Genomic DNA, 72,089 nt, shown 5'->3' with positions numbered 1-72,089 from the left:
GTAACCTGGATCTAATGGGAGGGCAATGGAAGATGAAGGAAACAAAACAAAATGTGGAAAATGGAGGTGTTGCTGAAATGTAATGTTATCTAAGGGTGAGAAAAGACAAAAACCTCTGGGAAATGCCTTGTCACCACGGTGACTCGCTCCTATGACGATGCAGTCCCTTAACAGTTATATATGGCGTCCTCACCAGCTCTCTGGTGGCCGAGTTGGTGGGATAGTCACAGGAAACATCAAGAAAACAAAGGTTGCCATGGTTACACCAGAGATTGATTTTGCTGATGTGGGAATTGAGAGGGTGTTAAAAGACGGAGAACTGTGACAGCTCTATCCATAAATGTAACACATAAACAGTTAATGTTGGAATCAATGCAATGCAAATATTAGGTCATGAAAAAGTTCAATTGATTTTTGGCATTAAAGGTCAGGTCATCTGTTTTAGAGTTATTGTGTTGTTTGTTAACTGCGATTGTCGTTAGCATTGTTGAGGATTATTGTGAGTATGGATTTCAGATTCTATTATTGTAACAAAAAGATTGATTTGTTTTATTGCAGTAACTAATGAGAATTGAATAGTCTTTTTCATGTAGCATTGTCCCATTTTTTATTTTATAACTTATGTTTATGAAAAATAAATGAACACTACACATTACATTGTACATTACACTGCATTCTGGAAAAACTACAGTATTTTATTGATTTTTGAAATAATTCCTGTGAAGAACTGCAAGAGGCATTGCATTTATTTATTTTTTAAATAATGGGACACAAATGATGTAACCCAAACAGTTAGAGATTTTTAGGCTGTACTTTGTGTGCTGTGCTCTGTGATTTGGAGTCTGATCAAAGGCGAGCACAGTGCCGTCCTCCCATGCGAAGCAGCAGAAGCCACCAGCACCATATGTGTGTACCCATCAGTGGGTCCACATGCCATATGCCTGAATGTGCTGGTGTAATGCTTTCTCTGTGCCAATCAACTCACTGTCCGCTCAGCAATAGGAGTGTTCATCAATGCAGTCCTGGGGTGGTGGGGGGTATATATATATATATATATATATATATATATATATATATATATATATATATATATATAGACAACCTACACACTCATATTTCTGTGTGTAGTTTGGCATACTGTACTAGTCTGTACTGTGCAGGGGTTTCTGTGTTTAGTGACAAAGTGCAGAAGTGTGTGAAGTGAAGCTCCGTGTGTTTGTTCAGGCGTAACCTCGCTAGACCCTGTTACTGGAATTGCGGGAGCTATGTGTGTTTGTGCAGCCTTGTTACTCTCCCTTAGCTGCTGGGCAGTGGAATATCCTCCCCAGTGTCGAGTTTCCCCATCATGATGGGATCATAGAGATGTGCCAAGAAGCGCTGTGCCCAGGGAGCATCGCTCATTCTCGCACACTACGCCAGCCCCATATCAAAGTATCATTGCACACACACACACACACACACACAGACAGACACAAAGCAACCACCTGGAAAGTACTGCCGGACCCGGAGAACCCCAAAGTCTTGTGTTACGGTGTGTACACACATCAAAGCACAGACAAACAACATTTACAACCACACAACCATAAAAGATATTGCTTTCCTTCACAGAAGAAAGGTCAACTGCCACCTGAGCATTTACACTCACAGTACTTGGTCTTACATTCAAGTGTATATGCCTCTAAATGCTGTGCCAGTACACCCAAGGCCTATTGGCCAATGTAATGTGCAAGGCATTTTATAAGAACCTGTTATGTGAACATGTTGTGTCAGTCATAAGTTGCAATGAATATAAGGTTTCACGCATGTGCTGCGTGAAACCACTGTAAGATCAATGCAACGTTGTCTATTTTTAGCAGTATCCTCAAAGCAAAGTGACATATAAATACTATCAGCTTCTTGGTGCTATCAATTACATTGCTCCATTACATTTTGGGAATAGTCCAGCAGGCAGAATCTTACATGACAAGTCTGCCTCCAAGTTCAATGTAGACAAATTGCATTCAGTGTTTTCAAACATTCCCATGTCCAAAGGCTTTTTTTGCCCAGAGATACTTTCTGGTCACGTTTCCTGTCAAAATATATACACGTGGCATGCAGAGTGGGGAAAAGCCAACCAACTAAAACGAGGCCCTGAGTTTTACAGTGACAGCAAGTATGTTTGATCACAAGAAGGCTTCATTTTCAATCGCTGGAAAGAAGAGGCAAGGTGTCGGCCAGAAGTGCTAGCCATCCAGACAGCCGGCGTGTGTGACCGACCCTTGGTGATGGAAATGTAGCACTACTAGCTCATCCCGTTTTTCGTACTCGTGTTGCCAAAAAGGTTGAGATGGCGTCTGCTATGGTATCTGGAAATCAAAGAGCATGGAAAGGTTACAGATGGTGTGGAGTGAAGTTTTAATTGGATGCAAATCAGCTAATTGTGTTTGCACGTTGAGAGGCGAGCTGCAAACTCTGCAAACGACATGTGCAAGAGGATAAACCGCACATACAAACAAAGTCTGGGTCACACACGTCCAACAACCTCGTCTTACTCACACCTTAGCGATGGTCACCATGCAAACACACACACACACACCACACACATCATTGGCATGGGGTTGGGAAAGATAGCGGTGGTGTAAATGTCAAGTCCTCTCACTAACCACAAAGTTGAAGACCACAACGTATACATGTAAAAATGAGAATTCCTTGTCTACCAAAATATGAGACCAAGTAGAATTAAGTGTTGAGTTATGATACATTAGTTAATATTACATACAACTGCTTCAAATCTTTTTCTAAATACTTCAGTTAAACTCTCAAGGTAGTGGTGAACAATAAACCATTAACTGAAACGCTGGAAGAACCACTTTGGTTACTCAAACATGCTCCCTTGACCAGAATCCCATCTATATTCAATGCACTGATGGGGTTTCATAAATGTGAAACCGAGAACATCATTTATCTCATCGTAGGTAGCCCAGAAAACAAAACCAATGTCATTCTGCAAGATAAGCCTGAGAAGTCTGCCACCATCACAGAGAGGCTATCATTAGCTCCATCACTGAAAGCAATAACACGCAGAGACAGACGAAGAAAGTAAGAGAGAGAACTTATCATCGTTCTCCCCCCATAAGCCATAAAGCTGCGAGACCTTGCCAAGTCTGATAAGCAACATCCAACGCTCCTCTCTCTCTCCTACTTGTTTCACCCCACCCAACCCCTCCCTGCAGCTCCGTCTTGACAGCTGGGGCCCCAGTCCCACATCAGTGGAAATTTCCTGAAATGTCACTCCAGTAGATGGTCTGAGTGATTGCGTAGCGTGGGGAGTATTGCTGCAAAGGCCATACATAGACATACACACAATTCTCCCTCAGCCCATTGTCCCTTGTCCCCACGCGATGGCTGTCACCCCAACTCCAGATCTTGGAGGCAGAATTTGTCCGGCCATGCGCATCTTTCTGTCTCAAAACCCCACTGTGACTCGCTTCCCTGAACCCCTTCATGTTGTGTCCTCACCTTCTCGTCCTGAGAGTTCAACCTGTCATGGTAACTTAGCCAGGGGCCAGGATGAAAAGGTGATAGGTCAGAGGGGAAACAGGAAGTCTGGAAAATTGGCTTCAATAGTTCAATCAGACTAACGTATAAATGGTCATGAGGAAGGATGGAAGCATATCTTTGAAGACTTCTTAATCTACACTGTCTATATGTTGCTTTATCATGAAAAGACGTCTGCAGCTGCTAGTGGCTCTATATGATATTGTCATTCAGAAGGTGTAATATTGACCATGTTCTTTATAACAGGTTAGCATGCTAATGCTTGCATTCGTTTTGCTGTTATTTGGTGATGAACCAAAGCATTGGACAAATTAAAAATGTTTGACTTAATGACTATGAAAAGGAATTTACATTTACATTTAGGGCATTTAGCAGACGCTTTTCTCCAAAGCTTCCAATAAGTACATTTGTCAGAAGAAAGTGAAACAACAAGTCAGATGATCATTAATGTGCAAGTCTTACCGAGGGGAACTAACAGATAAATAGGCCAACAGTGTCGTTTAATTAGCACAACCACAGCCCTGTTAGCCTTGCATTAGCAACTCTGTGAGCAGTTGTACTTTAAATAGGTAAACAGCATCGCTGACAGAACAAAAACATTCAAGTCCATGTAACTGTGCTTTTAAACTCACCCTTTTAATGCCTTGCATTTTCAGTTAATCCTCACTGTCTCCGACATTGTCCACAAGTTCACCAGGTGAGAAAAGGGAAAGGGTGAAGGCCGTGAACCGAATAAAGCTGGGACAGTGAGGGTGCGCATGAAGCCCTGCGCAACCCAGTCTAGCTACAAGTGGCAGCATGGGTTACAGGCAGTTAATCAGACAAGCGCTAATCTAGTTAGGAGATCAACAAATGAGCCTCTCACCGCTGAAAAGGAGGACACAGCCGCACAGACAATAGAACGGGTCAATGCCATTGTGTACGAGAACAACGGGAGGGACGGAAAGGGAGCGTTATTGGAATAATTCACATCAAAATGAGAGTCTGGTGTACAACAGGAACACTAAGCTGTGCTTGCTGGTGGGGATTTCCACTAGACTCATTGCTTTTGGAATAACTGTCGTGGTGCCTTCATGTGTAAAAATAACACATTTGACATTTCAAAGTGACACATTTTTCCTGTGTTCCTTTTGTGTGTGTTAAAATGTAATATTTGGCATTTTAGATTGCTAAAAAATGTGAGTCACTGGATGTGGTCTGTATCTATGACAACCACCAAATTCTTTCTAATAAGCAATGTCAAGAAACGAGCTTGCAAAGCGTCCGGCTGTGAAGGGCTATTTAAAGGTAAGTGGTGGCGGCTGGCAGCACGTATGACAAAGCCATTGACTACAGAAAGGCTTCAGGATTTTCCACACCTCTTTTGGTCTCTATGGAAACAAGGACAGGAACACTCAGGCACACAGTAGCTGTGAATAGACCATCACAAGGGAAGAGAAAAACATGCGTCTTGCTACTGCCATTTCAGTCTAGACTCCGGTCCAGATGTTTTCAAACCCCCTGGAATCAAAGTATTGTTTGTGTGCCACTAATCCAGAGTAGGGCATCTCACACCTGATGCCTCCTGTAACTTTGTCTTAAATACAAGACTACAGCCAGATAAAAATTATGTCAGATACAACGCGTGGCTTATTTAACGATGGGACTGTGCTGCCAGTCATTTTAATCCATTTTAAGTCAACACAGATTCCTGTTAAAAGGGTTCATATTACTGCATGTTTAATCACATTTTGGCCTTGACTGTGAAATGAAATTATTTTCCCTTCCTCCCTTCACTTCCAAATGAGGATATAGTCTGGAGATGACTGCTTATAACTGTAAAAAATCCCACAAAGAAACTGTTATGCTTTCACGAAGAGCATCTGTAAACTGTTATAAACACACTAAGACAGTGTTTGTTAAACTAAGCGGTCACAAAAGTGGGAAATGGCTTTTGCCGTCAAGCAAATGCAAACAGAGGCTGCTCTGCAACACTCGACCCCCGGTTGAAATGACAACACATTAGATTTGAAATGTGCAATTTGTGATCTATTTTTAGAAAACAGCTGGCTTTATTGAAAAAGTATTTTTATAGCTTCGGCATCTCATCCAATAATAGCCACATGTTCAATTTTAAGCTTTGTTTCATGTAGCCAAATGCTGTTGCAGTTGCAGACACGTGCACTGATGAATGTTTTTGGAAGAGAGCAGATGACAAAGTGCCACTGGCTGACCCAGACAGAGGAGGTGAGCGTTTGAGACAGTGGTAAACAGAGAGAGAGAGACAGAGACAGAGACAGAGAGGGAGAGAGACAGAGACAGAGAGAGGTCTTTCCTCGTCGACAACAGGAAACACCATCATCTCCGTCTGACCTGTACTATTGCTAATGCTATCTGCTATACTTCAGAATCCTCCCCCTCTCCTGCCCAGTGAGAGTGACGGGAGCTTTGATGTTGAGAGAGCGTGTCTGTGTTACTAGGCTTCTTAGTCAAAAATTCTACCCTCCTTCAGGTTTTCACAGTTTCTTTTTCATCAATCGGAGGCAGCCGCGACAAAGCCAACTGAGGAGAGAAGAAAAAAGAAATAAGAGAGGTGAGAGAAGAAGAGAGGAGTCGTGCAACGGGGAGGTAGCGCGTGCGAGGAGAAAAGGAGGTCAGATAGCGGATGATGTTTAATTGCACTGAGCCAGAGAGTGTGAACACCTGAAGGTGTACGGTTTCGCTTTGGTTTTAAGAAGCAGAACAAATGGACGAATAAACAGACTGAAAAAGGTTGGTACAGTATCGTGAAGTACATGTGACTTGAAGAGTGTTTTTCGTTTAAAATAGCTACTTCTACTTAAAAGACATCAACAACATCATACGAATATGCTCTCAAAAGTGTTCAAAGACAGAAGAGACGAGCAGGGGAGAATTCTTGAATTACCAATCTATATCATTACATTTGCTGTCAGACACTGACAGAAAAACACTGTTGGGTTTTTGGCCTTTTCTCTCACTCACTGCATGATTTGTTTTCATCCGTTCTCCCTCCGGCACTCACACACGCACTCTCTCCCTAATCATCTCTCTTCGAAATGTTGAGGTTGAGCTGCGCCTTTTTGAGTGGCCCTCTCCAATACAGATTATCAGCAGCTTGGCAGCTCCAATTAGTTGGTATTACAGATGTAATAATAAGGTAAAGCCCAGCTGTAGTAACGGAGATCACTTCGGTTCTCCAATCTCGTCCCCGGTGCCGCTGGAGAAAATCCCTTCAGAATTCCACATGAAACCTCCTCAGCAGGCTAATCTAACTTCAAAGTTGGATATGGATATTATCATCCAAGACAGCGACTCTCTGCCTCGGCCTCAAATGCCTCTGCCTTTTTTCCCCCTTGTTTGCTGTCATTTCTCAAACGATTAAAGCCCAATGTAAACCCAGTTAGGTGCCAAATGTAAAAGTGGAACTTGCGTTAACTTGATTTGCCTCTGTCTACCACATTGTCGGCCACATCCCTTCAGCTCTCAGCGCGTTACTCAGTCTGTGTAGGGTCAATACTAATGCTGTCTTTATCCAATCCAAACTGTGACTGTGCTGGTAAAGCAGACAATTAGCTGACAGTTTAAGTCAGGAAATATTTCCCCTAAAATGTATTGGAAGTTAAGGTACACACAGCCTCGTTATTGCAATTACACTAATCAGAAAACGATCTTGTTATTGTTGGCGTTATTGAATTAAAAACCGCGTTAAGAATTAAATACCAAGATTGAATTAAACTCCAGCGGCGAAGCCATGTGGCAGATAGTAATATGGAGAACCACACTTGTCAGTGCTAGATGATGTGTGTATGATTAAAATATGTAGCTTGAAATGTCTTTCTGGCCATGCTTCTTTGGGTAAGTAATATATTTTTAACATTTTTGCCATCTGGACGACTGAAGTAGGGCACAAGGAGAACCCTGGAGACGCTTCAGTAGCTGAACAGGATGTCTCAAACTTCATGTCTTACATAGAAGGATGTAGTCGAGTGCAGTAAGTCAAGTTCAGGGCAAGTTCACGACAGCACGGTCAAGTAAAGGTACCTATAGTAGATGGATTTACACTTGGTGTCTACTTGTGTTACATTTCACTTACAGCAGAATGACAAATGGAGATTGCTGTGCTTTGGTCACTGATGCCTGATCAATAGAAAATCATATGTTCAAGTGGACTCAAGAGGTTTGAGGCTTACGTGAGTGCTCCTGGGTTACATGTTTACATTGCATTATGACATGTTAATCCAGGATGGTGTTAATTATGAGTGACAGATGCAGAGAAAAACTATTTTGTCTTGGATCTCAATTGTACTTTTGTATGTTCTGTCTCCATCTTTGTTTCTTTATTTTTTTTTTTACATTTATCTGCAATAAAGAAACATACAGACAGGGACAAGCTATGAAGAATAACATTATCAATCACAGCCACAGTGGAACAGGTCTTTCCAGATCCGAGGAGGATGTCTCCATTGTTTAATGACACTGAGGGAGGAAATGGTTTCTCCTTTGTTCCCTTACAACTGCATTACTGTCTGTATGGCTGTGCAGTACTGTACTCAGCTGACAGGACTGTATCATTTAGTAATTTTGACTTTTTTGTTTTTGGCACTGATCGTGTCTTCCCACTCGCTTTTATATAACTCTCCTCTGTATTGAAGAGGGCAGGGATTTTTAGATGGGTATTTTATGTTGAAGGATTTAGGTCCATCAACTGTAAAAAAAAGTCAACAATAGCTCTGTTTATTGTGTACAGTGCTCTTACTTTTAACTCTAATGACTATTACTTGGCTTCCCTCTCCCTATCAATCTTACCTGTTTGTCAGGTTCATCTATCTTCCTGCCTTTCTGTTGTTCTTGCAGGTAATATTCAGGACCGGGGATGTCCATATTATTAAATTTCCCCCGCGTACTTTATAAGTGTTTAACTTCAAGGTAATTCATCAATTGATGTCGGCTGAAGCAATCATAAACAGTCCCCAGCTGGTAGAATATAACTACAACCATGCTCATTCTCTGTGGGTAACCTCGGCCATCTGGGATGAGCTATGACTATGAAAGCATACTGGTCCATGCTGGGCTAGACAGTAAGGAGATCTCGCAGTGATTTATTCATGACACAAGTGGGTGAAGACTCAGCCTTCCTCTCTCCTGCCCCGCTCCCTCGGCTCCCCCCTTTCTCCAGCTGCCTCCTAGACACCATCCCGTCCTCTCTGCTGTCTCCCACCATACTGCCTACATGCCTCCCTCACTTCACTTTCTACCTACTCATATTAATCACATCAAAACACCCAGAATAATTCACTTTCACTCCCACTGCACACTGAATGTATGAGAACAGACATTTCGACTGCATGATCAGATAATGTTGGATTTTAAGAGTAGAATTTTATTTATTTATTCAATACTGAATTTGCAAGGCACAATATTATGGTACAATGCAACAAACTGAAGAGTTATTGCTTAAGAGTCAGATGAGAAGATTAACATGGTTCTATATGCAAGTATGAAGCTACCACAAGCAGCCAGCTAACCTAGCTTAGCATAAAGACTTTGAACAGGGGAAAACATCTGCCTGGCTCTGTCCACAGGTAATAAAATATGCCTAAAGCTCACTAGTTAACACTGTGTATCTTGTTTGTTTAGTCTGTACAAGATCAAAATATAAAGAAGATGAGTGAAGACGTTTTACAAGACTTTGTTGCCTTTTGTGCGGGCGAGCTGTTTCCCCATGCTTCCCCCTAGTCTTTATGCTAAGCTAAACTCACTGGCTGTTGGCAGGAACTTCATATTCAGGGGACAAACATTAGATCGGTATCAAGTATTCCTTCAACGTACATGCAATAAACCCTGAATTTGACTTTTAGCTTTAATTTCCTTTATCTTATTCCATTAAAACAGGTGGCAAGACCCTAAAAGAATTAGGCCCACGAGCACAATGTTTGGTAGGGCAGCTGATGACAGAATGGCCTCTGTATTACCGCATGTAAAATGTTCAGGTTGTTGTATTAACAAACGAATGCACGCGCGTACACACACAGGTCCAGAGGGTATCTTATTAGCAGACTCACACCCTCACAGCTGGAGGTTGTCACATTGAGTGTTACTGCCAGTGACCACAGGGCAGGAGAAACCAGTGACTATGAAGAAACCAACGACACACCTGCCTTCTGCAGATGGGTTATTCTACAACATGCACATGCAAGTAAATGGAAATATATGCACACTGCTGTTGTGGTTTGGAGTCACCTGTAATATTGAATTTCCCCTTCTTTCCTTCAATAATGACTATTATGCTAATTCAGACACCAAATGTTCCCTTTTTTTCTTTAAGGAGAATGAAACAATTAAAATCTTTGTTTAGTTGACAGCCCATCATTGTTACAAGCCTGGGGAGAAAGGCAATTTTGTATTTGCATAAATGACCCAAGATCATCTGTTAACCAGAAGTGTGCTTGCATTTAGGTTCTACATATTTTGCGTAGCTGTCTTTCTTTGGGCCCTCGCCTACCATTTCTATTGTGGCGTTTGAAGAAGAGCTTTGCTCTACCATCACAGCTGTTAATACTCCAGCTTGTTCTAAGCATTACTGTGCAAAGCAATTCAAACAGCAACCTTTCTGCTGTCTAAATCTGCACACATTCAGATGCTCAGCTTCAAGTTGACTTCAGTTGTCAGTCTGATTGAATAATTGTACAACGTATTGTTCTCAATGTACAAAACACAAATCCCTTCATACAAAATACTATCTATTTGGTAGAGAGAGTGTGTGTGTGTGTGTGTGTGTGTGTGTGTGTGTGTGTGTGTGTGTGTGTGTGTGTGTGTGTGTGTGTATTTCAAGGAACCTTGCCCACTGAACTGGTGCTTTTCAATGCAGCTTTTAAATAGAATAATGTCACAGTCTGGTGCATTTGACGAAGGGAAACAGCCTTTTTTTTTAAATAAAAAATAAACGCTCCCACATAGCAGCTGTGATTTGAAGCCAACTTCCTGTCAAGGTTCTCAATACAGCTGCTCAGCAATTACTGTTAGATAACAGGAAACATGTATCACCTTCAATCAAATGCTTATCTAATAAATCTAATGCTCACGCTGTCTTCTTACTGGGACACCAAATAAATTACGGCTTGGAAAAAGATAGTTACATCCACAACGATCCCCGTGAATCTGAAACACAAAAGTGAAAGTTGGCCCAATGGCATGCAGCACTTTTCATTTAATGGGCCATTACATCACTGTTGTTTGTACATTAGGCTTCGGTCGAACAGCAATAACATCCTGGGATGGGTGTTGCTGAGCGAAGCAGGTGACAAGCACATAGAACAACTGCCGGATCCTCATTAAAGTCAATGATGTGGGGGAATGGATGTCATGCTGGTGAGAGGAGAGGAGCCACCCTGAACATTGTCCAACATGGTAATAAAGGCTGAAATTGTTTCAGTTTTGTTCATGACTAATGATTACGTTTTGCTTGTCGCATTAGGACAATAAAAACTCCAATATGTCTCCAGCCAGTTAGAGAGCAAGCAGACAGGCACCTTTTCCCCCATGCCAGAGGAGCATGGCATATTATCAAATCAAAACCACATCGGTCTGTCTGCAGATAGAAATTGAGTTATCAATATCAATATCAAGCAAATCCCATCAGTCTGGCACCTCTAGCTGTGAGCGGTTAAGGGGAGATGAAGGCAGAGAGTGTTACAGGAGAGATGAGGTGAACTTTTTGTTCTTACACTGAAACCTGACAAATGTCACAGTTTCACTACTGCAGCAAGGAGATGATTTCTTGAGTTATGTAATAATGTGACAGCGGAAACACCACTAGTACCATCACTGTCACTGAAGCTGCTGGAAATGTGGATCTTATGCATGCCTGTAGGGGTATATTTTAGATGTGTACACATGTCAGTATACACTCTCATACACATCCAGTTCTCCTTCAACTCCTCTCCTACCACTCTTTGCTTAACATCTCCCATTCCTCTGTGGTTTCACCTGCAGTGAATCTCTACACCTCTTTCTCTCTCTTGTAAAGAGGGGGTTCTCCCAGTCTTCTTCTGTCTCTCATCCATCATCATCCTCTGCCTTTACTCATTCCTTTCAATCTTGTTCCCCAATGCTACTGCACCATCTGGCTCAAGTGAAGTTGCCTTGGGGCTTGCATGACGCTGCTGCCAAACCTGAACTGAAGTCTAAAAAGGGGAACGTTTAAGATGGTCCTCCCAGTCGGCATATCGCCCTGCACTCTGTGCTGTTTCATGAGACCTTCTGATAGGGTTGGCCCTTGTAGAGAGCCTCCAGACAGCCTGGGAACAAACATAAAACCATGAATAGGGGAAGGGCATTATTGTGGAAACCCTGCTGATTCCACTGTTCATAACGAGTAATTGCAAAAATGTTGATACAACATATCAGTAAAATGCTCAATGACATCAGATTGAATTCATTTGCTTGCACTTTCCTGCTTTTACAGCGACTAAAGCATGGTCATACTTGTTCATGGCTATATTTAGGTTTTCACTACACTTGGTAAAGGTTAGGGAAAGACCATGGTCTTGGTTTAATTTGAAAAATTAAACTGCGAACCTCATCTATCATGCACTTTCTAATCCACTAGTCATCCTGAGCACATCTGTTTGGCTTCCATGCAGTAAAAGATGTAGCTCTGGAAAAAGAAATGTTCCCAACAAACATAATGCAGGCATCAAGTATGTGTCCGCCAAAATGTAAATGGTAAGACAAATTAGTAGTACGTGTAATTTTGAGGAGCCAGCATTGGTCTGAAGCACGCAGACACAAAGACTGAATCACATTGGAAAAAAAATTGCTTAGCAGAGCATGTCTCCGGGATGTCTCCCTCACCTGGTTTACCGGCAACAGTTTAGCAGGAATATTGCTAAATTGGCAAACTGCTCTCCATTTCAAAACACACTCTCAGGTCTGTGGCGATCCGTCAGACAATTTTGAATTTCAGAGGAAGCCAGATCCTGCCGTTAAGTGCATCTTCAAGCTGAGAGCCAGCAGAAGGGTCCAAACACATGGCCATTTTGGGAGAGACTGCAGCTATCTCCTCTGCCTGGAATGACACACTTCATCTTTCATTTCGTTTACCCATTTTATTCACTAGCAAGCTTTTCATTCTTCATCCCATGGAGGAAGCAGGGGTGAACCATCTGGCTTGGCTCCACTGTGGATGTATTACCGATCACACATACATCATCTGATTCATATAAACAACACCTGAGAACCGAAGGGGCAGTGGCAGACACAGACCCCCTTCCCTCCTTGTCAGTTAATCACATTGTAGTTAAAGTTATTTTAAATGAATAAACACATTAAGCCTGCACATCAACCACTAAAAACAGGAATTTACCTCACGTTACAAGATGTTTCTGCCTGATGCTTTAATGTTGGAATTAGTGTGGGAATAATGTGATCTTCGTCAATTCTCATACAACAGTTATAGTGTAGTTATGACCTAAGTCTTATTAGCAACTCCATTTGTGTTACTGATTATTTGGGAAGCACAACTAACAGTCAGTGTATCTGTGACTCATTTTAATATAGTATGGACTAAAAATAAACCAGCAATCTGTAACTGTTTGCATACACTGTTTTTTGCCAGTTTTCATACTATCATATAAACCACAGTGAAACCGTGATGATGTTATATAATTGAGAAATCAGGTAAGGCCATGCTGCAGTCACAAGGTCGGCAGACAACACAGTGAGCATAAACCACTATTATTGCTTTTGGTACAGAACAAAAGCTTTTGTTATCCTGCCCTGTTGCATTTAACAGTTGCCATGGTGACACTGAGTCAGGAGAGGCTTAAGGAGGATCCCAAACTCGATAAAAAAAGGGTTTTCTAAATCTGACAGTGGAACTCTATTTCTTTTCTCTCTCTTGCGTTTTCCATCACTGATCCTCACTGTGGAAAAGAGAAGAAGTGAGGAAAAAGGAGTCAAACAGGAATGAAAGGAACACAACAGAGTGAGATGTAAAGAGCCTTCCGGACGGAGCTGTGGGAAACGGAAGAGGCTGCGGGGTTCAGTCAGCAGAGACTGCCAGCAGAGAAAAATACCAGTAGTGTGGATATGAAGGCACACATCATTACACTGTGGAGACGTCTCAAAGCAACTGGAGTCTGGGTCACCAAGCAGCCTGGGTTGAAAAAGTTGGGCCTTTTTAAATTCAAATCTGGGGGTGATTCAGCGATTTCATTCGAATGAAATGTTCAGCACATAGGGTTTAATTCTCTAGGTTTAAAAAAATGGAGCTGGGTGACGGGTAATATTCCTAGACAAAGCCAGAATTTCTAAGATTAAAGTTGGAAATTTCAGAGAAAAAAAATGTATATTCTCTTTGAAATTTGTGATATTAAACAAATACAAATTTACAAAACGGTGGCATCTGCAGAGTGATGAAGTTGATCCAGCCTTACAAAGTGAAGTGATATGATTCCTTGACTAAAAAAAACACTATTCTTTATTTCTTTTCACTTTTGTTCTCGTAAATTTGTGACTTTATAATCTCTGAGAATATGAAAAAACGATTCTGGTAAATTTGTGTTTTTTTTCTTGTAGATTTCCACTTTAATCTCAAACAATATGCATGTTTTTTTTCTTGTAAATTGTTAGATTGTTCCTAGAATATTAACTCCCTCCCCCAGCTCCATATTTTTTTAATACATTTTTTACTTACAATGGTCCTCATACGCTAATAGGCATGACCTTTTCTTAATTACAAAAGAGGTTTTCACGTGTATTTAAGAAGCATTCTGCTAGCAGATAACAGCCCAACAACGGCTCTAGCTCTTTCCTAAAGGGAATGAGACTCAATTTAAATTGCATTGAGCTCTTCTTGGTATTGATTCATTCTCGCCGACAGAACATAAAAACTTGCCAAACCATTTCTGCAAATTGCTTGCTTTTGCTAATGGAGGAGGAGAGTGTGGAGAGGTTTGTGGCGGGCTGGATGGATAGAGGGAAGAGTAGAGAGCCTTTGTTAGGTCTTTCTGTTGATTAGGTCTGGTTCAACAGCCTTGTTAGTGGGCCGTGGCTTCTCTAGTTTCATTCTCTGTGAACTCGCATGCTTCTGTTTGTGTCTATTGTGTACTTGTATGCTCAAGCATATAATCCATGTGTTTGTCTGACAACATAAGCCTCAAGGTTGCATCCAGAGAGCTAACTTGTGATTAAACCAGTGAGCCATTAGCAAATCAATGACTGGTGAGTAAACAAGGGAACCAGCTAACTAGTAGTCACACATTCATGCAGGATTAATTACCAGATCGTGCTTGAAATGTATGTACAAGGTTTCGTTGGACCACAATGGAAGGCAACACAGTTAATAGCTATTCCGAAGGCCACACTAGAAGATGTAGTGAAATGTTGGCTGTCAAAGAGGGCAATAAAGTTTTAAAAAAAAGTATGGGGATAAAGCTGCACATTTTCAGTCCCTCCTCAAAGAGATTCATAGTGTTACGTCCGTCTGTACAAAAAAAGGGACAGAAATTGCACAAAAAAAAAGAAAGTTTAAACCCTACTGACTCTCTCACCTCCGCCCACCTGGCCAACTGATGCGTTAATTAATGTCAGATTGTAGGTTTTGGAAAGCCTATGTCTGACATCAGAAATGTTCTGAGGGTGAAGCACCCCCCGATGAAGCACTGGCCGCACAATCCTCCCCTACAGCAGTTGGGAGATCAAGGGATCAAGGGAGAGCTCCAGAGAAAGAAACACTCCTCCTTCACACTTCCTTCTCCCACTCCTTTCCATCTACTCCTCTGTCACTCCCAAGCTAACACCTCGCTCGCACTTCGGTCTCTTCAGCCCTCTCTATTTCACCTCCTTCCCTCTCCCCGTCTTCTTTTTCACCTCATCCCTTTCTCCCTCCCTGGGTGGAAAGTGAGGAGCAGAGACAGTTAATCTGAGAGTGATGGAGCTCTGACAGGCTGATCCCTCTGCCCTCTCCCCAGGGCGTGCAGCTGTGCCCGGGCTCTACGCCGCCTACCTCCCCAAATACACATCCACACAGAAACGGCAGGAATACACCCACCTCCACACATGCATGCATACATTTATAGCGATACCGAGGGAGCACACATGTGCACTTACTTACACCTCCACACACTGATGCAGCACATGTGTGTGTACAGCTTTATATAAGGCATCACATTTCTATGCTGCACCCAGGATGTGCTGCAGAAATATGAAATGTCAAGTAGGTCAAATGATGGGAAATCACAGGTTAAAGGATTTTCTTTGGCCCAATTTGAATATCAATAATTAAGTTAATAGATTTTTCTGGTGTTTTATGTGCATGGGCTACTGCAAAAGGTTGCAGAACGGGCTTGACGTCAAACCCAAAACAAGTTGAATGTTATTTGACATTTCAAAAGCTTTTTTCACGTGTCATGTTTTGACATTTAATCATTCTCGATATCATCACGCTTTTGAAAAAAAGTTACACTCATACAGTGGCCAGTATTTAAACACATACACATTTACACATTAGGCCTTGATTTAGTGCTAGTTCTGCAACCAATAACTATTTTCAGTGTGGATAAATCAATAGAAAATAGTAAATAATAAAAAACACAGTATTAGAGTCCAAGGTCACATTTTCAAAGTTAATAATAATAATAATAATAATAATAATAATATTGTTATTATTATTATTATTATTATTTATAAAGCACTTTTTGGATACTCAGAGACACTTTTACATTAAATGCTGGACAAATAAAATTGCTATCCAACCAACAGTCCAAAACCCAAAGATTTTCAGTCTACAGAGAACAGCAACAAATCCTCACATTAGTGAAGGTGAAACGGGGCGTATTTGCTTTGCAGGAAGATGATAAACTGTTCACCGGCTATCAAAAAACCTGCAGATTAATTGATTCAGCTCTCTTTAGCAGTGTACTGTATTTATCGTATCCGTCTCTGCCCAAACAGCCCATGAAGCATTACCCACCCCTCTTAAGGATTTGATCTGTGCCAAGTCCATTAGCCTAATCTGAAAAAATAAAAGCAGCACTCCCCGTTTGCTCTCGCTCTCTTAGTCTCTCTCCACGCAAGCACACACACGCACGTGCGTACGCTCACGCACACACATGCACACACACACAAATCGTATCTTCCATCAGCACATTCACCAGTGCCCTGCTGTTATCTGGGGATGTGATGTGCCATTTCTCTTTGAAGGCACTGTCACAGAATGGCTTATTTCACCAGTCCTCCAGACGCGGGGTTCTCTGTCTCTGGCAGGGTTTTTCCAACCAAGACAAAGGACAGAGCTGCCTGAGCCTCGCTGCCTCATTAGGAATAAGGCAGCATAGGCAACACAAAAGACACACGAATACAGTCCAGTGACACGTGGAAGGAAGAGGGAAATGAGCCAAAGTCATCTCCGTTTTAATCCGTTTTATTATTTCTATATTCATGTGCTGACTGTAAATCCCTCTGAGGCAGTTTTGTGATTTCGGGCTATATAAATAAAATTGAACGGGAAATTTGCAGCTGATCTAAATGTAGTAAAATAGTTCAGTCGGCGAGTTAATAAAAGCATCCATGTCACTAGCAAATATATAGCAACAGGTAGATGAACTGTACATGTTGCTTTTAGCTGTATTGTAAGTGCGATATATGCTGTGACGAGTGGCAGCAGAATATACTGCCTGGAGCAGCGGCAATGGCTTGTTTGTCAATGTATTTGAGTGTTCTCAAATGTCTCGCTCATGTTTGACAACAACACTAAAAAGTGTAAATATACAGCACATCTTGAAGTTGAGACAGCTTATTTTTGGAAGATAGAGACCTGGAAAAACTGTGGCTTTTCTAAGAATTGGTGTGTGAGCATCTCTTATATAATGATATGTTTACTTTGCTGAGGAGATTTATTTAGATAGGTCATGGATGTGGGCAAACTGTGCAGTTATCCTTAGCACGACTCTCTCTGTCCATCACCTACGTTTTGATTTCAATGTAATTCACAAGCTCACACCACATCCACAACAATCCACAACCTTCTACTTCTAAATTCAGTCTACTGTATATTAACATATGGAGCGGTTGCGCAAGTCGCTAGATCAGAGTAAATAATATACTTCCCTGATAATATAAGCATAGTCTTTCTCTGGATTTCTTTGCGCTTTGTTCTGGTTATTAGAACTCTGGAAGTAAGATACTTTTCCCCTGGGGTCTCTTTATCTTGCAGGCACATATTGCTGTCTTCTTTTGTGCAAGAAAACTGTTCTATGTCCAATCTAACTTCACTAAAACCCAACAGAGTACAGCAAACCAGATGCAGACAAGAGTGTATTCACGCACACACAAACCCACACATATGTACAAATTTGATAAAAGGGTTTCTCTTGACCCACAACAGCAGCTTCTGTGTGGTGGGAAAATATGCAACCGAATTCCTGTTATACTGTGTGCGTGTGTTTGTGTGCACTGGTGTTATGTAATCCTCATTATCTCTATCACGACATCAAATTCTTATCATTAAGCCTCTCTGAGATCATAGAGCATTTGGAGAAACATCAAAGTGCAACACAGACTTACTATCAAACACTCACAAATGCACACCCAAGATTGACTTAAACACACACACCCACACACACCCACACATACACACACACACATTGACGATCACAAACACAAAAAGGCAAACGCAACGTGGTGTTTGGTGTTGATTTACTGCCCTCGTCATAATCGTGATAAGTCTAGGACCTTCAGTCAAAAGATGCTTGATTGTATCCTTGAGCTTCCCCCATCACAGCACCTGCCTCATGAAAAATATATTTCTGTTCTGGCCACGAAGTTCACCAGTCGCCCCACCCCATCCATCTCTCTCTCTCTCTCTCTCTCTCTCTCTCTCTCTCTCTCTCTCTCTCTCTCTCTCTCTCTCTCTCTCTCTCTCTCTCTCGACATCTTTCGCTCAGAGCAGAAACTAGTTGCCATGGCTACAACCGTTAACACATCTGGCATAGTTATCTGGCACGCACATGCGCACTGAGTGAAGCACGGACACACATTTTCACATGTACACACAATAAACACGTGCATATGTATAAAAAAAGGCATTAATATGCATCGTTTTGCTGCACTGTTTTCATTTTCATGGCTGCAGTCTGAAGCTCATGTGGGAGAGATAACGGGCTGAGGCTTGTTGGGGGAAAAAACATCACTGGAGAACTTCACTGGTCTCAGTGATAATCCTGTTGGTGAATTTAACCCAACCTTTTATCTTAATCCACTGGGAAATGGGAGTTGATATTGAGACGAATTGAGTCCTCATAATATGAGGATGTTCCAAACTGATATTTAACATTCGGCTTGAAAATATTATTCAAACTATGTAATGAAGAAGAGCCTGAATCATTTGTTAAGAGCTGAGAATTCAGAGAACTGCTCTGACTGTTCTAATACACACAAACATGCCTTCAAACAAGTAAATATAATCACTGTCAAATATAGCTCCAAGCACACTGTTTACACTGTCACATCCACCTACCTCATGCATATAAAGCAACGGCTGCATTAATCATCACAGATATATTTTTATATGGCTTGGCCAACAAAACCAATGCTGATTGGCCAATATTATATACTTTCTTTTTCACATGAATTCATACTATAAAGAAACCCGTTTGATTTAGATCCCTTAATTGTGACCAAACCATGTCCTGAGCGAGACATTTACAAAGCAAAAATCAACTTGAGTGCTCTCTGGGGAACACACTATATAATAGAGACACAGTTTCTTAATTATGTATATTCTGTTAGCATTTAAATATAGATTAGAGGTAATAAGGTAATAACAATGCAGCAAGCACAGGGTTAAAACCAATTAAGATTTAAAAGCACTGTCAAATAAATTGATTTAAAAAAAGGTTCCAATAAAAGTAGCACATTTACGCAGATGCGCTGATAATACTGGCTCCCTTACAATAACGTCAAAGACACGACCATCGAAGATTTTATATCCAGTCAAGATATATTTTCACGCTCAAAATCCTTTATATTTTCTTACTAACAATTTGTATTTTATTTAGACGGTTCTACTTTTTTGTTCCACTGGTATTATAAGTCAACTTTGATTACAGAAGTCAACACCTCGCCTTGTCTCTTGCTTCCATTAAGGAACCAGGCTGACAGCTTCACCCCTGACGGGTGGCACATATCACAGCAGCTGTAAATTATTTAATGGGAAACACAGAATAATGTTCTCCCTCAATAACAGATTCACTCTTGTAAAATGTATAGTGGCTATCTGCTATAACTGTGCTTCCCTGCTTTGCTTTGGTCTTTCCCTGTGTAGCAAATCCCTGGTCTCAAGGGCCATCTTGAATGTAGCTCCAACCCCATCCAAGCGCAAATGGTCTGGAAAATACTCTTTGTGCATATGTGAACAGGTGTATTTTGTGACACTCTTCACAATCAGTGGCTTTCTGCACAAAAACACATTTATCATAGGCTAGGCGCACTTAAACAACACTGAGCAGCTTACACCACAAACAAACCTGCTGGTGTGAAAACTGTAGTGCAAGACCTGTAAGTATGTACATGTGAGAACATGCACTCACACACACACATTCCACTTTATAAGTCAAAACATGTTTCTGTGGTTCCAAACACCTTCAATTAAAATTCACAATAACAATTCCTCAGGAGAACAACAGGCTACGCATACGTATGCACACACACACACACACACACACACACACAGCTGTGGAGGAGTTTCACTGTATAACAGATACCTGTGCGGTGCGTGCGATCAGCTGCCCCCACCCTAACCCCTGAGGACATCCCCTTGCCTCCCATTTTACACGTTCTCTCTCTTCACTTTACATACCATCGCTCCCCCAGTCTATCAACCACAGCAAAACAACCAGACGGACCAGTCACAGCGTCAGATTCATAATAACTGGTGACTGACAGTCGGCTTTTCAATGGGCATTGGTCACATTCCAGGTGAGGCTAAACAAACATTTCTTCCTCCTGTCAGAGCCACATGCGGGCCAATGGAAGACAGGAAAAATGTCAAAACACTTGACAGTAAGATTCACAGAAAAACAACCAAATGTACAGGCTGTACTTTAAATAAATTGGCTTATATAATACAAACCCACTCAATCTTTCACATCCGAAACATGCTCATAAAACAAGATCTGGTCATAATTAACGATCAAACCAAAAACATATGTTAAAAACCATTGACAACATGGTCAAAGACTCCTTCAGTCACTTTGGAAAGGGTTCTTCAACCTCACCCATTAATCTCACATCACCAAACAACCGCTTACTTCCCATAAAACACATCAAAAATATTTGTTGCTGAGTCTAAGCAACAACGGAGCAAAAGGAAGCACAGCAAGACAAAGAACGCTCTTCCTCTCTCATACCTTTTTGCCTTTCTTCTTACGATGGGCTGCTTTCCCGCCGCCTGCTTTCTCCTTAGCTTCCTCACTCATGTTCAGAGATCTCCCCCTGTTCCTCTCCTCTCCTCACTTTTTTTTTAAATCCAGCATGTAGGAGCTTATGGAGTGGAAGCCAAGCAGCTGCTGTCTTCACTGGTGAAATGTTGCCACAGAAATGTCCATTTAGAAGCAGTGAAGGAAGGATTGTTCCATGCAGAGTGGGAGTGCGCGTGGAGAGGAGAGACTGGGAGGACCGTACTGATGCTCTCTGCCTCCTCCTCCTCCTCTCCTCTTCCTCTCCACGTTCACAGACACACACTCACACACACTTGCGAGCACACTCGCCGAAGGTCCACTCCCACTTGCTGCCTTTGTCGTGCGCAATTGGCGACTCTCTTCGGCACAGTCAGAGGCAGGGTGTGGAGGCAGGAGAGTCAAGAGATATAGGCGGAGGAGACAGATGAGGAGGTGGAGGACGTTGATGTGTATGATTAAGGAAGGAAGAAATAATAAGAGGTAGACCGAAGGAGTATATTCCTGGTTGGATGTGGTGCTGCCTACCTGAGGCTGAAGACTGGAGACTCTCTGCCAAAAGGGACAAAAACACACCAACAAAAAGATGGGAAGAGAGACACAAAGAGAGACAGAAAAGAAGAGAATGATGGAAAAGAGTGTGAAATGGTGTTACTGGGGTTAGTGAAAGACAGAAAGAGCGTAAGGCTGAGACAGTAGAGGGGGGCGTGATCCACACAGTCTTTTCACTCTGCTGGCTGGATCTCTGCTGTTGCTCCCTGCTCAGACGTTGTGATATGAAATGAGACTCTCTAGTAGAGAGACACGGAGAGAGGGAAAACGAGAGAAGGAGGGAGTGAGAGAGAGAGAGAGAGTGAGAGAGCGAGAGAGAGAGAGAGAGCGAGAGAGAGACAGAGAGGATCATTAACACGATGCATCAGGTCCTTCCAGAAAAGGAAGTCTCCCCACTAGCCTCTGCCAGCAGGATCAGCTTACTGGAAACTGGAACAGAACTGCAACCAGCACTGGATGACTGACTGGGTAGGTTGAGGTATTGAGGTGTGTGTGTGTGTGTGTGTGTGTGTGTGTGTGTGTGTGTGTGTGTGTGTGTGTGTGTGTGTGTGTGTGTGTGTGTGTGTGTGTGTGTGTGTGTGTGTGTGCGAGACACACAGAGTGAAGACAAGGAGACGTGCACACAAGGTTGATCATATCCAAACAAACAATATCCAACCACTGTGACGACTCAACAGATTCACAGGGAGAGAGAGAGAGAGAGAGAGAGAGAGAGAGAGAGAGAGAGAGAGAGAGAGAGAGAGAGAGAGAGAGAGAGAGAGAGAGAGGCTTCAAAAAAATAGAAAGACCATGTCTTCCCAGCTCCAACAAGCCGTGGCTCTTCACCGATGAAACCTCTCGCTAATGAGGCGGGAGGAGAGTGGGTCAGAGAGAATGGGAGAAAACAGACACAAAAAGCCCTGGATGACAGAGGGAGACATCGGGAGGAGGGGTGAGAAACAGACAGGAGAGAGAAAATGGCATTTGGAGATGGGGAGGAGTGAGGTGGGGAGGGCGAGAAAACAATGTGATATCAGTGAAACAGGCAAAGCAGGGAAGCATGGAGAGAATGAAAGAACAAATGAGGAGGAGACAGAGGCACGGAGAGGCAGGGTTTGTTGTGATTTCCCTCTGAACAACAGGTTCTTTATTCTGGGGCATATATTGGTCTTAAGCAACCCTCCCTCCCTCCCTCCCTCCCGCTCCTGAAAGCTGTATGCCTCTTAACAGAGAGATGAAGGCGGGCTTCTCTGGTCAGGTAGACATTTCTTCAGTATGTATTCAGTGGCCTCATCCTGAGGCTGTAATGTTACAACCCCACTTCATTAATGCACAAAAGACAAATTCCTACTATTGAAATGTAGCTACAACAAGCATCTGTATCACATCCATCTGCTGGCTATGGCCAACAAACACTCCGGCCGTCAAATCACCTGGGCTGATATACCGGCCGATATTCGCTTTCTGCAGATATGTTGTTAGTAGCGAATGTTAGTAGCCAGAAATTTCACTCTAGCCGAGAGACACAATCAGACACAACAACTGTGATATTTCCATGTGAGGACTGGGTAAATGTTTGTCAGCTTGTTTGGTAGCTAACAGGAAACAACTCATTAGAGAAGGAAGATAAAGGGAGTGGGATGGATTTACTCCAATTTAGTTTACTTTCCCATCACCGCTGGCTTTGCTGCTGTTTGTGTACATAAAACTTGTTTCTGCTTCACTCACTCTGCAGTCTATCTGGCATAGCATAAACGAATGAACTCAGACTGAAGGATGACATCATTTAAAAAACTAATGGATGAATCAAACTGGTGTTATTGGGGTTATGATTATTATAATCAGAGACTTGAAGCAGTTAAGACAAGCAGGCACTTGCATGACAACGGCCATATAGAGGTGTTGCCTAGATTATAATAGAATTATTGGTGTACACCTGCCGGGCGGCAACCTCCAAGTCTGAAAGTTTTGCTAGTTTCAAGTCCTCTTCAATGCGATAAAATAATAATAATAAAAAATTATTATTGAATAACAATGGTATAGGAACGAAAGTGAGATTAGGGTGATTCACAAATTCCTAATATACGTTTATTTCCAATATATGCACACATTAAATCAAAATATTGCATCAAAGTTTGTTTACCTTCAATAAAGGTTTTCCTAACCCCCAATACTGTGCTCTACCTCAGTGAAATGACAGATTAGCAGCAGGAGCAACAATAACATATGATGTCCTCCAGTTGAGACATCATCCTCCTCTGTCATGTTCTCTTCACTCGACCTTCCCCCATCTACAACAGCAAGTCCTCAGAGTGAGAGCAGAGAAGGATTACACACTGCTACACACATTAATCTGCGCCTTCACTCCCTTTTTGTGCGACAGTAAGTGTGCATGTACAGTACAACTGATGGGGATGTGTGCACGTTTGATTTCGTGTGTGCTTACAGCTGATTTGTGTGCGTGTTTCAGGGTGTGGTTCCTCAGACTTGACAAGCCGAGTGCCATCAAGTTCATTATATTGGAGAGCAGGCAGACATGTCTACAGCTTATATCTCTAAAACTAGGCAACTCACACTTAAACAGGTTGATAAATAGCACTATACAGGTAAGAGGAAAAACATGCCTTTTGGATTTTAGGGTGAACTGATTTTGGGGAGGAACTGAAAATGTAATCAAACAGCACCTTGTTAGGCTATAAGAAGAAAAATATCTTGTTTTTCTACATTTTAATCTCATACATACAAAAAGCTGTTTTTTTTTTGTTATGATGGCAGCAAGAATTTGCCACATTCTTATATAAGTAAAACAATCAAAATATCTAAAGCTATTACAATGGATATGTAAAGTAAAAGGTAGAGGATGTTTAATCAGCAGACTGTCATATATTGCCTAAGCCTTTTTAATCTTTGGACACACTCGGCTTGGCTTGACCTAACTAATAAACATGTGCACAAACTATTCCTGCTATTCTCTTAGGTGGGGGGGATATTTGGCAGGGATGTAAGATTTCCATATCAAAAGGAGTATTTCTCTCCTTGCAGTAATCCGCTAAAGAAGCAGGACGTAGTGTCCCCAAACCAGTTGTTATGGCACTGATAACATGAGGAAAGAGAGGTAAATACAGATAGCAATCTGACTGACTGAGGGATGAACATAAGAGAGATTAAGATGTAGAGGCACATATGGTGCCATCTTTTAGGGAGGGATATATAGAATTCTGAGTATAATAATAATTTGAAAACATGTGTTATAACCCTTATGAGATATTCACATTGGATGTGTCCATTTAATGACTATGGTTCAAACAATAATGACATAGGCCAACATTAAGCAGTTGAACAGCCTTCAGATCTTTTATTATACGAGTCTTGACCTGGTGGCAAGGACCACACAATGGGATCAGACCGTGATCTTCTACCATTAGTGTGACTTTGACCATCCAAACTCATCACATTGCCTTCAGATCTCCGAGAGCAGAGATGGAAGTGGCCGGCACAGAGTTTTTCACATTTAATAAGAGAAGAAAGGAGACGGAGACGTACAAAGTGTTATTCAGATGTTCAAATAAACAAAGTCCTTGGGGAAACAATGTGGCGGCCATACGCAGACTTTATGTCATGAATCTGATCTTGAAAACCAGAACTAAGTGTAAATGTGGCCTCCTTTTCTTTCGTCTGTCACTTCTGAAAACTTTAAAGAAAGCTTTACATTTGCAAACACCAGGAATATGGAATATATCATGTATCCTTAATCCCTGACTATTTCTACCTTCAAATTGCTTTTTTTAATTAATATCTTTCGATGACATTTTTACTTACCACAGCCAACATTTATCCCGTATTTAGCAGGTGCTAATTTCAGTGACTCATCCAATCCTCATGGGACCATGAGTGTCTGTACAATATTTCACAGCAATCTTGTTGAGACATATCAGTGAAATAAATATTCAGTTTCTGTACACAGTCATCCATAGAGCCAGGTTCATTGGCATGACTGGAAGTACTGAAAGGCACACATTGATTTTGCAGACTGCATGCGTCCTTTCAGGAATAGTGCAGATCTCATTAAAACAAGAAACCACACTCATAGAAATACCTCCACTGAAATGGCTTTGCTCATGTACATGTAAATCTGGGAAGGATTCTCCACCACAACTGTTACTCAGACATGTCAGCCACCCAGACTGTGACTAAAGCCACCCTACAACCCTTCCCAGTGATGTGTCTTCTCACATCCATCATGCTCGGGATCGAACCTCTCTGATCAATGTGCTGTATGCAGAGGCCAGATAGGGCCTGACAGACAGCTCTACAGGGGGCTCCTATCCAAGGCTCATGATGGGAGGCGCTCCATACAAATCAAGCGCCCCCTTCACTAAAAATCAATCATCACATAAGATGAATGCTGCTGCCTCCATAAAAACAAGCCTCCAGTGAATCATGCCGAACTAAGCATCAATTCAATGATGTTCTTAGTGCACAGAATAACAGCGGATGCAACTTCTGTCTCATGTCAGTTCACATTTTGAAATCGACTGATACGTTTATCTGTAATCAATGATTGAAAGCGAGGTCATTATTACCCCAATCAGTTTGCCTATGCGAGCAGCAGCATTTGTTTTATTGCAGTAATCTATAGATAATGTGCTTAAGTCCGAGCTCTGCATGAAAATGTGTTTTTAACACCTTTCCGAGCAAATGTGTAAAACTGGTTAATGTTTACTTCAAGATGAAAGCACCAGGATGGATATATGATTCAACGAAGACGACTACAGAACTTTGACACACCTTAAAGCCCATTGGTACCTCTATTGAGTTAATTACATAACCACATAGATAAACATGCCCATCCTTTTTAACTGCACCAACCTGTGCAGAGAAGAATGAGGGGCTCAACTGCAGCTGTCTCCTTTCATGTGTGACAACAATGAGGGCTAAAATGCAGACCTACTTTCCCTGGTAATCAGGTCAGGTCCGGACAGGTGCTGGATTGAGGGCTCCAGTTTTAATCTAACGTTTGGAGAGTCATTTGTATTACTGACCAATTTAACACACATTGTAACAGACAAACTGAGAGGAGAGGAGAGCCGGGATTAATTAGTTTGTCTTGTTTTTTTTGTTTAAATACATTGAAACCATCCTTTCTTAACCACAAATGCAAAACTACAATCTTCTTTATATCTGCAAACCCTGTACAAATACTAGGAAATATAAAGTACTTGTTGCTGCACAATTAATCTTACATAACTTCATGGATATTTACATCCATGCACTGAAAACAACAACTCCAACAAGTCCTCCAAATGAAACAACAATATGTGCTTTGTCCATGCTCTCCAGAATGACACTCACACATGACAAGTGTTTTCCGAACCGACGCAACCATCGACAGGACAACATCATTTCTCAGGAAGATGGTTACAAAATCAAGAAAATTGCATATCTGCTTTTCAACACATTTGCATTGGATATGCATATCCCTTCACAAAATAGATTTTTGCTAGTATCTGTGTAACTGTATCACGGTGAGTCGCTTCCTCACAGTCAGTTAATCCCCTCTGCAAATATTGTAAAGCCCATTCGAACACATCATCCTTGAGCAAATACACATGACGTCTTTTAATTGGCAGAGGCGCAATCTGCATTCCGGCGTGCATTGTTCTTAAAAATCAATACTGTTATCAAGCACTGCGATTGCTACTGGCTGCTTATTGTGAAAATTAATGCAGCATGCTATGCAAACATGACAAAGAGCCGACTATGGATTTTTGCATTTTAAATTTCCTGCCAAGGCATCAATTGCAGTTTTATAGTCGGGGTGCTTGTTTGCTTGCTTTTCCCACATGTTTCTGCGCACATGTACAGTATGTCCACTTCTGTGTGTGTCAGTGGGAGACAGATGTGTATTTTTCTTAATATTGGCCTGTATCTCATGTAGACAGCACAGTGTTATTGGTAGACGTGCTGAAGAGTCTTGCACTTGCCTTGTTGTTGCTGACACTGCAATGTCCAGAGGCAGCCTGATCTCTCCAGTCAATCCAGTCTCACTGTGGAGCTGCCGGGAAAAGCAGAGGAAGAGGTACTTAAAGTACAAGAACAGGCAGACAGTAGACTTCCTCAGCCATGATGGCGCACCAGAAACCTCCATTTTTAATTACACTTATTTCACGAAATAACTACTTTTACGATAAAATGACCACTCCGAAAGCAAGGTAATGACAGTACAGTACAGTGATGATAAGACGGTACTTACAAACCCATATTCCTCCTGAAAGTAACAGTAAACAGAAAGTGTAAGCAGGTGATGTTTTGTGCCTTTCCATTCAAATTTCCATTCAAAGGTTTTCATGTGATGTCAAGAAAAACAGAATCTACCAGAAAATATATTTTTGTTTAGACATTCCATTTATTTCACCTTCCTCAGACAGGTAACGGCACCTGGCGAAACCTGTACTCGAGGCCAGGATTTACATCAAAACTGCCACAGATTGTTGAAATGTTCAGTACAGCTGCAGGGCTTTCACAAGAAACAACTTGTGATCAGTCTGTGCTATGATTGATGATCTGTTGCAGTGAGAAAAAACAACAACTACTAAGGATTCAGGTTAACTTCAATCTAAAAGTATTGTTTTACATGTGTCTTCGTGTAATGGCTTACTTCAGGTAATTTATACGTTTGTCACTGCAGCGGGTTTTTATAGTGTAGCTGAAACTCTATCTTTATCTGCCTTACAGCTCCACTCAGTTATCTGAAACATACCTACAACAGCAAAACAATAATTGGTTTATGTGCAGACCGGTACCGGATAGTTATGATGTAGCTCTGAGTTTAATTGTTCCATATGACTGTAATCTTTATTTCAATCTGCTAGTCAATCTAAGAGTTTTGGCTTCATTAAACATCTGTATTTACACTGGGCTCCAAAATAGTTGTAGGGAATCATGGGAATAATTAAAATCTAAATGGTCTTAATTTTGTGTCGTCAATCTTTTGACGACGTTTGAAGCTCTAAAGATTCCATGTAGCTCGCATAACATGAATTGTTAACAGAAAATGGTCTGCAGTGTCACAGCTCCGGTATCATATGAATAACCTTACTCAACATGCTGGTTGTAAGCAAATGCTGACAATCAGTGCATTGGTTTGTTCTTGTTGAGTCACGGAATGACTTAGCGAAATAGCATCTGGATGTCTATCCTGGGAATTAGATGATAACTTAATTGATAACTTAAACAGCATTACCTACCATTATGTTTGACATAACTTGGTTTGAAACAGCATTAAGTTACATCTACCTGCTTAAAAGGGCTATTGATGTCAGGATGGCATTCGCAGAAGATGGAGGATCAGCATTCAATGCAAATATAACTATTAACCCACATCCCACATGACTCCTGATTTGACATTGTAAACATTAGAAGTGCCTTATTCTACTCATTAACATGTAATTTGTCCCCCCAAGGCCCTGCGACTACAACACTATGTCCACATTGTGTTGTGTTGTTATAAGTCTGTTGCTCCTCCAGCTCTAAACCTCATTCATCTCTGTTTTAATATCATCGTAATGTATTCTGATGGTATCTCCCAAGCAGCCCTTTGGCAAAGGAGTTAGTTGCAGAGACAATAGAGAAGTGCCACTGCATCATCCTCAGATTGTTTTAATGTTTTATAGCTGTCAATAAAGCATCTCCTTTCTTTATGTATTGCATTTTGAAATATGAGACAGTTCTTCCCATTTTGACTTGTAGCATGAAAAGCACCGGTGTGATTAATGGCATTGATGATTACTGTAGGCTAATGACACCTGGGGGTCATTTGCTGTAAAAATAAATAAAGAAAATTCTAATCTACACGCAGCTTTTGTCACTTTTGCAGCGTGAACACAATTGAAATGTTAAGAATTAAGTCACGTTACTGTAGATGTGGGACACAGTTGAAATCGCGTAGCAACAGTTTAAACGCTAGTTTTGACAGCAGATTAGCATTAGCGACAAAGTGGAACCAACCAGGAAACAAAGCTATCTCGTGGTGGAGAATAAAATGGTACCTGGCTCGCTGCTTTTGTTGGACCGGTCCTTCAACAGGACTATTTCCCTTTGGTGGCAGCAAACATGAAACCATGGTCCATGGTCGTCCACGTACCCCTTCACCTAGCATGCTAACACTGTCAGCTAATAAGTTAGCTTGCCTAGCTAGTTAGCTCGCAGACGTTAGCCAGTCTTTCAGCCTCTTTGTTGACTTAAGTTACCTGTGTTGAGTCTGTGTCAATCCAGTTGTTTGAATCCTTATTGGTTTTTGATCCACGCCGTTTGTCTCAATGCTTCCATCTCCGTTTCTTTTCTCTTTTTTTTAACAAATCTATCTGAAACTGCTTTAAGAAGTCTGTAGCTAAGATAGTCCAGGCCTGACAAGCCAGAACAGTGAAATCACTATTTCATTCAAAGACATTTCATCTCCTTAGGACTAAAGTCAGACCTGACACACAAAAACAATGCACTCTGTAGAGGAAACCCTTTGGCCATCTTTGCAACATGTTGGCATTACCCATCACTCATGTCTCATAAACACACATAACTCATCCTTAAAAAAAAAAAAAACATTGTTTCACCAAATAATTAGTTTAATTTGTTGAACCAAATACAAAAATACTCACTAAATTATTAGTGTTAGTAGACTAATTGTAATCATTACAATGAATTCCAGTTCTGTAGACATGTATTTTGATTCATAGCCTACATTTAAGTCGCTGAAACACTACTATTAACTGTCAAACCAGCTTTCCCCTAGTCAGTGTTGCCAAATGGTTTAGTTAAGTCACTCTGCAAATATACCCCATCTAAAACGAACATTCACAGGAGCTCAAAAATGGGGCCACGCCTCTGTAATATTTCAGCTTCAGTTGGTACACGTTGACTTGATTTTGTGCGTCGCTATCTACAAATGTGAAATATGTAAGAATGTGTGCGTGTCACGAGAAAATGAAAGTATGCACTCGCTGCTTGTCACGACCTGTAGGCTACTGTCAATTAATGTTTGAGCGTGGCGTTACTAGATCAATAGAATATTTGTTTTTCCTCCAAAGAGCTGACAGGTCACGTGAGTCTCCCTCTGACTGGATAAAAGCTGTGTTGCGTGCGACCAAATTGCCCTTCTCTTTTAGCCGGAGAATATCATCTCCTTCTCCCTCTGTTTGCCTCCTGCATAACCACACACATACACACACACTGGAACACATGGTTGATTCAGGACTGCTGTTCTGCCAGCAACATCATCACTCTCCTTCCCACCCTTGTCTCCATGGAGACAAGCTTCCAGAGCTGGCTGGTTCCAGACCGTTGTGAATCAGCACAGACTAAAAAGGGAAAGGGGGGTTGGGGGGTCTTTGTGTTAAACATGACTAAAATAACAGCATGAGCTCTGCGTTATCTTTGTCCAAAACACTGAGGTAATCAAAGTGTTTGTCCGTTCACGTGTGCAGGTGTGACAGGGAACGAGGAATATAATCATAAAAGATGTCTGTGTCTGAGATTTGTCTCGTCATTCGTGTATTCATATGGTACCATCTTTCTGTGCATGTACTTTACTGAATAATTCCACCTCCTCTTCAGCTAAAACTACGCCATTCACTCATCCATAACTACAGGATGTCATTTTGAACTGGCGGTTGTTCATTTTCAGGCACATTAAATGTGATGTCCTTATTTTCTCGTGCATTCAGAGGAGACAACATCGTAAAATGCAACAAGGGAACGTTGTTTTATTGGTTTTATTGGCTTGATTGACCTCGAGTACAGCATATTGCATGGCTTCACTAACGTGATCTCTGCATTTTGCCTATTTCACAACTACCAAATAAAGGTAATATGTGTTTTTATTATGTCAGGCTTGCTTGCATATGCTGTTTTCCTTTTCCACAGGTCCAAGGGGCTGGAAACACTTTGGACATCCCATAAAAGAGAAGAGAATGTAGATTATATTAACATTGTTTTTCAGCCATAGCAAAATGTAGAGTCGGAGTCTTTGTAGGGGAGTGACATGTCAAAGACTATACCAACTCTCAATGCTATACATATTTCACATATTTTAGCCCCTGTCTGTCTTTAACCTGTAGTGTCATCTTTTCCCTCTCATAACATAATACAATGAAAAGCATTGAGCATTTCTGAGAATCATGATCCCTTTACAAACTCATGTGTAGACCTGCTGACTGCCGGAGTTGCCCATGTGCTGGAATAGGATGGTGGGTCCATGAATTTTAGAAACAGGATCTCTGATCAGCACTACATTAGAAACACTGATGGGGCCCAAAAACTGATTGCAGAACAGAGTGTAGAAAGAAGCTGGGCCTCTTTGTCAGTCAAAGAAACATCAATCAACACAATCAGCTCCTAGCTTCAGTGATAAATGCACCGACAGCTGGGCGCTCCAACAGTCGGGACAATGTCGGAAGTGTTCAGTGAAGTCAGTTTTAGACCGGATGTAATGGATCTGCTGGAGTGTGTGGACTTTATGTGTGTAAGGTTCATTTAGAGGAGCAACGGAAGAGAAAACTTTCATCAGCTTAACACCTTCACCTTAACGAGAAGCCTGAATGGGTACTCATCGCATTTATAGGCACAGATACATAACCGTGCATAAAAATAAACACAGGAGCACGAAGCATGTGTTCATGCCATACCGTGTGTGTGTACAATTACAGAGGAATTGAACCTTATTAAAGGTCAGAGGGCACATGAATTCTTAGGAGTGCACCAAGTGCAATACAGGGGTACAGAAAGAGCAACGTCTAGTTTATGGAGGAGGGAGGGAGCAAAGGAAGCGGTTTTCCACTCCTGGCAACATTCTGCACATTTAGGTTTTACTGTGAGTGTCTGTGGTGTATCAGAGTATGAGAGCAGGAAAGGGAGAGAATGGGAGGGGTGGTGAGGGAGAGGAAAGGCCACATTGGCTCATCATTTTCAGATGACACTTTGCTGAACTAGTGAGATGTACTCTCCTCCAAAACCATCATTTTGTTTTGCTGTTGTCTTTAAATCTCACATAATGTTGGCACCTGTAAGGCTGTTAGGTTTCACCTCAAATAAAACTCCTCCCGGCCACTTCAGCACAAACAAAGGTAGCAATCATATCTTTGTTTTAACAGCCAAATGCTACGACCACAGCTTTCCTAACTTGTAGATGCGGACGGACACATGCTTGGGGTCAGTGCTGGGTGATGGTCAAGAGTGATGGCTGCTTACCTCACTGCAATGCTGATTAGAGAGTTGGAGCAGAGAGAGATGCCAGGGTTGCAAAGGAATTGTTTTCCAAATAAGCATCTTGTGGGATTGTGGGTTTCTTATAATTGGGCTCAGACAAGTCTAGGCGCAGATCTAGTGAGAGATGTCAACAGACAAATGGGGTGAAAAAAAGGAAAAACAAGTTGTCCATCCACAAGCTTTCCTCGATGCTGGAAGATGAAGAACCGGTTGAACGGAGCAACGATCCTAAAGTGAACCGTGCCAAGCCCTGATGATTAAAGAAGATTGCTCCCCTTTTGACGTAACAGAAGCAAGCACAGACTAAACAGAGCACAAGTGGCATACAGGATCCGGCACACAATGGAAGGGAAATGCCGAACTCCTTAATGTCCTTAGGGCAGGTACATTGTTGCGCCCCATTAACTATGAAGTCCTTTCAAAATGACTAAGGTAGAACATCACTGGCCATTGCCACTCGCTCTCAGGCCTGGGAACGCGATGCAAACATTCACACGTGTGCTGCACAGTGCGCTCGCACGCACATACAAGTGGGCAGACACACACGCCTGCACTCATGCACTATACAAAGACACAATAACATGTGAGTGTGAAAGGCATGGACAGACCTTAATTGTTAGGAAGGAATCAAGCAAACAAATGATGTCATTATCTCAATGCAGACTGGCTTGACTATTATTACCATACCAGTGGGAGGCATTTGGCATTCTGGCTTTTCATAGTTTTGGGAGAGCGAGAGAGAAAAGAAAGAGACGATTGTTCTGAATTATTCTAAAACAAATGTGACGTTTTCACATGTCAAACATGCAGTGTCACAGTGGGAAAGTCATTCAGCTGTATTGGTATTTCTGTCATCCATTAAACAGCGTCAGGAATACCTAAACGTGTTTCTACAGAAGGCAATCCCCAAGGGCATTCCACTTCACTGCTGCATTTTTCTTTTTTTAAAAAGCATTAGTGTACAGGAGGCATACAAATGATCATGAAACATGATGAGAGCAGGATGAAGGCTGTAATATGCAGGTCCCCATAGCAACCACACAAAACGGCATGCACTCACCATGGCAACAGAGATGGCAAGGGAATATTGCGGAGACAGGGTTGGAGCTGGTTCTGGCCTCTGGCTGTTTGAAGTGATAGATGCATGCCTGCAGCACAGCATCAGTAAGTAGTTCACTCGCACTGAAATATAAAGGCAAACACGTTACATCTGTTAATAAATACTGGTAGTGACTGTTTTTTTTTTCAAAATGTGGAAAATAATTTTATTGCGGAACTTAAAGTCGTTTTAAGAGTAATAAATCTCAAGTGAGATATCTCAAGTTAGATATCTACAAAAGTTTTAGATTGATGGATGGTTGGATTTTATAATATTATTGGCTAAAATTGGTTGGTGCTAGCTGATGTAAGCATGCATCATATTTTGCTTTCCAAGAAGAAAAAATTGATTTTTAAAGCATATTTTGTTAAATACAGTACACAGTTTACCCAGGGATGTGATCCAAAAGGGTAGACTTTAAATATATAATATTATATTAGATATCATATATTTATAGTATTTTCTATTTGAGGTAACTGTGTGAAGGGAAACTATAAAATAAGAATTTCATTGCTCAGTGTGAACTATGTTTGAACTGTGTGTGACAAATAAAAATCTTGAATCTTGAATATTAAAGGTTGAGTAGGTGATTCTATTCAGAAACACTTTCTATTATATTACTTGAAACTCGTAACATACTGATAGCAATGAATAAATGAAATACTCTGACATTAAAAAAATGAATTTGTGGCCGTGGCAGGACTGTAAAAACCCTGTCAAATCAAAATGAAGAATTAGCTTGCAAAACAGTGCAGCATTTAACAGTATTTTTTGCTAACATGTTCACAACGTGTAACTGTGTAGGCCTAGGTGATAATATGTTAGTGCTGTTTAAAGCTTGTGTTCCACCCATCCAATGCCAGTTATTGTAGTTTAAAGGGATAGTTGGATATTTTGTGAAACAGGCTTAATCCCTTTCAGACAGAAAACCGCGTTTCATGGATTCATGGGAAGCTAGCATGTTCAGTTGGTTAGCTTAGCTTAGCATACAGACGACTTGAAACAGGAGTTAGCCTGACTCTGTCAGAGAGTAGGAAAATGTGCATGCAACTACTTATTAAGTATGTTTAAGCCGTACAAAATGTATGTTTAAACCATACAAATGCTAAAAAAGTTGCTTATGTGTTTATGTTCCTTTGGTTTTTGTGCGGAATACACAAGCTATACAAGATATTACGTGCAAATGAGTTTAGAGACACCTCGCTAGCTGTTTCCCCGTTTTCAGTATTGATGCTAAGCTAAGCTAACTGGCTGCTGGCGTAGCTTCATATTGTAACAGAGAAGTATCAAGTATGAGAGTGGTGTCGTTCTTCTCAACTAACTATTATCAGCAGAAGGCAAATAACTGTATTTCCTAAAAATGTTAAACCATACCTTTAATAACTAATTCCTCTCCTGAACCCATCCTAAACCGAACCTATAACACTCATTTTAATCTTAGCCCAGAAGCTACTTAGACCTAAATAACATAAAGTAATAGAATTGCTGGACCAGAAGCACACACAGACATCCTTCTGTTCCTGTACAGTTAAGGTACATCATGATATACAGTATACTACAGGCCTTGGTCAATAGAGCCACAGAGCCACAGACAGCTTACCTGAAATAACACATAGACACAACTGCTGATGCTCCAAGGCCACAGCTGTACTGTAAACGATAATGGTTTCACTGCTAGACAAGGAGAAACCCCCGGAACATACATCATCATCCTGTTACTGTTGCACACGGGGCAGGGGGGTAAATATAAAGACATCATCGCTCCCACATTGAGTCAAAATAAGCTCACTTATGGACACCCATCAAGATGCATAATTTACCATCATTTTGAAATACAAAATGACTAAAACGACCTCCCAAAATCTAAAACCCGCAAAAGAGACATAATTAATGCTGCACATTAAGTGGGCATTTTTTATAAAATAATCTCCCTAATGAGGTTGGTTGTCAGTGAAGTATTTTTCCTTTCATCAGCGCCTTTAATTAAATACTGAAACACAAAGAGACACACAGATATTAATCACTCTTGGTTTAAGCTGCTTTTCATTTCAGCAGCCATTAAAAGTTGCACCGCTTGAATGGGTTTCGCCGTCAGCCGAGGCAGAATGGAACTGTCTTTCTCTCCCTCAGTGAACTCAGGAGACCTTATTAAAAACAACATGAAAAGATTTCAAGTGCAATACACACAACAAGAAACATATAGGTTGCTCAAAGTAGAATTTTGCACTTGGTGTTTCAGGGAAGACTCTGTAAACCCGAGATTGTTTGCCTTGATGAGATTCATAACTTCTTTACACTGATATTCAGCCAAGCTGGAGCGAGACTACTGTCTGTTGGAGCTGTCTGCTCAGTGGAACAATGGAGGGCAGGTGGGTGTGGCAGAGTGGCAGAGGCTACAACAACGACTCAATGTCTCCATCTAGTGACAAAATTCTTTTTAACGTGCATTGTTTTTCAGAGCACAACATCTTCATGTTGTTAAAAAGTATTTCTCAAATCTGTTACAGCACAATTGGATGTTTATTTTCTCTTTTTTTCTCTCCTATCCATCGCATTTTTACTCAAATACACACAGTATTACGCTAAATATCAGTGTGGAGCTCACTTTTATTGCTTTCAGAATTATTGTTGCATGTTCCCAATATATATATATATATATATATATATATATATATAATGCACGGACGAATAATAATTCTTCAACTGTGGTTCCCTTTAAAAGCCTTAACAAAAACCCTCTAATTAGGCCCATGGACTTGCAGTGAGAAAAGGCAGATAAATGGTCCTGTTTTACATAAACTGGTTTCTGCCTGACAGATCTCAAGTAGACTTGGAGACAAACGACCACTCAGAGGGAAGTGACAAAATACATCCTTGAAACAGTGACAGCTGCTTTGAGGTTAACGGAGAGTGGCTTGAAGATGTCATATCCCCCAGATAGAAGTGGTTCCACAGTTTGGGCTTGTGAGCGCTTACAAGGAAGCCGTGTCCATTTGCAAATCCTCATTGAAGTTGTGAGAATTTTCCCCATAGAGCACATTTCCTCCCTGAAACTTTCAAGAGCCCCCCCTCCCCCCCAAAAAAACATCTATCCAGCATGTTTGCAGAAAAGGAAAGATCCAGACACAGAGGAACAACTGCAATCAAATATAATTATAGAACTGATTTATTATCAAAAAGTATCCATTACTCAACTTTCTTTACTTTCATTTTTCAGCCAGTCTAGACATTTAATTTACTTCACATTTCTCATCTGTGCTTTTATACAACAACACTTTCACTTGGTCCAAATTAATTCATACCATATCTTATCACAAGAGTGCCACCATGTGCTGAAAACTAGGACAAGAGTGTAGCAATTTCCTGTCAAGTGATGGATTAGGGTTAAAGCTATTAAGAGTATGCTATTTAATTGTCAATCTGTATTTTACAAACAGTTTTCATAGATTGGCATCATCTCTATGAATTATCATATTTGGCATTGGCTGCATTAATGATCCAGCCTAGCAGAGGTTTGCATTGTGTCCTTCACTTTGAATATGAATAAAATGGTGGTGGCAACACTTCCTATATGGCGCAAATAATTCAGTCTGCAAGTTGATTTATTCCACAGATCAAATATGAGTCATTACAGTTCATCAGAAAGTTGTCCATGCAACAACTCCCTCAGCCCACCCACGTACTATTATATCACTCAAAAAATACACACAAATTATAGACTCATATCAGTGGTCATATATTATCAATATTATGCACAAAATAGAAAACTAGCATCTGTCTTTGACATCAATACATAGTGGCTGCAACGTTGCTTCTCTTGCACAAAATGTTTGTACGTTTATATACACAAAGTAGTTACTACGCAGTGCATAGTCTCCGTTAAACTCTTTGTCGTGATATTATTGCATAATAAATATCATCATGTCTTTTAAGACTTGCTATGGTTCTGACACGTGTGCTGGCAAGAGCGAAAGACTCAAACTCAGTTAAGACAGAATAAATAAAACCTTGAGGAGTGAGTGCATGAAACAATGACACAAACAGTCATGGGTGTGAAACATGACCTTCTCCTCTGCTACGGTGCGTGCGTGCGTGTGTGTGTCTGTGTGTGTGTGTGTGTGCGGGCGCTCATGTCTGTAAATGTGATTACGTCATTAACAGAGGAACGTCGCCTCACAGACCCTGAGATAGCTGTCTGTCACCAACAATGTACTTGTAGAGTTACAATTAGATGAAATGGGGTTCCTCCAGTAGCCGCCGGGGCAGGCTAACTGCTTTGTTATAACATCTCGAGCAGGAAAGGGTTGAGCACCGCTACTTCCACGAAGCACTGCCAACATAAAGAAATAACAACTGTGTAGTAAAATCATGGTGGAGCAGGTTACATTGTTGGTGGATTCTTTAATCGTACATTCTGAAGTTGTAATGTTATAAATTGTCATGACCTCTGCACCTCCTTGTGGAGTGAAAACAAACATTCCTGTTTTTTTCTTTTTCGGCGGAAAAAAATTAGAAGAAAAACTTAAACTTAACGTTAACTTAAAATCATCATATGACATGAAGACAAGACATAATGTTCTCCGATTCATTGTCCCAAAACCTTTTTGCACTTTTTTCCCTTGTCACACAGGTCACCTCTAACCAGTCATCGGGGGTCTAAGATGCTGGTTGATCAGTAGTCATTTTGGAAATAGAGTGGAAGTACATGACAGTGGGTTATATAAAACTATTTCAGCTACAAGTTGGTATCCCATTCGAGAGGCTTGGTGGGATCTCAGCTCATTTGTGTGCTTCAGCATTAGTTTTTTTTAAAGAAATAACCCACTTTATACTCCCTCCACCCCATTGAAGACTCATGTTTGGTTTCTGTATATTTTTCAGAGGGAACCCCTCAGAGTTAAAGGTCTCGCTCGTCCGCCTCGAGCAACGCCGCCTGTTTCACACTATGACGGCCATCAGAAAGCTATGACGCACATGTCTTCCACTTTGTGCTTCACACCTCTTCATTAATCAGCCCGCTATCAGGCGGTTTAGGTTGAGTCAGCCTGACAACTGCTTCAGCGAGCAGTAACACAGACTTCAGATTATCTGTACAAATTGTCCATCATTCACAGTCCTTTCATTCTCTCCATTATGCTTTTTGCTCCTATGCTTTGGTTGCTTATATTCCTGTTTTCTCTCTCTGTCCTCATTCACCTGTTTTTCTCACTAAGTCCCCCCCCCTCTCTCTCTGTCTCTCTCAGTGTTGCAAGAGGAAGTTGGTTGCCATGTTGATGTCGTTGTTTGAAGCTCTGAGGGCCTCAAGGGCATCAGTCCTGGAAAAGCCCATTTCCACCAACAGTGCTACCTGGGGAACAAAAAAAAAGCATCAGCCAAGATGACAGAGGAAGACAATTCATCATCTTGTACGGATACCAGGTCAGAATACACAGAAATACAGTGGTGAACACTCACCTGCTCCTCTGCAACAGGAGAATTCTCCAATAGAGGGGACTCTGAGGGCGGGGGCGTCTGGACCTGGGGACGGGGTTCCATTGGGGGTCGATTCTGTCCTCTTTGTCTCAGGGAGGGGAATAACCCGGTCCACTGTAGCAACCCAGACTACCAACACAGGGACAGAGTCAAGTACTTTGCACAAAGATACTGTAAACTACAATATCTATATAAGATGGGGTCGTCAGTCTGAGTATCAGTGCTGCAGTAAATCTGTGTATGTGTCCATCTACCTGTGGCTGTGGTCTGTTGTTACTCATGGACTCGTTGTATTGGGCCAACAGCAGCTGCTGGTCGAGTATGTCCATCCTTTGCTGCCTCTGGATGTCCAGAGTGGCCCCCATCCCCAGGGGCGTCTCACTGCTTGGTTGGGAGCCTTGATGACCACAGATAACATTTAACGACACATTAATAGCATAATATTGATAAGCTCCGACATTACCGTTTTTTTACTGGTACTTTTAAACGTTTTGATAATAATGAATAATGAATGGCTATAAAAATTGGAAGTATAGTGACCTTAGTTTTTATTTTTTTAAATGAGGAGAATTTAAAAAAATATGTAGGATAATTTAACATACGTTAATGCTGTAAGTCATTCTGCATCACACAACTGTGCATAGGGACAAGAACTCCATGTCAGGCCCTGCAACACTGTTTACTGTGCAAAGGATTTGGACAGGATTTGTGTAAGCGATTACTAACGGTTGGACTCACTTGAGAAGACTGGCTCCAGAGTGTACCGTCCAATACAAGACACCCAGGCAGGTACAAAGAGGAGCTTCTGTAGCCAGAGAACATTGCAGTGGTACAGTCCGCCTGAGATCTGAAAGAAGCATTAATAAAAAAAAATGTATTTATATAAATATATAAATTAAACTTATTAGGCAACATTACATGACTTAAATTACTTACATGAAATGATACCTCACAAACTACAACAAATTAGGACCAAACTGTGCTTATTGTTTTGATCCTCTGGCCCACATGTGTGCTGAGTCCAACTTCAACACCCCATGTAAGTCCTCATGGTCATGTATTCCATAGTACAGTTTAAAATACAGATACACTTCCTAGATACACAGTAAAGAAAAAGAAGAACTTGGCTACTCACCAGTCCACTGAGTCCAATGAGCCACATGAAGGGACCGGACGTCAACAGCTGCACCACAGGAGGAGATAGGCAGACAGAAACCATCAAGATCCGACCACAAGAATCCATGAACAGTAAAAGAGAACACAAGCAGAGCATGGGCTTACCTGCAAGCCTACTATGTAGACCAGAGATTTGTTGGTGATGTGGATGTGGCCCAGGACCTGGGTGACTGGCACCCTGGGGATCAACCAGTAGAAAGGCACAAACAGAGAGAAGACTGGTGCAAGCCTGCGAGAGGAGAAAGGGAAAAGTCATGAGGTCAGCATTTCAGGCAATGTGGGAAAGACAATGCTTTTGGAACGAGTTATGTACTATCTTTTTAGTTTGTCAAGTTCTTTTTATTTTTATGTTTTTGTAGGGGTGAGTTGCTTGCTGCTATCCACAGTCCACAACCATCTTAATACCAAATACTCAAATATAATGCAAGCAGGGGATTAAGATATAATAAAAAAATAATAATACTGCCCAAGTTTACATGGTGATATGCAGAGGTGAAAACATATTTTAACACTTAAGTAACACATGATTAAAATACAATATAATACAATACCTTCCTCAATACCCGGCTATTAATATTTTAACTGCAGGATCCTCACTGTCCATAAAAGTGCATTCATGAAGCTAAGCTACTAAAGTTACCAAGCTACTCACAGTCCTGCAGGCAGTTCCTCCACCTCATAATCAAACAGAAACTGAAAAGCCTGGACCAGCAGGAAGTCAATCAGTGCAGAGAGACACCAAGTGCCAAACAGGAAGGACTAGAATTAAGAAAAGCACCATATATGATGATTAGAACACACAACTAGAAAACAGAAAGCCTTGTACATGTCTTCCAACATTTCACTACATTTTCACAAACACAATGTCGGTGTCAAATATGGTAACTGTAGTTAGTGAGAACTGATTCATGCCAGATGCAGTTTTGTCCTCTTCCCTACAAGTTGTTCCACAGGTGAAGCTCATATTAATTTTGACTGATGATCAAACTTAAAATCCTGTTACAAAAGAGCCAAACATTTTGCTTTTGTTTATCAAAGTAAATGGAGTGTAAAATGGCAATTTATCAGAATAAATCCATCCATTTAAACGTCGGTTCAATCTAGTTCAGCTCAGAATATTAGCACATTTATTAAATTTGTATAGATGTATGTATTGATGTAACAATGGTATTTGGTACTTACAGCAAACTTCCTGGTGCCAAACCTCCTCTCAAAGATTCGGAAGTTGTAAATGAGTAGGCTGCTACAGAAGGAATCCTTCACATCTAGACACACTAGCCTGCCACACAAAAATCTCCACACCTTCAGCACAGGGAGAGCATAGTTATACACACGTCATACATACACCGGAAGCACAGGTGAAAGTGGGCGACAATTTATTATTTTGTGCAATGATGCCTTTTCTGAATAACACAGCATATCTGTCACATATCAGACCTAACAAGGCGCACTAAAATTCAATACCAAAACCTATTAAAAACTGGTAAAAAATAATTTAGGTGCATCTTATGGTCTTCATCAGAGAATGGAACTGGCTCCAATCACATGAATGGGGCTAATTATTCTCTCTGACTTTTCCTCAGGCGATCACAAACAGTCATGTCAGTTCCTTCTCTTTTGGTCCTTCACCACTGTGTCTTAATACAAAGACATGTACTGGAGAAGTACCTGGTGCTGCAGTGAGAGAGTCTGCAGGTTGTATGAGAACAGTTCTTGGTACTGTGGCAGCAGGGTGAGTATCAAAGTCAGTCCATTGAGGACCAGCAGGAGGCCTTTAGACAGAGGAGCCTTGTCTGTGCAACACACAAACAAACACACATTACATTTACGATGGACAGTGACTCCGCGAGCAGCTTTGCATATGTTACGGTATATTTAGGCAAAGTTTTGTTGGTGGAAAGGAGATAAGCAGCTAGCTAATTTGTACATGGGGGTGGGACACAGTTAAAGCTTACCGGTATATGAATTTAAGGCTAGCTGGCTACCGTATTTAGCTATTCAGAAGACGCCCCTTTCCATACATTTCCTGTCGATAATTAACGATGACACCTCACCTAGACCAACAGACTAAATGGAGAAGCAACGCGTATCATGTTAATTAACTAAACGCAGCTGTGGCGTTAACTGGTAGCTACCACCTCGGGTAAATGAATGACAGCGCAATGCTAACGTCGGTTGGCTAGCTAGCTAGCTAGCTGTATTGCCGTTTAACTGACAGGAGAAGCGGTGAGGGGACTGCCACAGTCCGGCTGACGTTTAACGGTGGATCCGGGATACTTACAGAGGCCCCGTGAGCCGGTGGTGGTAAACATGGTGTCCAGATGAGGACCGTTAATCCCAAGGCAAAACAAAACACTAAAACACTAAAATAAAGTTGGCGAAAGGATCCATGCTTTGACTGTGAGGAGTAACAGGGGAAAGGGGATTCGCTACAGAAGCCCGAGGAGCCCAAAAAGGTTTAATTCTCAGTCCGCTGATTCTTTAACAAAGCTGGCCTGTTGAGGGCGCTGTTACTCCATGTTGAAGACTAGATGAGACTCACCAGATATATATTTTCTTTTTACTGATAATTTAGACAATAACATTATTCTAAAGAACCAATTTCCATGAGGTCTATAATGCTTAAGTCTTTAATTCAACTAAATAATAAAACAAGTCCCACTTAACATTCTAATGCATTTTACAAAATTTAAAATAACAAAAAACGGAAATAAATTTGGGCCTGCAGTGATTAATTGCTACAACAAGATAAAGATGTACAGTTACTACTGCCACCGCCACACCACCACTATTGCTACTTCTACTACTACTACTACTACTACTACTACTACTACTACTACTACCACCACCATCACCACCACCACCACTACTACTACTACTACTACTACTACTACTACTACTAATAATAATAATAATAATAATAATAATAATAATAATAATAATAATAATAATAATAATGCATAACTAAATAGGAATACAAAATAAAAAAATCATCAGTAAAATAATAAAACACATAACAAATTGATTATAATGCCCACTGCACTTTGGTCCAAACACTGAAATAATGGAAATCCTTAAATTTTTAGGGTATACCCACATGATTGGATCAGTTATCAGTTTATTAAGTCACTTTGGATAAAAGTGTCAGCTAAAGAAATGCAATCTAATGTAATACTTCTACTTCCTCTACAAACAATAATAGTAATAATATTAATAAAACAAATAAAATGAATAATAACAATAAGAATACATTATTTTAGCAGACATCAATGACAGGTCATGATTACAGTGCATCCACACAGCAGTGAGAGCAAGGTCATCTCCATTTGTAGACTTTGTGACCATTAAGAGGTCCGTACTCAGGTTGACGACTACAGGATCTAACGACTGCAGCATCCCTCAAACTGTGATTGGGCGTCTTGCTCACAGGCATTTCAACAGGGATGCTTTAGCCAGATGATACTCTGAATGAATGGCAGTTTCCTTACCCACAATTCCACCCTGCTGTTATCTGAACTTCATGTTATTCCCAGGCCCAGAAGCGCTGGTCTAATAATGTTTGTCATCTGACCATTTGCTTCGTATGTAGTATGTGTTTATGGGACGGACAGGCATTGAAAGACCAGACAAGGAGTGTTTCATGTCTTGAAACCATGCGGTCAGCTTCCTAATAGAGAGGTAACAGTGTTAATTATCCTTGCGGCCTTGAGCAGGATGTGGCTGAACAAAGTCCAGATTAATGGCTTTTTCTTATGTTCCTCTTGGCCTCGTGCACACAGTGTCATATCTTGTCAAGGTCCAGACTTCCTTTGCACAGGCCCTGCTTTGTCTTAACACTACAGGCTGCCAGTTTTCTTCACATCAAACCACCGTTAGTATACCTTCATGCCTGGCTATGATGGCTCCTGAGCCAATTGATCGAATGCTTATGTTACGTCCAAGTGCATTTGAAAAGATATGGCGAACAGCTGTCTAATAGTGTTGCATTTCCCCATCATCCGCAGATGCAGTATGCGTGTTAGTTCCCATTGGTTAGTTCCCACCCATTAGGTCTATTTGGCTGCTTGTGGTCAGATGTGACTGCAAAGCAGAGCTCAGGAACAGCTTGCTAATTGTGTTTCAGACCTTCTCTGTCACTGATGTAGGGGTGAGGTCTAAAAAGGTTGCTTTGCCCCTGTTCTCAATCAAAGATAATCAGATTAAACAGCTCAGAGATGTGTGAAAGTGTGTGTGTGAATGTGCGCGTGTGTGTGCTTACCAATAAAGAGACTCCAGATTTGGAGACAGCCTTGACTCCTGCTGTTTGCTTTGTTCATTAAGAGGAGATGAGCAGATGGTTTGCTGGTCTGTGCAGTGCAGTACACACATACGGTCGGGCTCACACACACACACACACACACACACACACACGGAAACACATGAAAATACACACACACACACACACACACACATGCTAGGTCCTGTCACCTTAGCTTTATCCTCCATTTATCTTTTCCATTACACATCTCTCGGCAGGACAATGCTGGTCAGTGTATTGTGAGAGATGTGTGTGTGTGTGTGTGTGTGTGTGTGTGTGTGTGTGTGTGTGTGTGTGTGTGTGATACAAGGCAGCGTAAAAAGAGTAGAGCGGTGCTGAATGAAGTCACAAACCTTTTTTAGTCAAGACAGCCTCTGAGGTGGTCACCTGAAAAGCTGATGACTCATTCACACATTCATTTATGTGAATCATTGCTATTTGCCTGTCAGCCACTCTGTATTCAGAAGGAACCGCTTGCAACGGGAGGTATTGTTTTAGTCCTGCATTGCAGCTTATCTGCCTGTGTCCAGGAAATGGCACACTGCACATTTACACAAGGTTGCATGAGCAAAATCTGGCCTACTTCAAGGATTTTTTTTTTTTTTTGGTACAACAAATGGCTTCAGAACAATGTAACATACACTACTTAGATCTTTCGAAAAACTTGACCAAATCCTGAGCATCTATTGTGTTTCCTAAGAGGACATTATCTGCTTCAAATATTTCAAACAATCAATGTTCAACAGCGCTTGTGATCCTCGACCCCTTACATAATTTATTACATATTCATTAATTTGCCCTCTGCAATAATGGAGTATTTTTTAGCTTTGTATGTAAGCTTTCAGAATATCTCTTAACACTTCCCCCCCAGAAAATTTCTAAATTACTAGATATATTTAACCAGACATTTTCAGGGTAGCAATGATTCAGAAAATATTATTAATTAGTTAAATTACATCCCAATGCTAATATTCGGCCAGCAAATATATTAAAACAGCCTCAAAATTTCACACAGCAAAGAATTTATGTTTTACTTGTTTTTGTTTCCATATTTCTTTTAACCTAAATAATATCTTTTAAAGTCCCTCACACTTCTCTATCCTGAGAAAAATACATGATTTAAAAAAATGAATGCAGCTGCAGAGAGAGAGAGAGAGAGAGAGAGAGAGAGAGAGAGAGAGAGAGAGAGAGAGAGAGAGAGAGAGAGAGAGTGCATCGTCATCATGTTTCACTAGAGGGCAGCTTACATGTGACCCTGCTCACCACCTTCCTGTCTGTCTGTCAATACTTATGTGTATGTTTGTGGAGATGGTGCACCACTGAACGTCACATCACTCTCCACACAACATATGTAAAGGCATGCGAGCACATGGACTTTCCCTCCTCCACACACACAAAACTAACCCTGAGGATTAACCGTACCACCGAATGCAGGACTGTTTGTTGTTACAAGAACAACTGAACTGCAATTAAATCCCCAATTCAGACAGGTGCAATACATTTCAGAGAAATTTAAAAAAAAATCTATCTTTTCACACAAAAAACAACTAATGAATGATCAAATAAAGAAAGACACAATTTAATAAAAAGGATTTGTATTGTTTGTATTGTCAAACTGCACTACTGCATAACATACACAATACAAGTCATTTACTGACTGTACAACATGCCATTATGTTTTTGTGATGATGATAATAATAATAACAATAATAATGACAAAAATGATGACTATATACTGTATATGTACACAACTGTTGCAAGTTATATTCGTCACTTGTGTCCAGATAAACAGCACTGACAAAAAAAACAACTATGGTCATCTTCATCTAGGAATCTAAAAACCTTGATCGAAAGAAACAGTCAAACACATCATCAGAATAAAGTACTGCTCCCACTACGTCCGAGATTCAGTGATAAATGCAATAAATTAAACAAGAGAACAATGGAAAAGTTCAAATGTCACCCTTAAAAAGGTACGGGAGTCTTCTTGTGGACACTGCGTGACCGAGCATGCCTGTCCATTGTATTTCTCTTAAATGAGGAATATTCATCACTCTGTTCTTCCATTCATCTATCCATTCATCCGTCCATCCTTCCAGCTCGTCTTCAGTACATCCCGGTGTTCAGGAACACTCTGCCCTCTGAAATCCAGAAAGAAATCCAGTCTAATAAAACACAATCAGAAGTCTATGAGTCACATTGAATGTAGATTATTGAGGCCAGAACACAGTGACTGTAACAGCTGGAGGCAAAAAGGCCTCACGCTATAGATTTATTCATGTTAATATTGACCACAGATCATCAATCTAAGATCCTTATTAAGTAAGGATCAGTTGAAAGTATTTTTCGGCCCCTGATCCCTGTTTTTGGCGATAAAACTTCCTGGCACAAAGGAACCACATCCTGCCCTGCTGTCTGACAGACAATTCCCTTTTAAATGATTTATTACTGGGTGTTAATTATGCAAATGATGTCCAAACAAACTCGTCACGAGGACAATTAAGACAGCCGTTAATTAGTGGCCAGTTCTCTTCTTGCTTCACTGACATTCAATTAAAAATTGGCTTTGAACAAGCACGCTGTCTGGTACGGCGGTCCTGGCACGGCGTGGAGCAGAGGTGGGCTGGAACCGTGCACTCTTTTGATGAGGCCGGGCTAGAGATCACGGCCATTTCTTTTTCTGTCTATTTAAGACGTTGCATGTGGGGATTTTTTTCATTAATGTATCCCTGTGAAGACAATAATGTTGGCAAAATAAATATATTAAACGCCCATCTCCATTAAAACGGTAGCCCCGGTGAACTGCCTCATGCTTCATTTAATTCTGTTCAACTTCTCAGGAGCGGTCTCTCTGTGAAATCTTTCAGAAGCCTTCCAGCAGACTGGTCAGTTAGGCATCAGTGAGTAATAATGAAATCTGTTGTCTCAGCTCAGTTGATAGGAGCTAAATACAGCCCCAGCAGCAGGTATATGACTGTTTTTTCCCCTCACAATTCTGATCGCACTGAAATTCCATTTTTATTTATCACTATTAATAAGTAAACTATCCCCGTAAACTTGGTGCAGTGCGTTCATTTTGATACACGTATGAATGTTCATGCACGGACCTTTTCATTTAATAATAAATAAATAAATTAGAACTGTTTTCAAGAACTAAACTTTCACTCGTTTCATGTACAACAATTTCAAAACTCTGTCATGTAATTTCCTTTCGGTGACATGACAGCAGCTTTTCGACTTGATTCATTTCAGTCTAATAATTGCACATCAGAATATGAAGCTGTTTTCACGGCTACAGTATTTGTTGTCTGGACACCTGTACCTTGTACTGTTGCCGTGGTGTCCAGCCTGCTGTCATCGTGATCGTTCCCATCCACGTCCTGGGTCACAGATTCTGTGTGAGTGGCTGCTGATGATTGATGGCCTGTAGTTTGGTCATTAATTAATAAAGACACTTAATTAGAGGAAAATTACGAGCACCGAAGGCTTAGTGACATTTAATATGAAAATGAGAATCACGTTGGTTGTGAGAACTTCAAACCCACTCCTCCCCCCCAACAGCTTCATGCTATTTCCCAACACAGTGCCTGTACCTGTGTGTGTGTTGGCGGTGTGCAGCAGGGTATGCTCTGCCTGATCGCGCAGTTTGACTTCCTCCTCCAAGGCCTCCTGTAGTCTCCTCTTACTCCTCTTTTCCTTCTTCAGGCGCTTCTGGATCAGAACTGAACAGAGGAGAAGAAAAAAAAAAAAAGCACAGATGGCAAATGATGTTAAGTAAATATGTTTAGCAAATAACATTTTCCATGCTTCTAATACAATTTAAACTTGACTTATCTATTTTTGCAGGAATTTGTTTTTTTAATTTAGTTTGTTATATTTCTGCTTCCTGACCGGCCTTGGCCTTTATGTCAAGAGACATGAGGGTTTTTGAGGTAAATGTGAGGTTATTGTGGTTTTAATGAGATTTGAATTTCAGAGTAATAGTTTGCAAATGAGGCTAAAAGTACAGAATACTCAAATTGGATGCATTCACAGAGGATGTTCGACAGGTTTGTAACGGCAGAATTGTCTGTATTTAGAAACATGTTAAAAAATGTTGCATAGTAACTATTAGTTAACATTACAATCAACACTTGCCAAGAAGAATAATTTTAAAACCATAATCTAACACTGACAGCTGAGCGTTTACTCTGCCCCGAGCCTTTTCTCCCTCAGATACACGCTGTGATGCCTACCTCGGTTTTTCTGCTCCATGCTCAGCTGCCTCTCCAAGGTCTCTCTGAGCTCCCTCTCTCTGACCAGCTCCATCTTCAGCTCCGTCCTCTCCATCTGGTCCTGCTTCTCCTGGGCCCGGGCGTTCTCTATGGCAACCCTCAGCAGACCCTGCTTGGAGACACACAGGCACACATCAACAGGTTACACACTGATCAGGAGCCAGGAGAGGCGTCTTTACTTCAAACACTTCACAGGGAGAGCTTCTTACTTCACCTCGTCACCTAGGCTTCTGTGGTTAAAACGCTTTAACAACGGTTTTTAAATTAAATGATAATAATTAAAAATTTGTATTTATTATTAAAGTAATTCAAAGCTAGTCTTTCTTTCTACGCTTGGTCAGACAATGTTGTGGACTAATGATTAAATCAAGTGTATCATTTCCTTATTTACTCAGGCAGGAAAAGAAAAATACATTTAATTTTAAACTCATGAGAGTTAATGTTGATCTTTTAACTACAGACTATCAGGGTCAGATGATGTTATTTTTTGTTTTTTTGTTGCTCTTCTTCCTGTGAAATCCTAGCCAGTGAGTGTGCTTTCATTGTGACTCTGCTTTAACAAAGACATGTAAAATCTGAGAAGCAGGTCAGCACACGCCCAACCCAATTACTGCACATCTTAAATGTCTGCCTCGTCTGCTATTTACCATTTCAGGAAATCCCAAAGAGTGGCTCATCTCCCTTCCTATTCATCTCAGCGTATAATAATAATAAAGCCCGTCAGAGCCTCACCTGGATGTTCGTGAGCAGGGTCTCTATGGAGGACAAGCCTTCCGGGAAGATGAAGGGAGTGTGGTGGAGACCTGCTGGGAGCTTCTGTCCTGCGGGGTAAGATACCCTCTCACAGCCTGATGGGGGTTTCTGGTAGACTTGTCTATCACAGATCTCCCTGGTTGCCTGCGTGGCCAACAAGCTGTTATCTGGAGGGCAGAGAGACATTTGGATGTCTCTTGAGTTGAATCATTTAACACAAAAGGCTGACAGTTTATTCTGCTTTATCTTGGCAGACATATTCTCTTTTATTGTTGCCACGAAAAGACAAAAAAACAACAATGAATTGATCCTAGTAACAAATATTTGGCTGAATGTGGCCCTGATGTATTGTTAAGTTGTTCCCACATACATCACTCTGCTGTTGTAAATTCACCAAAAATCTTAAAATAGTCCCACACAAATGCAAACTCCTGTTTGAGTGACGTCTGATAAAAACTACAATGCCCTGCAGTTTTCAGGAAAAGAAATGTGACAAAAAAAACCCAGAAATGTATATATTCATGACCCGTTTTTAAAGAAGTATGTCTTCAGTTGGAAAGGATGGGCTTGTGGATGAGCATCAGAGTAGGGAAGTATTACCACATTGCTTGTTTTGGTCTTTCTTGGGTTGCTTGCTAACAATATAAAAAATATATAGACTACCCTCCAGGCTTACCCTGAGAGCACTAGTGACTTATCTTTCTTTTCTGGATTGAGGACACCTTGGAAATGAATATTTTGAGAATTTGAAATGCAAGTGTAACGTGCATTTTTAGACACGAGAGATGCAAATGAGTGTTGATTGCTCCTCAACAGAAGCCTGTTATTAAAATAAAATCATTAAAATCACTTTAAAAGTCACCCGTTAATACGCCCTGCTACATTTGAACATGTTATTGTACTCGTACTAAAACTGGATACATGTCAAAGCAGCTGGACATTTTGCAAAGAGAATGATGGAAAGTGACATGACGTCAAACTGTATGCATGGCCTGCTGAAGTAAACAAAACAAAAGTAAAAAAAAAATGAATAGGTTTGTCTGTCTGGTCTTTTTCTTGCATTCATAACTCAATTTTATGTAGTTTTCCCATTTTGCATCTTTGTTTGTACACATTGTCTACTCTTTATATTACAATACATTTATCTGGCAGATGCTTTTGTTCAGTCAGTGCATTCAACTTCAGCATGAACAAGAGATTTCTTCCTCTCTTTTTCTGTCCTGGAAAAGGACTGTTTTGACAAGTGCTATGTAAATTAATGTTACATACTGTCTTTTGCTGTGCCACTCACTAATGTGAGCAGTCTTCCACCACCGCCAACAACATGCAAATTATTTCCTTTTAAATATATTGCTTCCAAGCATTCAGGTGCCATGTTTGTCTCAAACCTGCAAATGCATAATCATTCCTGCAACGTGTAATTAATCAAGGTTGAACGCAAATATCTACATAAATTATACATTTACTTTGTGTCTCGCAAACATATCAAGACCGACATTAAATAGTGTGTTTACACTAATTACTGTGCGTGTCTACACATTCGCAGGAAGTCCTGGTTTGAAATTTCTAAAAAATGTGGTTACCTTTTATTAGATGGCACTCTGCCTATTGATAATGCATCACAGCTTGACATCTCCCATAAAAACAGCTAAAAAGCTGCATTATGGATGACCATCTGTTTGTAAACCTGAGATTCGTGACAGTAGGGGAGATGAAGATTAGCTTTTTTTTTTTCTTCTTTTTTTTTTGCATTCCCCCCCCTCACATCAGGCAGTTGCTCACTTTCCGCGTTTACTGTCATCCGAGCCACTGAGGAGGAAGACGTCCTGGGAGTCCGTTCGGTTACTGGAGCACAGACGGGTGTGAACGTGTGATGTGATATCTGGCACTTTTCTCTGTCTGTGACAAATGACAGTGTTTTCTCCACTTAGCTGACCACAGCATCTTCTGCTCCAAATCCACCCACCTCCCCTACGCCGCCTCGGCCTCACGTCTTGGCAACTGTCACATTCAAGGTGTTTCACAGATGAGAAGCAATATCCCCCCTCCCTCTCCCCAGCCCACCCCTCTTTCTCCCAATTTCTTGCTAAAAGCATTGCTCTGTAGAGAAAGGTAATTAGCAGGTGCTGGCGAGCTCAGCGGAGGGCATCCAACTACACTCCCGTGGCTCACATACAGACACACACACACACAGACACACACTCGTAGCCGCTGAAGTGCGCAGTCAGCAGCGTGGGCTCCCCAGGCTCCTTGGATGTGACTGATCCTTTATTGAGTTACTGTTTTACGCCTACTTTACCTCACACTCACACATACACACACACACACACACGTTTGGCATAAATACACACACACACACACACACACACACACACACACACACACACGGCTGCCAGCTTGTTTGATCATTTACCCATCTCCCTAACCAAGGTCACTGTCTGTTTTTCCCCTTTTCTCCCAACTTCATCTCTCTTTTTCCCCTCTCTTATTCCTCTCCCACCCGTCCCCAGGGCTAATGAACTTCCCCACGTGAAGACTGCCAGTCAGCGGAAGAGAACAGGAGGGAGGGAGGGCGAAAGAGAAGGAGAGAGACAGACAGAGAATAAAATTCTGCTGATGTTTGGTTAATGGGAGTGAGGTGTCAGGGATGGCCTCTGATCTTTGCTGCATGGATACGTTGTTCAAAGACTACCGAAACAGCACACGCAGACAAAACTCACTCACACACACACACACATTCAGAGATTATCATACAATGGATTGACAGAATGACAGGGCTGAAGTGCTCTTTGAAACTCCGTTCAATCCACGATAAACCTATCTTGGTGATGCTCTAGGTTGAATACAAAAGCCTGCAATCCGGCAAATGTACATGCGTTTCATTTGCATGCAGCAAAATCAATTGAAAATCAATTGCATAAATGCAATGAGTGATGCATGGCATTCACGTCGCCGGTGCCACCGCTGCTTTGTCAATATGTTCACAGATACCTGACAGCATCTGAAGCCTTACCTGGGAGGCCTTTGTGATTTTTTTAGATTCGATTACTGAATAATGCGATTCAGTATTAGAATACATTTACACAGGCGCGTGCACACACATACAAACTCTCAGTTTCTCTCCCTCTCTCCCGCGTTCCCTCTCTGTAGATTTCTGCTGACTGTTTGTCCTTGAGCAGTCCTCATTAAGCTAATGCAAACCTCCCTGACAGAGAGAACCAAACAACTGACGTTGCAGTGCCGTGGCAACGCGGGCCCTAACGACAGGGAGGCGGTCGTTATGCAGATGAGGTCCAGCTGAGAGCACGGGAGGCCGCCTGGCTCGTTAGGCCGCGGCCCGGCAAATGGCTCGCTAATGTAACACTGCTTCCTGGTCTAATGGAGCCCTGTTTTGCAGAATTATTTGTCTTTGCTCTCCGCGGGAAGCCAGGGAGGCCGCCGACAGCGAGGAGGAGAGGAGGAAGGAAGAAGGGCTGAGACAGTGAATCCTTATCGACCTGTTACTGAGATATCTCTCTTTTTTTTTTGTCACACTGTTAGAAACCCTTTCTCTTTTCAAATTAATAGTGTTAAATAAACCATCACACACTTGCCACGAGTGTTTAAATGATTGTAAATGATGACAAAGATGGATGGATTGGATGGAAATTGAGTGCTCGTTGTACCGCATTGGAATACTTTGTTTAAAGGCAATTGATTTGTCAGCGAAATAATCATTACTCATTAATAATCATTAAATGATTAATGACCGTAACCAGACATTCTCAGAAAACAGCAAGAACTTGACCTCTGGAGTGTAAGCCGGCATTGTGAGTCACCAGTGCAGTGATCGTCCAAAATGTGCCTGTATGGGCCGATAGCTCTGGTACTTCTGCTGGCAGCTTTCTCGAGAACTGCTCATCCAAACAACTTGACACTTGACACTGCATGTCCTTGGTTCCTGAGCAAAACACCTGCCACATCACAGTTTCATCCCCCTAGCAATGCTAGAGCATACGTGTCATTTGGGTGCCAAAGCTCATATGAACAATCCACCATGGATGTATAATAAGAACTGGAACACCTCAAGATGGCGCCTATTCAGTCCACTGATAACTGCTCACCTGGCACATATGCCATAAAAGCTTTCTTTCTTCCACTTTACTCCTGAGGTTTATGGTCCACTGATTATGCCTAATTTAAATTGTTTTTCCTCAGCAATTGGAAATAAAACACCGCCATGGATGAAGCATTCATAATAGAAAGATTCTGAATTGATGCCGTTTTTTTGCCATTTGAGGTTTCCTGTCAATAGTTTTACAGGCGCCTATTTTACAATGGCGGGCTATGGGGAAAAATAGCTTTTTGGACCATAGTGGGATTGTTTCGTGCTGCAATACCGTGAGTGACCACTGGGCCATCATAAATACAAGTTAAAAGTTGAAAACATAACGGTGTGTCTTACCTCTGTCAACGTTGCCCCTCTTGTTCTCCTTGCTGTACTCCATTGGGGTCCCGTCTGCCTCTCTGGCCCCGTGCAGCAGACCAGGTGAGTGCCCCAACACATTGTGACTTGATGACAGACCGTCATCGTGTAGGTCTGGAGCAGAGAAATATGAACAGTCAGAAAGATCACAACTCAGAAACTGCTTCCAGCTACAGCATCCCTCCTGTTTGCCAGAATGCGCTCCCACAGGTGAGTACGTACGCGTGGTTTCTGCATGAGACGGTGAACTCGACACACTGCTGCTGTGATTGGATGACATCTGAGCTTCCTCCAATGAGGGTGAAGGGGAGGGGCTGTCTCGCATTCGCTCCTACAAAACAACAACAAATATTACTAATAGTGACAAAATCATCTGAAGATTATGGCATAAAATGACAAAAGGGATAATGAAACCACAAAACAAGAACCACGCTTTTTATTTCAGAAACAAAACTTCCATACAAAACTGTGTAACACACAGAAAGTTACTTTTTTGCCTCTTTTATGAAGCCTTTTGAGGCTGAGTTTGCCTAAAAATGTATGTGAATGGAAGGGAAATGCAGTAATTTAATTATTCCCACTTTGAATGGGTATTGTGTGTCTCTACCTACTGTCTATCTACTAGCCTGTAACATGTATTTAATTTATTAAAATCAATTTAAAATGTATTACATTAAATATATGATTTAAATGTAGCACACTAAATTGGGTGAATTCCAGTTTAGTTTCAAAAGCCGACACGCTAGTTGGTGCTACTCCGCTAAGCTTGGCTAGTTATGATGGTTAACAACCTGAATTACCAACTTCAATATCAAAACTCATATATTCAATTACAGTGAGTGCTAAGAGTAAAACAAAGTAGACTACATTTAGTTTTAGCTAAGGCTAGCTTGCCAGCTTTAACTAAAACTTAACTCTAATTCTGACCAAACGTATAGTGTTTTTCTTTCGAGGGCAAAACCAAATTATATTTGTTTAAAAGTTTGTAAACATAATATGACATTTCTACAAGAAAATGTTGGCGCTCATTTCAATAAGCGTCATAAACCAACTTTGGGACCTAGCCCAGTGGTTGAACAATGCATCGTTAAAATTATGACCGGAGACGGAACTTCCTGCTACTGACGAGGACATGGTGTTAGACTTTGTGAAGACTGACGCCTACCATATAAACTTTTGCAATATATATATATATATAGTCCTTCCAAACCTCCTTTAATTACTCTTAAGAGTCAAACCACTGAAATATAGGACTGTTTATAAGCAAAGTGACCAACTTGGCTAAGAAGATCAGAGTTTCTCTCTGTATGCAGGATATCTCAAATATTTATAAATAGATATGAGATTGGCCTTAAGCCACACAACAACTGATTACATTCTGGTAGTCATCCAGAACTTGGATCCCCCAGCAGCCTACACGATTACCATTTTTTAGACACAACCATTGGATGAAAGAGAAACTTCTAAATTCTCCACGTAAATGATCAAGAGATCTTGAATCTAAGAACAGTATGTATATAAAATCTAATATGTAACAAAGAGAATCATGTCATGTCATGAGAGCCCGGGTGTTACATGAACTCCGGCTGGAGGTCGGATCCATCGGGTTGATGGGCCTCTGAGTTCACCTTAATGACTGAGGTGGGAGCCCTGGCAGGGGGTTTGGCGTGGAGCTGCGCCATGCTGGCCAACGTGCTCAGTCGGTTCATCTGGCCCATCGCCATGGAAACGGAGGCCGGTGCCAGGCTGGCAGGGATCAGAGGATGTGACATCATCATGAAGGGCAACTGATCCAGAACTGGTGGGGGAGAATAGAATAACACATATTAGAAAAGAGAACTATTGAAGGAGGGAGAGCATAGTATAATAGAGTCAAGAAGGTCAGACCAGCAGCTGTGTTTAAAGGCCATCAAAGTGACACTATACATGCAGCCAGCATGAAACAGGTCTCTTCTGCCTCCTCTTTCATTTTTGCCTCAGTTGTATTTATCCACCACAACGTAAAGGCTGGACTCAGTGCTGTGCGGTGTACTGAGCTGAAAGCCTGCCTGTCTCTGGTCCTCTGATGACAGGATTGAAACTGGACACTGATGTCATTTCTTTGTGATGTCAATATTACCTGGATGACTGCTCTGCATCTAAACCACAACTCGAAAAAAGAACACGTGCGCGTGTGGTTGGAGATGTCGAGTGAGGAAAAAGATGAAGAAAGGAGGAGGACATGCCAGACAAACACTTGCCCTGCTCATTACAACACAGAGATATTAAAACAGCGATGGCCTAAATGGGTTTTTGTGAGTGTCACCTGCAAAACCGCAAACACAGCCTCTCTGGAATTATAGAAAACTTTTCTTTCAACGCCCCGGTGTGCTTGACGAGAAACCCAACATGCTTTAAGTGGTTCAAACCAAACTCTTCATCATCTTCGCCAATCCGTTGTTCGAACTCCTCACGTTAGGACAAGCATCCACTATCTTTAAAGAAAATCCTTCCTCTCAACAGCCCCCCAGTGGGTTGTTGCAGTCCCTCTATTCATGAAACAAACAATCCGGTTGGGGGGGGGGGGAGAAAATGACATAAATATTTATCATTTAATAAAAGGAAAAACAAAAACAAAAGAAACACAGGGAGGAAGTGGAACAAAAGAAGCTGATGGCAGTCCTGGTGCTGGGCCAGCAATGCACGCTGGGTAATTATAAACACAAAGGAAAAAATCTTGGACTCTATTCCGCACAATTGTCGCAAATAATAGAACGAGTGCACGGAAACAAAAAAAAGGCTATCCAAAGAGGGGAGATGAAATAGAACAAATAATGGAGGGAAAGGAAAGAAAGAGAGAGAAAAAAAGAGAAAGAAAGAAAGAAAGAAAAAAGGCAAAGTAAGAAATAAAGAGTGAGGCGTTGACTTTATGAGCCGGGCTCGCTGGACATATGTGCAGTGCTTTGTGCATTTGGCAGATTAGTCTCTCACTTGCCCAGAGCAGAAACCAATCCAAACAAAAGATCTGTCTGAATGGAGCTAAATAACCAGATGCTCCGACAATAAACTAGCAGCCAACTCCAAATATTAAAGCCTTGGTTAGAAACCAGCGCTCCACTTTTGTCACCCCCCTCCCCTCCAACCCCAACCCTCTCTATAATTTCCTTTTCACTCTCCTTCTTCTTTACTCTCCTCCCCCTCCTCCTCACCCCTTCACTTTTTCTGCCCTCCCATCACTCTCTCTTATGTTTCATTAAAAAACATCAAAAGTCAAAGTGCCTCTCTTATGTTTATCCAAACAAACCATTACTGTAAACAAACAGTTACTGTAAATTTCCCAGAAGATCTTGTTAAATGCAGAAATGGCCGCTCCCCGCTCTTCCCCAGCCCATAAGGTGTCACACTCAGCATTTGTGAGTGTGTGCGTGTGTGTAATCTGAGATTGCCTTTGTAGTGGTTAAAGCTCTGGTAGGGGCCTATCCTTCCCATAAGGCCGTGGGTGGCGGTATGGAAAAAACACATTGTTCTTATGTGTGTATGTGTGTGTGTGTGTGTGTGTTTCCACTTGACTCCATCATTAACAGTGATTAGGCTTTACAGGTTTATAATGGCTGGTGGTAACCATGCCACCTAACTGTGCACAGATGCTGGCAGTTGTAACTGAGTGTATACAATGGTAAACAATGCTTGAGACCCGGGAGTGTTTACAGACACGGGTAAAGAAAAAGATTTATTACGCACGCAGTCAAAGCCAAAAACAAACACACAAAAAAGGACTCGGCTCAAACACGCAGTGTGATTTTGTCTCCTTCCGATTTTCTGAAAAACTCAAGGACAATTTCTCCCTTTTCATTTCTGTCCTAATGCCATGCTCCTCATGTTAAGTGCGCGTGTTTGCGTCCCAGGTTGATACCGTATTCCACACAGACCCCCATAAGCCCTGTCATCTGTCTAAACACACTGGTGTCCCTTTAACCTGTCGATAACAGTGGGGGCGGTGCGCACCGCTTGTTTGTGTGTGTGTGTGCGTGCGCTGGTGTGCGCGTGTCCGTTCTGCCAATCGATTGTCCAGCATTTGTCGTTTGCATTCAGGATAGTGAATTAGAGAGAAGACTATTGATTTGGCTTTAGCCTCTCATCTTATTCATCTCTCTATCATCCTGGTGCGGCTCGCTTTCGTCCACTGGTGCTCCACTTTTCATGGCTGCTCTCCTTTTGCTGCAAAGCCAGGGATCGGTGCAGGAAAGGGAGCAGTTTTAATACGTGGCTACCTGAAAACACACTGCTTACTCCGAAACATTTCTTCCAGTTAATTCTGTAACTCAGTATGACGGACCGATGCCATGTGGAGTATAAGTATTAGTATTAGTGGTGATATTTTGGGGCTACAGAGCAGATGACTAACTGCGTTTTTTAGGATACACTTCCTGAATCTCAGTGAATCCCATAAGAATACAAATCCAAGCTGAAGGAAATATTCACCCTTACATGCATTATCACAAACTGAAACAAAAAAAATCTACAAAACTGATGATAAAGAAAATATATCCGCATGCTCCTCCTGTCTTGATGGTTTGGATTACCTGATCCAGATGTCTATTTCTAATTTAATCCGAAGAACTGACTCATCGCTGCTGTTTGTTTGTTTTTCATTCGCCGTCTCTCGAAGGAAACGTACCGGCGGCAGAGGTGATGTCACATCCTGGTTTTAATCAGCTCGGTTCAGCAGCCGCACATAAACACAGCTGCTCAAGTCCTATTGACTTGGCATCCCAGATGTGTACAGACATCAGCCCTGCGACGTGTCATATGACCGTCATTATACATTTTGTGTGTGTCAGTGTGTGTGTGTGTGTGGTCACACAAATGGAGGATGCTCACCCAGTCCGTGGTTGTGGTCACCGTTCTCTCCGTTTAGCCTGCCATGTTGTTGGTTGCTGTGGTAACTGGCCAGCGCCTCCAGCTTGATCTTCTTGGCCAGGGCAGAGAGATCTGAGAGGGAGACAGATATATATAGAGAGAGGAAGAGGAAGAAAAAGAAGGACAGAAAGAAAGAAGAAGAATCAATAAGAGCCAGATCAATGGCCCCGGTGGAGGATTAGACCGGTGGGTAGGTAGGAGGTTGTCATGGGAAGACAGGGGCCAACCATTCATTCTGACTGCACCGCTGCACTGGCCATTTAGTCTGCCAGGGAATCAGCAGTGATGAGAACAAGCCAAGACATTCATCTCTCCCACACAGGGACATCACATCCCACCGCACAGCACACAGGGCGACATTTAGCGACGGCAGCAGCTCCACCTTTTAGCCAGAAAGTACTTCTTTATAAGTATAAATTAGAAGCATTAGGGGAAAAAAAAGTCAAGCTACTTTTTAACAGGGGTTGTGCACTTTTGGATAATACGTAATGGAGAGTGGGAAAAGGCAGGAGGGCCGAGCTGTATTTTTAATTTGAGTCTTGAACCTCAGAAGGTAGTTTGACCCACAGATCAACCTCTAAAACTCCATCTCATGCCACGGGAAAATGAAATATCTCTCGCACTAATACAGACAAACACAGTGAATTATTAAAGTTCGACAAACCACACAACTGTGCAAACACTGACTGAGGAAATGCAAACAAGCCATAAGTCTTAATTTCCTGATCTGGGATACAACATCTAAACATTTGTTACAAAACTGAAGTGCTGAGTGTTTTTTCTTTGTGTTACACAATGGTTTTTCTAGGGTGAAAAAGTCTGCCTGTTCAAGATGCAGATAGCCACAACAAATTGTTCTTTCTTCCTTCTCATCTCCTCTCCCTCTCTTTCCTGCCCTCTCCCCTAGCTCTCCTCCCATCCCCTCTCCTTACTTTACCTTTTCAAATGTCAGCATCACAGCGGGACATAAGCCACCGTGTTGCGTGCGTGCATGTGTGAGTGCACGAGGCGAGAGAAAGAGACTAAGGAGGATGACATCAAAGATTTTCCCTGCCTTTTACGCTCCAATGTCCTCCCTCGCTCTCTCTGTCTCTTTCTCCCCTCTCATGTGGCCAGCTCTAATCAGTAGCGCTGACATTGCCGCCGTGCCCTCTCCTTTGGTGGAAAAAGACTCTTTTCCCACTGAGAAAGATGCTCTTGAACACTCACGCATGCACAACACACACATATACACGCACACACTCGAGCACCTTTGAACAGTGAGAGGAAGCGGAGCTAACAGAAAATGGCTTCTTTTGAGGCGGGGAATGAAAAGATCAGGTTGCAGTGAAGAGCACAAAGCCAAGGGCAACTTTGAGAGCGGTGAGGTGCCAACAATTACTTTTCTCCCTTTCTCTGTGCTACACACACACACACACACACACACACACACACACACACACACACACACAAACACCACAATAGGGACTCAAACACACATCAGAACAAGTATCACTTTGGCCTTAAGTAGGCAGTTGGCTAAGACTGTTCAAAAATATAAAGCAGACTCTGACATTACAGATTTTCCTTTACAGGTCTTTTTTTCTTTCTTTTTTTTTTTTACCTCCACTACATTCAAAATAGATGCATTTTCCTAAAACTTAATTTCATACTTGAAGAGACAGTAAATGCATGGGCTTGGATGTAGTTTACACAAGAAAAACAGTCACTCAATTAAAATGTGTATTGCTGTTTTTGAACAGGAGATTTATGAAGGGATTTAAAAAGGGTATCAGAGGCCGACACATTATGAAGCTTGCTCAACTTTACTGAGGACTTTGTGTACTTATAATTCAAAAAATAAAAACAGCCAACTTGCAAGTTATGAGTTGTTTCTCATGTGTCAGCAGTGCGTATGCTAATTTTATTAATCAACACTCAGGTCGCCTCCCAGAACCCCGCCTCCTCATACCATTGATGATGGGTGAGATGTGTCATTATGGGGGTCTGCGGGAAAAGTAGGAAAAAAAAAAAAAAAAACGCCCCATCCTGAGTCTATTCTGCATTAGCAACCTGCTCTTTTCTTTAAACTGATGGGAGTAACTTAGCTGGCTGCCAGGTCATTGCTTTCACTTTCCGACAGCTGAAAAGAGAACAAAATTTGAACTTTGCCAGCAGCTCCTCTGAAGGCTAAAGCAACAATGTGTCACTAATTCACTGTTTAAAGCAGCTCATGGAGCAAGGATTTCCACTGTGACTCCTGTACAGTTCTGAAGAATTACAAACCTAAACCTTACAGAAAATGAAAAGGAGGATTTAGAGAGTCAGAGAGACTTTCTCCTTTTAATAAATCTTTGATACATAATAAGGATAAGGATTTGGCCATGTTTTATGCCAAATGACTTAAGTCTTTTATCATCATTATCAAGGTGTATGCATACCACTGTACATATTCAATAAAAAAAGCTTATATTTGAGTCAAAAGAGTAGAATATTTATAAGTTTTCTTTTTGTAGGAGCAATATACGGGTGTTGTTACCCCAGCTTCTCCTTGCTTAGTTGACACAGCCGAACTTGCCCCACTGGGTAGCTCATGGCCACTGCTCTCATACGGTGGTTACAGCTGATAATGCTGTCCCGACCGACAGCAGGGTCGCGTTAGCATAGCACCCACCCTCCAGTAGACACTGTTAGCTCTGTCAGCACATTTGCCTATATTGTACTTTTAGCGCTGTTTGCACCGTTAGCTACGGGCCACCGGCTCAGGGTTCACCACGTTGATAGCCGCTGAGAGGCAATCGAAATGCTCCCAATCTGGTGTTATGCACCTTGAATATGCAGAGTGAGCTCACAAGTTGCTGAATGGACTGGAGAGGGAAAATAGAAGTGGAAAATTGGGGACAAGGATCAAAATTGAAGGTTGTAATTTTGGTCCATCAACAAGGCAAATTGGAAAATGAAAAACAAAATCTTAGACATGAAGAAATTTAACAAAACAATATAATTATGATGTGAGTGGTGAGGGGCAAAAGGTTAATTCAAAACACAAATTAGAAGATGTAAAATTATTTGTTTCCTCACTTCTGTGGAAAATACAAATTTTGGAACTGAAATATGTCCGACTAGTCAATCTAAGCTGCACAGTGGACATATTTACTGTATGTGCGTGGTGAGGCCTGGGTGGTCACCTGCAGGAGGTATGATCCCAGCATGCATCAGACCGCCGTGAGACAACATGTGGTGAGTCCCAGCCTCTGTCACACTCTGCAGCCTCTTGGGCGGTCGTCCTGGCCTCGAACTGCGGGAAGAAAAACACAAGTTAACATTAGTCATTAAGCACATTAACACTTTATCCTCCCTCAGTAACTTTTTTTTTTTTCACGTCGGGGCTGAGTTGGGTGGCCTGGTAAAAGAAACTGCCCTTCAGTCTGTAAACCTCTGATCCTGCTGAAGTGTCAACAAGCAAAACAGTGAAACCTGAGCGGCTCCAGGAAGGCTGCTGTGCAGCAAATCTGACCTCCCTGTGGATACGAGCAAGCAAAAAAGGAGTTTCCCTATGGCATCAATAAAGCGCCTCATTACTGTTCAGCTTACTCATTCATTTGTTTGCTTATTAAATGTGTTTGTTCGCCTCCTTCCCTCGCTAACCTTTCCCCATTTGGTCATTCCCTTTTTTCCCGCCATCTCACAAATGTCCTCAGTAACTACAAGCAGATTCACATGGTTTGATTGAGCTGGGCATGCTCAATCAATCCTGGAGGAGGTATGTGAAAAGCTGTCAGACATCACTTTGGCTCTGACTAAACGGTGTGAATGTCCTGACAGGGGAAATGACACGGGCCACATCAGGCTTAATGACAACCAGCGCAGCTCATCTCCTTTCATAGCAGCTTGACATTGGATAACATGAGTCTTTGCGCATATGTGTCTGTGAAGCATGTGTCTGTGTGTGATACTAACAGACACAGTGAGTGAAAGAGGGGGGAAAGAAGGGAGAGAGAGCGAAAGAAACAGAACGATAAGGATGAAAAGGGAGTGAAAGATGAGGCGATATAAAGTGAGACGAGAAGCGTGTAGAGGAAGAGTCCGAGAGAGTGCGAAAAGGTGGGAAAGAGTAAAAAAAAGAAGGGAGAGATTGACTAGCAGCAGCAGCAGCTTCCTAGCGTGGGGTGTCTTTGAGCAGATTTTAATTAGAATCTAATCCAGCCGTCATTAAGGCCCCATAAACGAAGCTGTCAGTCAGGAGATTAATGGCGCCTCATTTGCATATTGCATATAATTCATCAATTACCCAGCAGAAAGGACCAATCCCCTGTTGACACACCCACTGGCTGAGGGGAGTGGGGGTGGTGTGTGTGTGTGGGGGGGTGGGGGGGGGGAGAGACACAAAAAGACAGAAGGAAAGATTGGGTAGTCACTAACTGTGGGAGAAAAACAGGTAGCTTGAGTGTGTGTGCGTGTGTGCGCGTGTGCGAGTGCATACCGGTGTGTGTGTGATATGTGTGTGTATGAAGTGTTCAAAGGTTAATTTGATGAGCCGATGAGCTCCACAGTTCCTGCCCTCAGTTTTAATGAGTTGTTATTATTGTCTCTTATTATGGGCCCAGACCGACTGGGATGTGACAGCTGACATCAGATATCACGCACGCATGCACGCACACACACACACACACACACACACACTTGCACGTAGACAGTGAGGGACAGACACTCAGGTAGGTGTACACGTATGCACACACACCTTGACAGACAACAGGAATGTGCAAGAAGGATGAAGTTGTTCATGTGTGTGTGTGTGTGTGTTGTTTTTTCGGAGGCGGGGGGTGCATTCACATCACACACAATATTTTTTGCAGTGCATATATAGAGAGGCATACTGTGCTTAACAAAAGCAGGAAATGTATTTTTAGGACTCAGGTTTAAAGGTAAAGCAACACAGTCCCACTGCAACTGATGTTGAAACACCTTAAATGAACACACACGCATACACACACACACACACACACACGAGGTGAACACCGGTCGGGGGGAAATAAAATACACAGAGACCAAAGACTGTGGTTGGATTTTACAGCAGCCGCTTCCCTTTCCCTTACCACTGTTTATTTGCACACACTAATTAATGGCCTGTGTGTTGTCGGATGTGTGTTGTGTGTGTGTGTGCCTTTGTATATGTTGCATTTTAGGGGGCATAAAGAACTGGAACCTAATTTTGTGTTTAGTCTGCAAGTGCGTTGATACATCAAAGTGACCCGTAGAGGGAGGTCTATGTGTGTGTTGTACATGCGAGTGTGTATGTGTGTGTGTGAGGTTGGAGAGCACCGGTTCCCTGAGGTAGGATTAATGAAAAAGCCTTTCATGGAAAAGTCATCAAGCTGTGGGGATGGAATGAGAGAGAGGAGGGGGGAGAGAGAAAACAGTTCATTGTGTGTGCGTGTGTGTGTGTGAATAAGGTGTGTGTGTGTGTAGAGGAGGGGGTGTATGGCTTATGACCTCTTTGTCTCAAACTTTAATTAAAATCTCACCCAGACGTCCTCCCTCATGCCAATGCTCTGGCCACACACACACACAAACACACACACACACACACACACACACACACACACACACACACACGCTCTCTCACACGCACAAACACACATTTTTTAAAAGGTGCTCTGTACATTGAGTTCTGACCTCCAAGCTTAGCTTAGCTTAGCTTAGTTTAGTATGTGTGTGTGTGAGCGTGTGTGTGTGTGTGTGTGTGTGTATGGGGGGGGGTTACCTGAAACATGAAACGCCAAACATGGCAGCTGGAGCTTAGCACAGGTGGAACAGAAACAAAACATAACAAAGATGATAGATCTCTCTCTTCACACACACACACAGACACACACACACACACGCACACACACACACACACACACACACACACACACACACACACACACACACACACACACACACACACACACACGTACACACACACACACACACACACACTGTGTGGAAAGAGAAAAGTAATGAAAGAAGAGGAAGTGTTACAGTCAAAACAGTGGAACCGCTACTGACTTGGAAGGACTGAGGTGCTGATTGGTAGCAGCTGTGTGTGTGTGTGTTTGTATGTGTGTGTGTGTGTATGTGTGTGTGTGTGTGTGTGTTTATGTGAGTGCGTGTAGGAGAACTAGCTCAAACAAGATTTTGTTTGGAATATATTAGCGCCGGTTTACAGCTCCCATGCTCCCATCCTTTCAATCTGTGTTTATCACACGGGTTTGTATTCGCCGTCACGGTCCGGTTTGATAAATCATATCGTTGTCGCCGCGCGCAGGAAGACTTATGCTGCCGGTCAGAGAAGGCAGGGAAAGATTGATGTTGTGATCTTCCTCTCAAATCGAGAGCTGGAAAAAAAAAGGAGCTTTATGCGCCATTGTTATTAGAAAAGCTTGTGTGATGATGTCATGAAAGAGGAGGCAGGACAACACACACACACACACACACACACACTGTCACACAGACACACACACAGGACGTTTGATCATGGCAAGAATCTGATCTCCCAAACTGATACCGCCTCGCATTCCTCTCCCACATTCCAGGGTCAAGACGATGTCAAGCCTGTGTGTGTGTGTGTCGGAAAGTGTGTGTGCGCGCCTGCCTGTGTGTACTCCATTAAAACCTGTCATAGTGGAAGACATGGAGGCCCTCTATCTCATCACGCCTTCTCTATAAAACATCAAAAGAGTGCAGAGGTCAAAGTTGAGCTGATCACCCCTCCCTTACACACACACACACACACATAGCTGTCCTCCCCTTGGTCCTCATGCTGCTGACTTTGACAGTGAGATATGGCATGGCAGTGGGGCTCGGATCGGAGGAGTCCACCTTCCCACACATACACACAACATCGGCTCACCCCGGCCAACTTGAGCGTCCGAGGTTTGCCACTGAGAAACACAAAGAGCGGGCTTTTGTTGCACTCCGCAGGCCGCTTATTCCCATTTATCATTCATCGCTCGAGTTAGCACACTTTTTCTTTTTCTTTTTTTTTTGCCAAAAATGTATTCTACACCTGCTTCATACTTGACGTTGGTAAATGTCTCTGGTTGCTACAAAAAAACATGTGAACTCAACTTTCAATTTTTCAACATATAAGGGTCATTTAACCTGAATTACAAAAAAGTGTGCAGAGTTTAAAAGTGTTCTGTTTCCACCCCAATACAATGGAGGTGAATAGAAGTTGTTTGTATTGCTCACACCATTAAAATATTACATTTTGAGCAAAATCATTTTCCATGGTGTCCCTGTATGCGGACTATTTCTCCAGAAGTGGGTCTAAAGAGGAACTATGTCCTCTGAAAATCTGTTTTTCTGTAAAGGCAGTTAACCACCACAAACAAAATTCCATCCACCCCCATTATATTGGACTGGACACAGGAATATTAGAGACGATTATCTCAAAATGAGGGCAGACACACAGTGGCAAATGATGAAACAGATAACCAACCCTTTAAAGAAGGATAGGAAACACATTTCTTGTGCTACTTTTCAGGTATTTGTCTGTAAACCACGTGCATAAATGCAGAAACCATGTGTTGTTATTGGTACATGCTTTTTTAAAAAAAGTCAAGAGATCTTATTACCTTGCCACAACACACAACTTTTATGTAACGTGTGTGTGTGCGTGTGTGTGTGTACTTGCAAAGTATATGTATATGTGCGATATATGCACGCACACACAGTTTGACCTGAGCGAGTTGTTTGATGTGTGTTCCTAACAGAGAATGAAACTGTTCCTTTGTGAAGGGGGAAAGAAAAGGACGGAGGATCAGGTTGCCTCCTACACGCCATGTTCTCTCTGTGGAACTAATGTCATTTAGCAGCAAAGCCAGCAAACACACAGGCGTGACCGTGTGAGCTTGTGTGTTAGGAGATGACAGAGAGGGTGTGTGTGCATTTGTGTGCCACCTATGCATGAATAATAACTAGGCTTTGACTGGGGTTGAAGTCGGCCCTTCTTCGTGGTTTGATGAGTCAGTGGTCAGTATGTGTGTGTGTGTGTTTGTGCACAGCAGGAGTAAAAGACAAAGAGGAGAAGGAAAGACAGCGATAAACTAAGACGTTTTCATATCCTCTGTTTAGTTTTTATCTTGAAAAAAAAAACACAAGAACGACTGAAAGAATAAACAGCAGAAATCCATGTAAAGCGTTCCGTTAGTTGTGTTAAGACAAGGCTGTTATTTCCCCACCAGCTTGTCAGACCGCACTAGAAAATAATAAGTGATGGCTGTCTTAATCAGTAACAAAAAACCTCACTGAGCCCTGACACTGCCAGAGAGCCGTAACATCGCGTTCTCGCAGATGAAACGGCCTTCCTCACTTTAACGGTAACCTTCTCGGGTCCCACTTTTTTTATTTTATTTTACCGGCTACGGTGTGCTGCTCCATCCACACCAGGGATTACTTAGAAACTTCTACTACAGCGGGCCGATGCTAATGGCCAAAGCAGCACATTTGAAGCCTTCAGACAAAGAATCACCCAAGTCGTTTGAAGATTTCAGACGAGTGATGTTTTCAGATCTCATTAACTAAAGGCTGTTTGAGTGTTGTGTGGATAATTAGAGACGGCGGAGGCTGTGTATTTTCAGCGGTTGTATAACAACGTTCCCATTAACACCTGACACAGAAGAAATCCCAAAGCAGCCAGAAGATGCATCTGGATTTTGTCTTGGTTGGAGGGCCTCAGACGCTTAAGCGCAGGTGTTAATCCACCAGCACGTGGTGCTGGATGCTGATTCTCAAAATGGTTTGCTTCTTTTTTTACTGTGTTTCTGGTTTTGCTCAACACGTCAAAGCTTGTATCGAAGCTTAAAGATAAAAGCAGAGCCATATTAAAGCACCTGAATGATTTGACCTACACCTAAGAAACACAACGAAGTAGAAAATAAGTAGTTAATACATTGCAAAATCTGTTTTTATCTCTAAACATCTTGGCACATCCTCTTTCTGTATTTAATGGCAGGTATAAATTGGATCATTCATGCTCCAAGGAGCAGGGATTAACTATCAAACAATATAAATTCCCCAAACTATTGCTAATCCACGCTCCTCTGGTCTCAAACCCATGCTGTTACGAGCATGTGGTCTGCACAACAGCAGACTGAGGCACCAGGAAACCACAAATCCCGGCCAATTTACAGCCCCTTTATCCAAACATCTCTGTGGCGCGTTGGATTGATGACCCATGTAGTTGGTCACCATTGGAGTTCTGCAAAACAGCTAATTTACATAATCGCATCATAAATACCGAGAATTCATTTAATCATCTCCTCTGTTCTGATGCTCAGGGCTAAAGAGTGTTGATATGATAAGACAGCGAGTTATTAAGGAGGGAGAGAGAGGGAGAGGGAGGCAGAGAGAAGGAGAGAGAGAGAGAGCAAAGGGATCAGTGAGTGAGGGAGTGAGCTTGTCCTGATTTAAGCTGCCGCTTGGGGCCAAATGAAAATTAATTAATTTCTGTGAAGAATCAATTTCTCAGAATGACAGTGTCAGATTCAATGTGTGCATGTGTGTGTGTCAGAGAGAGACGGTGTGTGCGTGTCAGAGAGAGACAGTGCATGTGTGTGTGTCGGAGAGAGAGAGAGACGGTATGCGAGCGAGAGATCATGGCTTGTGATAGCATGAAAAACTTTTAAAGATTGTCTTTATTAGGATTACTAAAATTCTTTATCGCCAACACCATCACAGTTTTTAAATAGTTTCAGGCCCAGCAGCAGTGAGGTGGTAAATAAACAAAAAGGGGGAAACAGGACCTCCAGTCAGCCATCAACAAATTATAGCCACAACAAATCATATTTCCAGATAAATTAAGGAATATTACTCCACCTCCCATCCTTTCCATGTTTAACTGTGGCTTCTGGAAGACTCCATTAGCTTTTAACTGAGAGGAATCTCATGCAGGTTTCAGAGTAATATAAAATCAACATAACCCCATGAGGTCTTTGTAAACTTCTTATTAATTCTAATACATTTTGATTAGGCTAGATTTGGTAGTTTTGGAAGTTTTCTCATGACCTGCAGACTGATATGAGATAGTTTTAAGGTGGGTAGAAGTCTCTAAAATCACATATATGTTGGCTGTCTTTAGGATATCCCACCTGCTGCACCCGCCCCCCCCATGGGGAACCCTACATCGAGACCGGGTCACATTAAAGCCCCCCCACCCCTCACCCGCCTCACCTTGCGTTTGTACAGTCGCTGTAGAGCGTCTCGAAGTCCTGCCTGGAGATGAGTTTGCACCGGTTCACCCCGGGCTGGATGGCCCCGAGCCCCCGCAGCACCCGGACCTGCTCCACGTTGCACACCACTGGGGCAATGTCCAGCCGTTTGAGCTTGGTGTAGACGGTGTGCAGCCCGCCCACCAGGTGCTTGAGGAACACGTCGAAAGCCTGCGGCAGGCAGATGAGCTCCGTGTCTCTCACCGTGAACGAGGCCAGCTTGGCACCTTTCACCTCCACCAGTTTGCACTCGTTGTTCTGCGGCGTGCTCTCCACGGGCGACGGGGTGGCGTACACCGGCTTGGCGCAGCCGGACACCGGCGCTCCGCCGCTTTTCAACGGGGTCCCGTTCGCCAACAAGAGGTCCGCACGGAACTGGTGAAGCAGCGCCGGGTGCGTCACCGGAGGAGCCGGGGAGGAAGCGGCGGAGGTGGCCGCAGGTGGCGGGGAGTTGGTGGCCGGGGAGACGGAACTCGACGCCGGGAGGTGCCCGAGTGTAGCCGCGGGGAGCAGAGCCGGAGCAGCCGGAGTTGCCATGGTGGTCATGTCCGAGGGTTTAAAGTAAAGTAAACTTCAAAGTCAACTGTATTTTGAAGAAAGTAACTTCTCCGGACAAAACGCGGTTGCTTTTCTTTTTTTGTTGCGAGAAGGAAGCTGCGCATTGAGTGAGCCGAGGAGTAGCAGGGGGATAAAAAAGAGGAGGAGAGGAGACAGGGGTCCGTGTGAGGAAAAACACATCACATAGTTGAATGAGAAAGAGAGGCTTGTCTCCGCGCTGGAGATGCTACTGTCACATTATCATAAAGAGGTGGAGCCTGGGTTTATTCTTAGAGAGTGAGAGACACATTAACAGAGAGAGAGAGAGAGAGAGGGAGAGAGGGGGAGAGGGGGAGAGACAGACAGACAGACAGAGAGAGGGAGAGAGAGAGAGAGAGAGAGAGAGAGAGAGAGAGAGAGAGAGAGAGAGAGAGAGAGAGAGAGAGAGAGAGAGAGCAAAGATTAGCCTACATAAACTTCGGATAAGCCTATTTATGAACGCCTAACGACACTTTAATATTAATTCTTCTGATGGCACTCAATCTGTCTTCTTTACAGCATATTTAAACCTTCATGATATACGCTAATCTTCCCACAACTTCGTTTGTGACTAATAGTTGTATAATTGTAGCCTATTAGCTTTGAAAAAAACAAAGTCTTGATTGCTGTAGTTATTTGTCTTGAGAGCAAATAGTTCTCCAAAAACTGGACTTAAATCTGAAGAGTGCTTTGGAATAAAATACAGAGACTTGAGAAGAGTCTTAAACTAAATATATAATCATATCGGTTGATACAGAAGTGGCATCTAAACTGTAAGGTCAGGGTGTGATCCTTAAGTTCAGTCTGAATTTACACTAGACTTTAAATTGGACATTTTTTTTAAAGGTAAGAATGAAAGCGAGGCAGAATTAAGGGAAACACCTGCACATCCATGTTGAATTTAATTAAGTCTCAACAGCCAATAAGCCGGAATATATCAATCAGGTGCCAGGATTTAAAAAAAATCTTTGTCCAAATTATTTATGTTGCACCTCAATCCCGCTGGGTACCATTTTTGTCATTATTGTAATGTTGTTTGCACCATCCTGATCTTAAACCAACACAAATCTGAACCTGAATTGGAATCAAATGGATCCAAAAGAGTCTAACCAGAGAGATGAGAGACTGTACAAAAACTCATAAGGGGGTAATAACCTTGTCTTGACAAATTGACCCCTTTTACCTGTTAACTGTGTTTCCTCATCCAGTCCCCACACACACACACGCTCTCCCATCATTTACATATGGAGCTCGCAGTCCTTTCAAAGTGGCTTTCACGGAACATTGTGCTGATAATGATCTTGGTCGTGAGGGAGAGAGAGAGAGAGACACACAGATCTCCAGAGACCATCTCACCATAAGACAAGGGGGAAGAGGATAAAACTCCGACTGTACTCCAACTCAAAGGACTTTAACACTCTTTTCCACCCAACCCCCCCTCCCCTCCCACCTCTCTCCAATAAGCCCTCTTGTGTTTTTTAATTGGCAGAAATTAATCTTTAGGATGTAGATGGTAGATTTACATTCATTAAAAGTCAAGAGAGGAAGCCAGGCTTGATGCTAATCAAATCTGCTTAATTATGCTTAACATGAGTATCTCCAGGGGGAGAGAGAGAGAGAGAGGGAGGGAGAGAGAGAGATAGCTAACTCGAACTTTTTACTTTTTGCCTTTGATAACTCCTGCTGAGTATGGCCTTTTCTCTGCCAAAAAGAAATGTCACGACTCTCTTTCTCCATCTGTAGAAAATACACGATAAAGCCATCAGTGTTAAGCAGAGCTGATTCATTCCCACCTTTAAGTGTTTAATATAGTGAAACGTTCCTTTTTAACCTCCCAGGCCGCAGTGCACTGCAGGTTTTTAGGCTTCTGGCGACATCTGATAATAGATTTACTGATATGGACCCAGTTAGCCTACAAATGGTGACACGAACAAGGGCCTGACGAGTAATACTTCAGCCTAAAGAGATGATCTGTGATTCTAACCTTAGATGGCAGGTTTTTGTTGAGTTTTAAAGTTTAAACTTTAGTCCATCCATCCGTGTTTTAAGAGAACCCTGTA

At 42.0% G+C, this 72,089-nt stretch overlaps 2 protein-coding genes across 5 annotated transcripts; both read right to left on the bottom strand.

Moving 5' to 3' along the window:
* Nucleotides 1-37,719: 37,719 nt before the first annotated feature.
* On the bottom strand, nt 37,720-42,967 carry ubac2 (UBA domain containing 2). 2 transcript variants are annotated; one of them, XM_084021349.1, is made up of 11 exons: nt 42,812-42,967; nt 42,199-42,323; nt 41,713-41,832; nt 41,183-41,289; nt 40,636-40,759; nt 40,490-40,537; nt 40,093-40,201; nt 39,609-39,751; nt 39,337-39,483; nt 39,079-39,229; nt 37,720-38,212 (listed from the first exon to the last, which is right to left on the bottom strand). In XM_084021349.1, exons 1-10 carry the CDS (start codon nt 42,840-42,842, stop codon nt 39,122-39,124), a joined length of 1,062 nt encoding a protein of 353 aa, XP_083877475.1. In that variant the 5' UTR covers nt 42,843-42,967; the 3' UTR covers nt 37,720-38,212; nt 39,079-39,121. The 2 variants fall into 2 exon arrangements, with proteins under 2 accessions (XP_083877475.1, XP_083877474.1); XM_084021348.1 differs by having other exon boundaries at nt 37,720-39,229.
* Nucleotides 42,968-46,411: 3,444 nt separating this feature from the next.
* Nucleotides 46,412-70,206, bottom strand: dachc (dachshund c). 3 transcript variants are annotated; one of them, XM_084020651.1, is made up of 11 exons: nt 69,416-70,206; nt 62,386-62,495; nt 59,180-59,290; nt 55,948-56,117; nt 54,542-54,650; nt 54,299-54,433; nt 49,834-50,021; nt 49,063-49,213; nt 48,421-48,549; nt 48,150-48,251; nt 46,412-46,992 (listed from the first exon to the last, which is right to left on the bottom strand). In XM_084020651.1, exons 1-11 carry the CDS (start codon nt 69,997-69,999, stop codon nt 46,934-46,936), a joined length of 1,848 nt encoding a protein of 615 aa, XP_083876777.1. In that variant the 5' UTR covers nt 70,000-70,206; the 3' UTR covers nt 46,412-46,933. The 3 variants fall into 3 exon arrangements, with proteins under 3 accessions (XP_083876777.1, XP_083876778.1, XP_083876779.1); XM_084020652.1 differs by having other exon boundaries at nt 49,063-49,210; XM_084020653.1 differs by having other exon boundaries at nt 46,412-46,968; nt 69,416-70,205.
* Nucleotides 70,207-72,089: the final 1,883 nt, after the last annotated feature.

This window comes from Eutrigla gurnardus (assembly GCF_963514095.1).
Source record: "Eutrigla gurnardus genome assembly, chromosome: 11".
NCBI lineage: Eukaryota > Metazoa > Chordata > Actinopteri > Perciformes > Triglidae > Eutrigla > Eutrigla gurnardus.
This window is presented reverse-complemented; position numbering and strand designations above follow the sequence as displayed.

Coding starts and splice junctions, on each gene's coding strand:
- ubac2 (XM_084021348.1), bottom strand. CDS start 42,842: ATGTTTACCACCACCGGCTCACGGGGCCTCT. Junction 41,290..41,712: donor TTGGCACCAGGAAGTTTGCT/GTAAGTACCAAA, acceptor TCTTAATTCTAG/TCCTTCCTGTTTGGCACTTG. Junction 40,760..41,182: donor GAGGAACTGCCTGCAGGACT/GTGAGTAGCTTG, acceptor CTCCTCTCGCAG/GCTTGCACCAGTCTTCTCTC.
- dachc (XM_084020651.1), bottom strand. CDS start 69,999: ATGACCACCATGGCAACTCCGGCTGCTCCGGCTCTGCTCCCCGCGGCT. Junction 49,214..49,833: donor CCCTGCTCACGAACATCCAG/GTGAGGCTCTGA, acceptor TGTGTCTCCAAG/CAGGGTCTGCTGAGGGTTGC. Junction 48,550..49,062: donor CATGGAGCAGAAAAACCGAG/GTAGGCATCACA, acceptor TCCTCTGTTCAG/TTCTGATCCAGAAGCGCCTG.